The sequence below is a fragment of the Periplaneta americana genome, chromosome 9, assembly GCF_040183065.1.
Source record: "Periplaneta americana isolate PAMFEO1 chromosome 9, P.americana_PAMFEO1_priV1, whole genome shotgun sequence".
Lineage (NCBI taxonomy): Eukaryota > Metazoa > Arthropoda > Insecta > Blattodea > Blattidae > Periplaneta > Periplaneta americana.
The window spans coordinates 64,728,642-64,797,755 of record NC_091125.1 but is presented as its reverse complement, the minus strand read 5'-3'; the positions used below and the strand labels follow the sequence as shown (position 1 = coordinate 64,797,755).

Here is a 69,114-nt window from a genome sequence, read left to right as displayed (position 1 = left end):
AGATGAGTGAGGTTCCAATCGCCTGATAAAGTTCCATAGGAGTGAGAGAAAAATCCCGAAAAAACTCACCCAAGCAAATCGTGTTAACCGGGAATCTAACCCGGGACCGCTGGGTTCGGAGTTAGACTTGCTAACCCCTCAGCCACAACGGTGGACAAGAGGAGATCATACTAAGAGATATGCTACCGGTACTGGAGCTACATGACGGCTGTGAGCAGTACGGGATGAAGATGAAGGTAAATGCAACGAAGATGAAGATCATGGTTATCGCAAGAAAAATAAAGAAGGTAAACGTGTGAATTCTAAATGAGGCAGTAAAACAAGTGGACAGCTTCAAATAGTTGGGGTGTAGGCCTACTACAAGCAGTAACATGAGCTGCTGCCAGGAAGTCAAAAGTAGGAAAGCAATGTCAAAGGAAACCTTTGATAGAAAAGGGAACATATTCTGCGGACCTCTGGAAAAAGAACTAAGGAAAAGACTAGTGAAGTGCTTTGTATGGAGTGTGGCATTGTACGGGGCAGAAACACGGACGAAGTTAAGAGAAGCGACTAGAAGCAATTGCAATGTGGATATGAAGAATGGAACTTGAGAAATGGACAGACAGAATAAGAAATGAAGCTGTATTGGAAAGAGTGGGTGAAGAAAGTATGATGCTGAAAGTGATCAGGAAGAGAAAAATATAGTCGGACCATCGGATCTGTGCCCCCGTAAGATATGCGAACTGAACCCTAATTCCTTTTCAGCCTCGGTAATTCATTTCTCTCCCTGCATTCCTATCTCTCTCCCTTTCTGTCCCCCACTACTCACAATTTTGGCCTTCTTGCGGGACAGTTTACAATATTTGCACTTGCAGTCCAGTGTTGTCAACTCTACAGGAATACTGTAGCACGGAGTGGCGAATGAAATATTATTAAGCAAGTACGTAATAGCATTTTGCGATGAAGAGAAACAAACAGGTCAATATCTGTTTCCTATAAATTAGGCAACGAAAAGAGCAATTGATATCACAGGTGAGGCTTATTTTATTTCAATTGATTATGTATTAAAATTACTTATATAACTAATACTAATAATACAACATTTTATGTAATTTATATATGACAGGTCAGAACTCCTAATAAAGAAAATCAGGAGACAGAGAGTCTGTGCAGGAGATGAAAAGCTAGAATCACCACAGAAGAACAGACCAAGGGAACTTTTAATTATTGTAGATGATATGAACCGATGTATTTTAAGAAGAAAGATACAAGAATTTTATGCCGTTCAGAAAGAAGTTTCAACATAGAAGAAATTACTGAAGCTTGCGAGAGAAGCAATAATTTCCAAGGTTGGAGAGAAAAACTACGGAAAGTGATTCGAGATGTGGTATTTAGGTTTAAAAAATGTAGAAATGCAAGATGTATTTTGATTGAAAGAAATAATACTGTAGCATGGAAGACCAGTTATGACAACGTTTGACGGAAGTTTGGCAACATCCCTATTCGGCAAGATTCGTGGCCTGCTGTTTAACGAGGTGGGAGGAAAGCGGGTGGAATGGAGTGAGTACAGGCGTTAACTTTTCCTAGAACGACGATAGCGCTGAAGGGGCACAGATCCGATGGTCCGACATGGGTCACTGGTTGAGAAGAAACTGCCTACTGAAGAATACACTGGAAGGAATGGTGAACGGGAGAAGAGTTCGGAGCAGAAGAAGATATCAGATGATAGACGACATTAAGATATATGGATCATATGCGGAGACAAGGAGGAGGAGGAAATAGGGAAGATTGGAGAATGACGGGTTTGCAGTGAAAGACATGCCCTTGGGTAGAAAGTTATGAATGAATGAATGAATGAATGAATGAATGAATTAATTAATTAATTAATTAATTAATTGGACGGAGTTACGCAATAAGAGATCAGACGACTAAAACATGTTTTCGAGATATTCACCACTGAAGTAAATTTAGTTATTTATTAAATAATTTATGCAAGACGTATTCTAACATTCATATTGTTACAAGAAATATCACAAATAATAATGAAAAAACGACTAATCGATTTTTAATCACAGACCAGCAGTTGAGTTAATATTGCAAAGCAAAATAAATAAATTAATTAATTTTATTCTATCAAAGAATTTTGCTTGTAAATAGCAGCAGAATGCAGACATCGCATTCTTGATTTTTTCTGACAAGCAAACATTCTCATGGGGGCAGATAAAAAGTAAAATTTTTTTCTTCCACCATGTTAATAATGTCAAAACAAGTTCTTATACAAATTCTGGCCACCCGACCGCAATTACGAGGCCGTCCAGAAAGTAATTTGCCACGAACTGAACCGAATTGCACTGGGTACAAGTCCTGTGTATACGAATTCTCTTACCTCCATTCAGACTGTGTTATCTGTCCACACTAAGAAACGCAAAACCATTCCATACACCAGGCGTTCTCAACCTGTTGCTCGCGAGCACACTGTGCTCTTTTAATGATATTTGGTGCTCTTGTCATAAGAGTAAAAATGCGCTCGTGAGCACGAACGCTTCTGAGGTCCTTTTTTCAATGAAAACTTTGTTGTACGAGCGGGAACAAATTGTATTCTTATCCTTCCTATACTACTTTAGCAACCTAACAGGCTTTCCCGTGTTTCATACTGTATAATTCCTTTTAATTCTGTGTGGACTTAATCAGAAAAAATCTAGATTATTTAAGACAGTAATATAACTGCTCGTAAGGAACTTCACTTGATAGATCTCCAGCCCTCCTTAGCGCTGAAATATTTGTTGTGAAGATGCTATACCCTCCAAAATATTTAAACTGTTCAGTATTTTCTTGGCTAAACCGCTTGTTCATGTATTTAATTTGTGCTTCTTACATGCTAAATTTCCAGATAAATTGAGAAATGCTATAATTGTCCCTATTTTCAAATCAGGAGATAAAACATGCATGAACAATTACCGACCAATATCTTTACTCTCATGTATATCTAAACTCTTAGAAAATGCATAAAAAGTCGTCTATTAAATTATTTGGACAAATACAACGTACTTTCTTCAAATCAATTCGGTTTTAGAAATAAACTTGGCACAGATGACGCTATTTCATGTGTTACAAACAAAATCATATGTGAGTTACACCGAGGGAATAAATGCTTGGGTATGTTTTTGGATATTCGAAAAGCATTTGATACCGTTAACCATGATATTTTATTAGAGAAATTAAACTTGTTAGGCACTAATGGTCATGTTCTAAGTTTATTTAAGTCATATTTGAATAACAGAAATCAAGTAACTAAAATTGATAATGAATTTAGTTTTACTCAAAACATAAAAGTAGGGGTCCCTCAGGGCACAGTTCTTGGTCCAATTTTATTCTTGATTTATATAAATGATTTGTTATTAACTGATTTACGCAAATATAATGGGGTTATATATTCATATGCGGATGATACCGTAATTTTTTTTGGTGAAAAATCTTGGGAAGGCACTTATATTAATGCGAATAATGGATTACAGGTAATAAGAGTGGTTTGATTAAACGCTCTTTCCTTAAACACATCCAAAAGAACTGTTGTTCCATTTTCACTAAGGTCCAGTGGTCTTCAATCTCCTCAATCTTCCTTTAGGCTCAAAATTCATCATTCAGATTGTTCTTCTCAAAATTGTGAATGTCCCATATAAACCGAATCCTCAGAAGTTAAGTATTTAGGCATTACAATCGACAAACGCTTACGATGGAACAAACATATTACATATTTATGCAATAGATTACGTAAAACAATTTATATCTTTGTTATACTTCGGTCATATTTACCAATTAATATTTTACGTCTCATTTATTTATCTTTATTTCAATCCATTCTCCAGTAGGAATTTTAGGTTGGGGAAATGCTTGTAATTCTAATCTCACTCCACTAATACTTATTCAGAAAAGAATCATTAAAATATGCCTTAATAAACCAATTGATTACTCTTCTGAGCTTTTGTTTACTGATTTTAATGTTCTGAAAATTAAACGGATTTATTATATTGCATTATTAATCTTCATACATAAAAACCGTAATAAATTCAAATTGTATCATCATAAATATGGAACTAAAAGATCCGATCTTATACGACTAGAGGATCCAAAGTGTTTCACAAGCACAGCTCTGAGCCATGGTACCTACTTTGGTCCAAGGTTATACAATAAAATATATTTATAAATACCCAAATTTGGAAAATTTTAGTATCAGAAATTTCAAAAATAGCGTTAGGAATTTAATTTTTAAAAAATATATATTGATTTAATATGTATATGTATTTGTATGACTTAAATTGTTAAAATTGAAATTGTATTTTTAAATTTAATTTATTCCTGTAATTTTTTTTTCTCGACCCAGTTTGTGTCAAAAAAAATTATCTTTGTGTTTATCTTTGTGTTTAGATATCTCCCTGAGCACGAGTTTTTTTTACTCCTTCAGGGAAGAACTAAGATTGTATTTCTGTCAATGTTATTTTATTAACAACTAGCAGTACCCGTGCGCTCCGCTGCACCCGTTAGAAATAAATATAAAGTAATTACATAATTAAAATAGGACATTTGATCCAGGGAACATTCGTGTTTGATAGAAGGATAAATCGTTTAATATGTTACTTAATTTAAATTGTATTTAAAATATTAAAATGCGATCATTTTGATCCAGAGACCACTCATTTGGTGCAATGACAATTCCTTTAACATGTTTCTTAATTGTTATTACCAATTATTTTTGGAAAAGCGAAAATTAACAGAAAAATTTTGGCTACAGATTTATTATTATGTTTATATTATATTATATTATGAAAAAGTGTGTTGATAACGGATGTACTCGAATTAGAAAGTTTTTAATTTGTTGTGGGAGCTCTTGAATCTAAGGAGGAACAACTTTTACAACAGCGCAACATAATCTGCTTGGCTCATTACCCAATTTTTTTGCATTGCATTTAGTGCATATGTATTTTATGTATTTTAACACGATTCAATTGAGCATAGTTAAAATTTGAATTATAAAATAATGGATTGCTAGCTAACGTACTATTACTGCATACTAAATCAATACACTCTCGTTGTTCGTTAATTCTCTGAGATAAAAATGAATATGTTCATAAACATTATTATAAGAAATACAGGAAATGAATATAGAGAATAACCTATCAAGTTTTCTGTGCATAAGAAGCTATTTTAATCTTATCTGTCCTCAATTCACTCACAAGTTACTGTAATAACATTATAGCATTATGTCCATCCAGAGAAACTACACTTTCCAATGATGAAATAATAATTAATTATACAAATCGGTTAATTTAGCTTCCTATGTTACTTCATACAAACACAGAAACACTGTCTGTAGGGTATGTTTCATAGCTTTCGATTGTTGTGTCCAAGGCCCCTTATAGACGAAGTCATTTGTTTTTTATTTCAATACACCGCCTTAGATGGCAGTTATTTTAATTTTAAAACTCATTTATCTCATTAAATATCAGTCCTATCAAAATTTTTCAGAGAGTAAAACTTATCAGAAATAATTTTTAAAGAAATTTTTGTTATGTAACATATTTCACAAAAATCAATAATAAGCGAGATATTTCGATTTATTTAATACAGGCCATCTTATAACCCCCCCTTTTAAATAACGTATTTTGAATGCCATATAGCCCATAATCTAAGTTACAACGAACTTAATTTATATTCCAATTTTCATCGAAATCGGTTCAGCCATTATCGCGTGAAAAGGTAACAAACATACAGACAGACAGACAGACAGAGAGACAGACAGACATACAAACAAAAATTTCAAAAAAGCGACTTTCGGTTTCAGGGTGTTAATTATATATGTTAGGACCAATTATTTTTGGAAAATCGAAAATTACCAGAAAAATTTCGGCTACAGATTTATTATTAGTATAGATAAACAATATCCCACCTGTTTTCATGGTGGTTACGTTTTGGAAGAAAAAAACATGAAATTCGTAACTTTTTGGAAGCAGAATATTCAAAAAGGTTAAAAAAACTACGGAGTGTTTCTCTCGCAAATGTGCAGCTATGTTCGAGACGACCTACCTATGGACAAGAAAGAAATACCTCCACAACAAAGCGAGATCACGATTAATTTATTGATTAATGTCTAAGAGGCTTATGTTTCCACATTACTGAAATTTTGAAAAAAAAAAATCAAGTTCAAAGATTCCATTACCACGGTCATTGTTTTTAAAAAGCGTATATTATTTGTTATTTAATTTAATTATGTGTTCATATATTAAACCTGTTCGGCTTCATGGTGGTCGCTCATTTAGTATTACATGTGGGTGGTGCCCCTGTCTTAAAAAGGTTGAGAACCCCTGCCATACACGATCAGATGGACATGCACACACTATAGCAGCGGTGTCTACTTAGGACCAGTGGGTAAATTTCCCCTTAAACCGCAGTTTCACTCCTCCCACCACACCAGGCAACTAGTGAGCTGCAATCATGTTCATATATTTTCTAAACGAAAGAGCAGTCACGGACGCAAATGAGTGACAATATTGTCTTCACCATCAATACATAGGCCTACATAACTTTTATGTTGAACGGGGAGAATACTTCTGTAGTGTAGATTGAGATAATATTAAGTATCCGTTATAATATTGCAGGCATTTCAATAAATAGCGTCATAATGACTGTGGTAAACATATTCTCTCTGATATGTAGGCTAAACTGCAACGTTAAGCTGTAAATTGTTAGTGTGTGCATCACAAGTTAAACACTTTTAAATGAGGAATATATATATATATATATATATATATATATATATATATATATATATATACACGCTTTATATTCCTCTATGATATAGTGTTAAAAGTTGTGTAATCAAGATGCACATCTATATATATATATATATATATATATATATAATTTGAACTGGTAATGGAAATTACGGGAAAACGGCTGAACGGATTTTAATAAATGAACCCTCATTTTGAAGCTTGGAACCCAACGTTTTTCAGAAAAATAGTAAGTTTTAGTGAAATGTCAATTTTCCTACATAATTTTCCCATTTTCCAAAATCCATCTGTCGTCAGTTTTGAGAAATAGGTAATGGCCCTTTCAGAATAAAACAAAACACAAACACACTGCAATAAACGATATCACACGAAGGCTATGACCTGCAGGATTGCTGACATATTTAGATTTCAGATGGCTGACATAATGCCAATATGTCGATCTTTATTTGCGTATTTTTCTGAACGTTTCTGTAATATTGGTTATTAAAAACTTCAAGATTTACTAAAAAGAAGATTCTCTAGTGTGTAATTTTCTGAGTACAGCTGTCTGTGTATTGGATATTAAAAACTACAAAACTTAAGAATGTTTGATGACATTATTACCATTAAAAGTGAAATATCATTATAGTGAATGCCATGATGTATTTGTCACCAATTATACAGATTAATGCTTTATTGATGATATGAAAGTGAAACCTTTTGAGGTTATACAGGGACATCATTTTATTTTTACTAACATTTTTAATATTAACCTGGCTATACCTTTCTATTAACGATTGAAACAGGAAACACCGTTCGCTACCCCTTCCACGGCTGGAGTTCGATGATACTGGCGTAATATACAAATCACTTTACTAGGTACAGGAGGGAAGAAAAGTAGTTCATCCATTTATGTAACTAGGAAAATCGCAATTTTGAGTTTGATAATTTTCATTAGGTTTTTCTTTAATCAAAATACAGTACTGTATTAACACTTAGTGTTTTTACACACGAATTCAGCTATCCATTCGGAAGTATTAATTATGCAGTGTACTGTATATTGTACTGTTACAGCACATTAGCGTACAATATAGAGAATGAAGTTAAATTGAAAAATAATCATAATATGGATATTTAAACATATTTTAGAAAATGGTGGCCGTTCATTTCGATACAGGCTTCAGTTCTTTTGTGCATATTATCGCACTATAGACTATTGTACCTAATTCCAATTACCAGTTTCGTCCTTCGTACGAGTAACTCATGTTGAAATAATTCTGTACCTACTCTATAAAAGAGTATCTTACGTACTGTAAATTCAATCTTCACTTCTGCCCGATCCGAAAAGATAAAATCACTCAGAAATGCTATCTACTGTCCGTTCAAGTGGTTTTGTCGCAGGGTTGTAGAAAGGGGGGGAATCACGTGACAGTTAATTACTTAAGGAGGCCCTTTTATTTAAGTTATTTTAAACACTTGTATAATATTACGTAGACGTCCAATTCTAACAGAAATTAATGTTTTCAGAAAAGAGCTAAGATAGCCCAGCTACTAGACTTAACAGAGGGGCGAACAGAAGCAGGTGGGGGAAACCGGGATGCGACATAGAGAAACGGACGACAGTACCCATACGAAAATATGATTCAATATTGAAAGCTCTTTCGTCACTGGAAAACGCGAACATATTTCTGAAACGTACTATACTCTAACTCAGTACTGCTTACGCGCCCTCGGCTCTGTGTAGTGAAGGGTTGGAAGTTTACTAGTAGAAGGGGTGGGAGTGAAGTACATTCCAAAACTCAGGTACAATAAAAATTGAAGTAAAAATAAAATGATGTCCCTGTATAAGTAGGCGTAGAGAAATATCTGAAGTTAGATTTTCATTTCTATAATATTTACTGAGTGACGGCTATATAGTAGTCTATACAAAACTTACGTAAGATAACAATGTTGTTATTAAAGTGAAATATTTTTATAGTTATTAATCAAGTGAAATGGGTCTTTTCCACATATTTAATGGCGGTGTGGTATAGATATTTAAAGCTGAAAGTTAGAATTTATAAAACAGTTATATTACCGGTTGTTCTTTATGGTTGTGAAACTTGGATTTTCACTTTGAGAGAGGAACAGAGATTAAGGGTGTTCGAAAATAAGATGCTTAGGAAAATATTTTGGGCTAAGAGGGATGAAGTCATAGGAGAATGGAGAAAGTTACACAACGCAGAACTACACGCATTGTATTCTTCGCCTAACGTAATTAGGAACATTAAATCCAGACATTTGAGATGGCAGCGCATGTAGCACGTATGAGTTAATCTAGAAATGGTATAGAGCATGCCTGCACAAGGTTTCTGCTCTCCGAGCCGGCTCACAGCTCATGAGCGGAATGCAGATATTAGCTGCGCTCAGTACAGGGTAGACTGGAAGAAGGGGTGATCTCGTACAAAATATACACAAAAGGGAAGTACTAGTACGAGTGTTTATGATATGAATTACCGTTCAGTGTTTGCAAAACTATCTTGGACTTATTAATTAATACAGAAATATTTATTTTACAGAAATAATAGAAATTTTATACCTACTTAAATGTACAATATCATTTTGTTATATTTTTATTTATCAGTACATCAAAACGAGGTGTTATGCTGTTGACAGCTGAAAGGAACAGCAGCCTACTGATCGTAATGAAACATCAGTTACAGATGTTCGATGCTGCCTTTATTAAAGTTGATTATAGAAGCAGTTGCTCACAAATATAAATGTTGAGCCAAACATAGCAATCATTTTCACAGTCAGCCTGTGTAGTCGTGGATATTATTGCTAATGTTTAGTCTTGTAAAACTCAACAAAGCTAGTAGTATTATTCAAACGATCTTTAGCTCTTAGGTCACATTGAAGATCAATAAGTTCGAGCTGTAAATCGTTAAATGTTAAATGTTATGTTCCGTCTTTTAGATTCCTCCATACTATACTGTAGCAATAGGTAAGCAACGTGAAACAGTTACTGAGAATAGGCCTACACACTGCACTCCACTAGATAGCTGAGTGGTCGTTTCCCTCTCCTCTACCTATAGCAAGTCTGTCATTCTGACGTATCTTCTTCCCCCGTTTCGGCGAGCGGTATAAATTCTGGATTACTCGTATGAAGGCTATACATCCCCTCATTTCTAAAAAATTTTGAAAATTCATATTACGTGTATTTATAATTTTAATTACTTTTTCTATACTTAATTATATTTGAATTCATATTAGATCAATTGGTGGTGTGGTTATAATAATAATAATAATAATAATAATAATAATCCTATATTTTAAACTTCGGAAAATGGGAATGTAAAATAATACACGGAATAATGTAGGCCTAATATTGTTCCTGCGTATTCACTCTAAATATTGATACAAATAAATTACTACCTGGAAGAATAATTGAACGGAGTCCAGATATTTTATATTAAACATTAATCGGAAGCATAATTTGTGATTTATATCTACACCCAATTTAACTATAATATTCACTGGATCAATTTATTATGGATTGAATCCTGCGAATAGAATGATACGCGATTATGCCACTTCAAGTGTAGTCCTTCAGTGAATTTGTTTCAGTGGACGTCCTCTTTCTCTCCATGGGATTAACCGTCGGCTGGACATCGCCCACACTACCAATGCTTCGTGAAGATGCGAGTATCCTTAGTGGAAGAATCATCACACTTGAAGAGGAGTCCTGGCTGGGATCACTACCGTATCTCGGATGCTTTGCCTCTACTCCATTGTACAGCTACATAAACCAAAACTTTGGCCGAAAAGCTACAGGATATGTAACGGCTCTTTCCTATTTTATGGGATGGTTATTTATTATCTTTGGCAACTCCATAGTCTACTTCTGCATCGGAAGATTAATTCTGGGAATAGGTGTGTTAGGAACGAATGTAGTCGGTACCTTTTATATAGGAGAGATATCACAAGACGACTTACGTGGCACTTTGGGTGCTGTCCGAGGTTTTGCCAGACAAGCTGGCATAATATTAGTGTACGTAATTGGTACGTACTTGTCTGTGATTAACACTGCAATGATATGTGCCAGTTTTAACTTAGTTTTTCTGCTTTCTTTCTTCTATCTTCCAGAATCTCCAGTGTTCTTGCTTGAGATCGGTAAAACAAAAGAAACGCTCGATTCATATTTGTGGTTTCGTGGAGGTGACACTCAATTTGCCGGACAGGAAGTGAAGAAATTGAGTACAGTTGTTGACAGTGACAAATCACAAACGAAACCATCACTAAGGGAAATCTTATCCGTGAGAGGGACGAGAAAAGCTTTGATAATCATCGCTGTTTTGGCGGTGACTCAACAATTCGGCGGTATGACCGTTGTTTATGGGTATTGTGCTCCCATTATAGAACTCACGGGTGGTGATGTGCCCCCACACATCGCCTCATTTGTAGCCAGTGCTGTTAGCATTGGAATGACATTGATCTCTTGTTTCATATCCGAAAGCGTAGGGAGGAGGTTCATTCTCATAAGCACGAACGCTTTAATGGTCACCGTTCTCGTACCACTCGGAATGTATTCATACTTGAAGTCACTTGGGATAGACGTCTCCTTTGTTGGACTACTTCCTGTAATATGTATTTCTGCGTACTGTGGCTTGGTGGTTATAGGCCCATTCAACTTATTTCTTGTATTACAGTCGGAAATTTTCAGACCTGAAGCTCGTGGTGTGGCAATTACTTTAGGCTATCTGTTCCTCTCCGGGTTTTCGTTCCTTACATCCGAAATATATCCTTACCTTATTACTGCTCTCCATGTTTATGGATTATCATGGTTTTTTACTGCATTTTGTTTGATTACAATCGTATTTACTTTCTTTTACATACCCGAAACTAGAAATCGACCCTTACACTCTATTCTTCAGGAACTGAATGACGAAACTTTTGTTCAAAATAATCGTTCCACAGAATCTTGATGATTTTAAACTACCGTGGCTCTAAATGATTATTGGAGTTTTCGGTGGTTGGCATAGCTTTACAGACGAAAGTGGATGCTTGTTTCTTTCGCTGTAATAAAAGAAGAACTGTGAATATTTCATATCCTGAGCGCAGCGTTTGTGTTTCTCGTCTCTATTCCGTCACAGCGTTAAATTTATAAAATGGTGTGTTGCAGTTTGCGAAGTTCTGTTCCGTCGTTACTATACAGCGAGCTTTCCGACGGCAATTTAGAATTGACCTCCGTCCGGTAACAACATTCGTCGATGGTATAGGTAGTTTGAAACAACTGGATCTATATGTAAAGGGAAGAGTTCAAGACGTCCACGGGTGTCAAATGAATTAGTCGAAAATGTCAGAGCAGCTTTCGTACAAAGTCCTCAGAAATCTGTGCGACGTGCTACCCGCGAACTAGAAATGCCTCGTACGGCAGTATGGAGAGTAAAAAATATTCGTATAGGACAGCGATGTCAAGGCCAAGAGCACGTAGACGGTTCTGCGTGCTATCAAGCGCTCACTGGTTGCGATGAATCTATTCTGCAGACAGCAGCAGAGAATAAGAAGTGAGCAAAGTGAACTCTATTGACCTACCATTGCAAGATGAATTAAACTGTTTTTAAATAATAGATAACGTGTTACATTCCTACAAGACAACAAGAAATCAGAACATGTTTTGTAGAGTGTACCTCTAATGAATTATAAAACAGTAGGCTACAATAAATAATCAACATAGCTTCTCATTAACTTATATAGTTTCAGATAATAGCTAGAATGTAATTAATTTTTATATACCTATCTAATAATTCAAATAGTATAAAAATACTGTTTTCCTGTTTTAAACCTACCAATACAGAAGTGAAAGAAATTACAGGACATTGTGCTTACGGAAAAATGAATAATAGACCTGCAAGAAATAATAAACATAGTAGGCCCATATTTTCCTTATCTTAGCGGTTTTAGATACTGAGGCCTACCTACTGTAATTAATTGTTATGTAACTGTTACATACTTAATAATGTGCTTATTATGTGAACAGCACATTTCTAGAAACAAATTAAATTCCTGACTTCTCGTCTAATACAAATGTGTTTTTTCTTGTTTTTGCCGACACCAACCTTCTTATGTCCGGCGAAATTATGTTTCCTGCAGCATGACGTAGCATAACACGCTTATTATCATCTGATAATCTTAATATTAGTCTTGGTTACACCTAGGTTGTAATATAAATAAATAAATAAGTAAATAAATGCATATATAAACAAACAAGCTATGAGAGAATAATGCTCAATACGAAAAAGATAACAAGGAAGAAATTAAAATGTCGTAAAAGCTATCGCGTGTTGTTGATACGTTTGAGAGAACCTTAGGGTATAAGTCATACAACAATAGCTAAATTTGTTTTCGATGGAGTTCAGAGATACACTCAATGTTATCTAGAATGACCTTCAGCGTATGGAACTCTCTATTCTTCACGCATCCTACACTTGCACGTAGCGGAACTATCACTCAAGACAACAGAATTTCCCTAAAAAAAAAAGTGTTGCATGAACATGAAGATATGAATATCACGATGCTTAATGTCAATGTAAAATGTATCGTACCTTTCTAAAGAGCAAAGCGCGTTTACAGTGAGCTATGACATAAACTATGAATTATTGTACAAAACTGCTGAATTTAACCAGTATAGGCCCGAAATATTTTCTGACTTAAATTTCTATTATACTTATACAAACGTGTGTGTGTGTGTGTGTATCAGTACAAATAATTATAAAATTTATCTAAAAATAATTGATCTCTTCTTGAGCAAAGACTTGCGAAAACGCAACACTAGGCAGACATATATTTTTTTTACTGTGGAATGAAATGATGGCTAAAATATGGCTGAGGATAATGATGAGAATTTTCACGTGTATTATAGCAAATATATAGGAATCTTATTAATAAGGAACGCCACTGTTTATGATTTCATAACAATGAAAATTACATTTTACTCAAATAATATTGCAGAATACGTAACAATAAATTGCACAGTCACACACAAAACAGAAATGCAATTAGAGAAAAGAAGACATTAATTACACTAGTCTGCGATGAAATTCCTGCCTCCAAAGTTTTAATGTTTTTAGGGTATTTTTAGCATGCTGAAATCAAATTCAAAGCCAAAAAGTTCCTATCACGTACCATTTTTTTGTTATTTTAATTTTCTTATAATATATTACTACAATTTATAGCGTAATTATTTAAACTGTAATACTTTAACATACGTAGGTTTAGTATGTTAGGATATGAAAACCAAATGTATTCAACATATTTTTAAGGTGTTTATATTGAAAACCAAGGACACTGGATGTTTCTTAGCAGATAGGGGGTGCAAGCACATAAGGAAGTTAGGGCGAAATAACGTGCAGCCTTGTCATTATTTTTATTTGTGAAAGACAGAAATGTCAGCCACTCCTTGGTGAGAGACTGAACTGAACCCGTCTAGTTTCTCTCACTTTTCATTAGTCTGCGTTTCATCTGGAAATGAAACGAAATCAGTTTGAAGCTTTGTTGTGGAGTAGAATGTTGAAAGCTTTTAGTTCAGTAAGAAAGTATTTACCATGTTGCATCGAGGATGTCTAAATAATCCAGACCACTTTTGTTATATAACTTATGTAAGATATACATATTGCCTAAGCAGAGGTGTAATATTACAGATTTTGTGAAAAAGACATACCATGCCTATTTTGGAATCAAACTTGGAGACCAAAGTAAAGCTTGGGCACCACAAAAAGTATGTAGAGTATGCACTGATCAATTGGAGAAGACCGTTGCTATCTTTTGGAGTACCTATGGTTTGGAGAGAGCAGTCGAACCATAGTAATGACTGCTGCTTCTGTTCGTGTGATGTGAAGGGGTACGATTCTAAACATAAAAATCAAATCGTGTATTCAGTTGTTCGATCAGCCATTTTACCTGTGCCTAATGTACCAATCCCTGTGCCAATCTTAAGCAAACATCATTCTATTGGTACTGACAACGTGAAATAGGTTTTAAATACTTTTTCTCCGAAGGTGATAATCTTGTATATTGCAGTAATGTGAAAGAATTTATGCTAAAACTTGGACTTCCAAACTATGACCTAAGTGAATGGAAACTGTTCACTGATGCTTCCAAGCGAAGTTTAAAGGATTTCCTCCTTCATAATGGAAACATTTTTGGTTCAGTGCCCGTTGCCTATTCAGTGATCCTCAAAAAATCATACACAAATTTGCAACTGCTGTTATTGCGACAAGACTATAGGAACACAACTGGCAAGTTTGTGATTATTTCAAAGTTCTTACTATGTTGCTGGGTCAACAATCTGGTTTTACCAAATTTCCATGCATTCTTTGCCTATGGGATAGTAGGGCACGAGTTGATCACTGGACTATGAAAGACTGGTCACCTCGACAAAATTTGGAAGTCGGTTGTAAGAATGTTGTGCGCCAAAGCCTTGTGAGTTCTTCTAAAGTTGTGCTGCCATCTCTCCACATCAAGCTTGGCTTAATGAAACAGCTTGTAAAAGCTTTAAATAAGGAATGAGGCTGTTTTAAGTACATGTGTGAGAAATTTCCACTACTATCTGAAGCAAATTGAAAGAAGATATATATTTAATGGTCCTGACATAAGAAAACATGTCTGGTACAGCATTTAAAAACAGTATGGATGAAAATGAGAAATCAGCATGGATGTTGTTTTGTGAAGTTGTTTTAAAATTTCTTGGCAACAAGGATTCTAATTACCGAAACATTGTGGCTAACATGCTTGAATGATACAAGGAATTTGGTTGTAACATGAATATCAAAATTTTATGTTTTCTCAGCTAGAATATTTCGCCGAAAATCTAGGATTTTTCAGCTAAGAGTAAGATGAACGATTTCACAAGGACCTGCAGGAGTTCGAAAGAAGGTACCAGGGACGCGGAGGCATCAGTATGCTTGGTGATTATTGTTGGATGTTAAAGCGTGAAATACCTGAAGAGAAACATAAAAGAAAGAGGAACAGGAGGACTTTCTCAACTAAGAAGCAAGTGGTGTAATTTTTTGTGTGATACATTGTGCTAATTTATATATCCAATAGTGAAATAAACAAGACAAAACAAAGCAAAAACACTCTGGTGACATGTATGAACAACCATACAGATAATTTCAGCAAGTTGTATCTTTCAAATATTGTTTTTGAATTTGAAATAAAAAAGAGAATTAAAAAGTTTGTGATGGAATTCACGTAATTATAAAATACATTTAAAGTGATTTTTCAAACAAACCTGACGTGATAGAAGCAAACGGATTGAAAATTCGGATTCAGCACATCGACATTATATAAAATCACATTACTTAGTTTAGGCAACAAACACAAAGTTGAAATTCGCAGGCTAGTGTTATTCGTACCATAGTGTTTACATAAAATAAGTCATACTTTTTTTTTTCCATTTTTCAGTTACATGCCCAAAATTCACGTTATTTTACAACTGGCATGAAATAAACAAAACTTTCATTATGAAGATCTACTTTACATTTTATACAATGGTTATTTGTTGCGGATCTGCAGGATGCACATCTTGTGCGCTTTGCTTAAAAACCAAGAAGGTGGCCACGATTGTCAAATCTTACATCTTTTGGCACTTGGGATGCTGTTGATGTCTTGACTGGTCCCATTTTGAACTTTGGTATTCCATAAGTATTGAGGAGTGTGAAAGCAACTTTTCGTCACGATTCCAGCAAGTCATCGGTATTAGTTTTCACAGGGCCTGTTGTCAATGACACCCTACAGTAGCCAAGCATTTTGGAGAGGAGCATCAAGTCTCTAGGGAAAGACTGGTCACCACAACTCTCTTTTACAATCAATTCCAACAAAGAGTCACTGAAAAACAACTGAAATAACTGAAGCTGTGTAAGAGATTGCTCAATAATTTGGCGCGGATTGGATACTGTGCCCGTGTGGTTCATTTTTTTTTCGTGTGTAATTTTTTTCCGATAAATTCTGTTCTTTTTTTAAGTTACTCTCCTCATTATGCGGAGATTTTTAATATATTTTGTTAGATTCAGGTACAGGTACCTCAGATTCTTTTTCAGTTACACTGTTTATCAAGATATCTTCTTCTCGACCTCTAAAAACCAATTCTGCAGCTGAGGACAGTTGTCTGCCACTTAGGTCATCATATGTTTCACTGAAATCTTCGTCTCCACTGCCCTCATCGGTATATTTTCTAACATCAGGAGGAGACATAAAGATATCTATGCTATTAATATTATTATACGTTTAAGTGTTATTCTCTAGAACAGCGATGAGACGATATTAGCTCTCAATCACGGTAGAAGAGCTCGACCTTGATCACGAACGCATAGAGCAGGGGTCGTCAGCACAGAGCACGCTGGGGCTAGAGTCTCTCTTATCCGCGGAAAACGCAGTGCACTAGGGTGCACTCCGTAGCTGCTAGCGGGTATGCTCTCTATCTCTCCCTGTTGCACGACGGTGCACACCGGACAGCACCGCGTACCCTTTGCACATTTCAGCGAGTGCTGACGACCACTGGCATAGAGCATCCACTACATAGCGACCCAACGTAGACACAGGGATGTATATGCACATGCAGCGAATAAAGGCAGTAATTATTACAATAACTTGCGTTACTAAATTTCTGGCTATGTAATAATTACTTAATGTATATGTACATATGTAAACAAATCGCAAAGGAAAGGGGAAAACAAAAAGATAAAGAGAAGAAGTTAATTGTTTGTAAACAATTTTCATGTGAAAAGCAGCTGTTTATTCTGTAAATACTTCACTTCATTGTTTAGGAGGAATTATTAGAGTCTACCTGCTTCACGTGTGTGATCTGTAAGTAGTTTTGAGCATTTGTTTAAAAAATAATGAGAATAATGATTGAAATAAAGTATATATTGATTGTGTTGTTGTGCAAATGTAGTCCATACTCTCCAGTCATGATTATGTAATGAGTTTTCTTAGAGTGATTTGTGGGGTACACATAACGCAGAAAAATAAATTCATTAAATTATGCTATTAAAGAGCCATCATAATTTTTGGAGTCAATCACTTAAGAGGACACGTATGATTTTTATAACTTCCACGATTTTCATCCAAAATTTGTGAAATGTAAACTAAATAAAGAGATCTACAATAATATCATCTGTACAACATTTGGTGCCATTAGGTCTAATAGTTTTGAAACTGTATTTTTTTAAATGTATTTTATATTGACGTCACTAAAAAGGCTCTTTGCGTCAAAATTTTCAAACTTTTTAGTTCACATTTGCTCAAAATCTTGAAAATAGTTATGGAAATAAAAATTAATTAGGTTTTAGAGCTCAGTTTAATAGAGAGACAAATAAACGTTCAAACTCTATGAATTATCCATTACAGTATATTAAATTTAATCTAAGTGCAATATGAATATTCCCCGAAGGAACTTAATATTTCATACAATTTACCTCTGTGAGATGTTTCAGGCCTATATGACAATAACTATTGTTCAATGAGCTTTTTTATGCAATAAACTGCTTAAAATTTTGAAGTCGCGAAAACAGCATGAAAAGACAAAAAAACACACATTTCTCTCAATTCACGCACCGTATGTTTGGCCAAACTTCAACATATGGTTAGATCATATGATTACGATAGTAGTTAGATATGGATTTTCTTAAATTTTCAGCATTATTTCACCACAGTGTCCCCTTAAATGATTGCAAAACTAATATTGAACCTTTCACCACAACTTTCATTTCAAAACTACTAAGGAAATTCTAACAAAACAACACATTATCGTGTTTATAGTAATCAGAAATGTAATAATTTCATTGTTGCCTTACGTCTGTGCTAGTAATAGTCAGCGTTGCCAACCGTATGACTTGAGTAGATCGCACAAGTGCTTCCAACTTATCTTACTTTTCATTTGAGGACTGTAGAAAACACATACAACTAGGCCTGTTTGAATTATTTTATCTAAACAGCCTTGATAGTGCTCTATTTAAACGATTTTAAAAGTTCTTATAAGGAAATAACTGCTAAAAATTAAATATAATCATTTTTAAACATTCTGTTTTCTGTTTACCTTATGAAAATGCTAAGAAATGGAAGACATAATCTTCCTCCTGAGGAGCAACAGCAACAGAAGAACTAGAACCTACATCTAGCTCTTTCACAGTTGGTTTCATCACTGCACAATGAATCTTTACGTAAATTTAAGAGTAGTTTACTATAACTTTCTATATAATTTATTTCCGTCTTTTATATTCAAGTACACTGGATGTAGTAGATTTTTGGAAGTAGGGCCTACTAGGACCACTGTCACTATATTCTGATTCCGCTGTCACTGTTTCAAGTCAGAACTTACCTGATTTCTTACTACTCGTGCATTACCACAAAACACGACGATGACACGATGTAGTAATGTTAGAGACTGTTCCGTGTTCCTTCGTATGTATACCGAATATGTTTATTTTCTTTTTCTTCCCAAAACATTATTCCCAAATGGCATAGTTAAATCATTCCGTACGAGAGGCAAACTCGCAAGCAATTTAAGAAAATGACCATTTAATATTATTTAAAAAAACTAATTTAAAATAGTTCGTAACATTTTATCTAATGCAATAAAGAGAGCGAAAACTAATTATTTCTCTATCAAATTAGCAAAATATAGCAATAATACTAAAAGGTTTTGGCAAACTGCGAGAAGCGGCAAATATTGAAGTAACTAAAAAAGAACATTTTAATAAGATTGTTTCTCGAAATGGTTTAATCTTAAGTGTTAAAAAGCATATTGCAACAGAATTTACTTCTTCCTGTTTGATATTTTCTATATTGTCTGTAAAACAAAATAACTAACACCAATTTCTTAATATTACTGTTGTGTTTTAAACGTTAATAACTTAATAAAAAGTTAAGAAGGAAATAATATTCACATAAATTCCATAGTAGTACAACTATACTGTACTAAGTAAATGAAACACATCATTAATAAAGAAAGAGATTGTGACATTGTAAGCTGAAATTGATATTGATGGTATCTTTAGCCTTGTAGAAGTAATCAATAAACTAAGTAAAATCAATAGCCTATTATTGTACAAAGTAAAATTACCTAGGTATATGTTTTAACGGTAACTAATATTACATAACAAAACTCTTATCGCATTATCTTTTAAGGTGATGTTGGTGCGCAACTTCCTATCATCAGAATATTAAATTATTTTCTCGAAATCTGCTGAAGCTATAGAGCTGACGTTTTTACAACACATGGGCACGTACCGTATCTTTTGTTTATGATGTAACAGTAGTCGCTTTGTTAATTCATTTCCTTACAAACATTTTCCATGCAAATATTTTCAAAGTTTTTAATACACTATCTTCAGTATGATAATAAGTAAAAGTCAATATTACAGTTATATAATCACACAACTGTAGTATTGACTTTTGCTTATTATCGTATTGAATCAATGATCACTGTAAGAATTAATACGTATTTACGACATACTAGATTTACGAAAACATTGTTTTAGTACCTGTAAGACTACAAAATAAACATATCTGAAAATTTCACTTTTATGTAAAAAAGTTGAGAAAATATTCCTTTGAATAAAAAAAGCAAGCTTGTGAAAAATGGGCGTTAAAATTAAGACTTACATTCTTATAATGCACTTATACTTCTCAGACAAATTAAAAAATTAACAAGAGTACAGTTTTAATAAGTTCTCTTCCCTTTATCCATTGGATCAATGCTGGTTATCTCCTGTATATAACTCGACCAAGCGGCTAAACTTATATTACCTCTTTCTCCTGAGCTCTAAAGCGCGCGCTTGCGCCTATGGGCATCAGTTGACATGACTGGCATAGATGATCACCAGTTATAATCAGATAGCGCATTTCTGTTCCCAAACGTACAGCGGATCGGGTAGTTTCTTCTGGTACATTTGTTACGTCATGTGGATGCATAAACAGGGTAGAATTATTGCAAGCAGGTACGCATAGACTATGAATCATAGTACAATACAGGCGCTCCATTGTCAACGTTGTACTGTATATGTAAAACACCAAGTTACGACTACATTGTGATCTGATTCTAATACTGAGTAAGTTGAATTTTCATTCAAACTTCTGTGTTAATATTATTTTAATTTATCAATCCATGTAATATTGTATTTCATTTTGATCTCTATTTGTATATATTGTGTAAAATATAAATATTGTTAATTTTTATATTGATTTTTGTTATTATAATTGTGTCCCTATAACGTCTTGTGACGTAGGAAGAACATTTTCTTAGCTTAAACAAATATTTACTGACAGTTATGGTAAAAGATACGAATTTCATAATCTCAGAATATAAATATATTTTTCTTTATCGTAACGGAGCTGATTTTGTTAAATGAATTAATTGTAGATATTGCATATATACGTACTTACTTACTAGCTTTTAAGGAACCCGGAGGTTCATTGCCGCCCTCACATAAGCCCGCCATAAGATTAATCCAGTCTCTACCATCACATCCCACCTCCCTCAAATCCATTTTAATATTATCCTCCCAATTGCATATATACGTAGAGTATATAAAGTTAATGTGTATCATGTTCACTATTATATTCTATAATATATATTATATATACTAGCTCAGCATTATCACCTATCTAATTGTATTTCCTGTCATATGTAGCACTAATATTTTGTAGAGCGCTAGTTTCGCAGTATTAGTGCATTTAAGTGGTTAAAAAGTAGCTGGACAGACCATTTAATTTAGTAGCAATTCCACTTACATTTGTCATGCTCCTTTATTATTATTATTATTATTATTATTATTATTATTATTATTATTATTATTATTATTTACTGAACTAGGTTTTACCTTTCGTAGCGTCCTGACGTAACCATTTAAGGTTAGAGTTTGAACCCTAAAACTCCAGGATATACTAAACGATAACTTTCCTAACTTGTTTGGGAACGGAAATGCGCTGCCAGGTTATAATAATACATAGTTGGCTGGAAACGATAAATTAACGAGACTTCGAATGAATGTAGCATGATGATAGTGGTAATGAGGGTATTCCTTTATTATTGACGTAGATTTCCACAGGACTAACAAATACACATTCACCTCTTTTGTGGCTCAAGCACCAGTGTTTAATTCTTCCATTTAGGCATCACGTGTTCAATCTCCAGCTAGTTCAGGATGGAATTATTGGTGGACAAAGCAGACGATGCAGAGAGTTTTTCTCAGAGCAGTCTCGTTTCCCTCTATCACAATCCCTCCCACAATCTGTATCTTCTTCTAATTTCAAATATCTTGCACAATAATTCAATATCGGCTAGAGTGAAGCTTTGGAGGTACTACTATACTGAAAGAGTTTACGGCTCCTAGGCCTGGGACTTAGCAGTTACTCAGGCAGGATGTCCCACCTGTTAGCGTCGGATTCACGAATGTGATCTGTTAGATATATAGGGCCAATGTAAGCCTAGGCGCAACGATCCGTCTCGGTTCCGGTCCTCAAAAACTCCATGAAAGTCAAGACAAAATATCGTCGCTTAAGAACCAATACCGCGTAACTGACAAAATGTAAATTTTACAGGAGAAGGAAAAAACCGAATAAAAACCGTAAAAATAATTCAATAGTCTTGAAAAGTGGTGTATGGCTATGAAATAGCTTAACTAATTTGTAACTAAGTGAAAATGGATGATCGTGGTCGTAGACATTTGGCCATGTCACTTACGCGGTATTGGAACTCTGCTGTTGACTACATTTTGTTAGTTACGCGATATTGTGAGATAACTTTAACAGCTTCAAGACACATGTTGACAAGCGTTTTCTTTGCGTGAAATCTGCCTTCTGGAAATATTATTCGTGCTCTTGTATATGTCAATGTGTTATCTGAGTTGTCGTCCTACCATCTGACTTGAGGTAGGCTGTAGCTTGAATCAGCACTAGATTACGTTCCAGACAATGACTGCTGCATTCTTAGTCAATCAAATGCTGAAACTGTGGGAAAGGAAAAACGAAGACTTAGTTCAATGTTCATTGTTATAATAATAATAATAACAATAATAATAATAATAATAATAATAATAATAATAATAATAATAATAATCTGATTCTAGGTACTTTATTTTCACACTGTGTATTTGAATAGATAAGTAGAATTGTTACTAAAACGTTGCTGACAAGTATAATCTATACTAATAATAAATCTGTAGCCGAAATTTTTCTCGTAATTTTCGATTTTCCAAAAATAATTGGTCCTAACATATATAATTAACCACCCTGAAACCGAAACTCGCATTTTTTAAATTTTTGTTTGTATGTCTGTCTGTATGTTTGTTACCTTTTCACGCGATAATGGCTGAACCGATTTATATGAAAATTGGAATATAAATTAAGTTCGTTGTAACTTAGATTTTAGGCTATATGGCATTCAAAATACTTTATTTAAAAGGGGGGTTATGAGGGGGCCCGAATTAATTAAATCGAAATATCTCGCTTATTATTGATTTTTGTGAAAAATGTTACATAACAAAAGTTTCTTTAAAAATGATTTACGATAAGTTTTATTCTTTATAAAATTTTGATAGGGCTGATATTTAATGAGATAAAAGTAGATAAGAAATGACGGGGAGTGACAGGCTAAATGGGCTTTAGGGCTTGAGGGGAGTGACAGGCTTGAGGGGAGTGACAGGCTTGAGGGGGCGTGGCCAAAGTATTACGTCATAGTGGGCGTGGCAAGTGACGTCATGGGCGTGGCTAAAGAATGACGCCATGGAGGGGGTGGGGGGCTTAAATTATGACGTAGGAAAGGGGCGTAACTTAAATTACGTCATAAGAGTTCAAGGTTAAAGTGTGACGTAATGTAGGTATGTAATGGCATGACAAGTTCATACATGTTTATCTCCTCAATGTGGGGGGCTTAAATTATTACGTAGGAAAGGGGCGTAACTTAAATTACGTCAAGGTTAAAGTGTGACGTCATGCACACGTGCAGGTATGTAATGGTATGACAAGTTCATACATGTTTATCTCATCAATGTTGCTATGTGTGCAGATATAATGCTGAGTCATATCCGGCAATTGTTCTCAGGTGAAAGACACAAGTTCATACATGTTTGAAAACTGCTATGTGTGCAAATATTATGCAAGATCACATCCGGCGAAGAATTAATCTATCACACTTAAACACATACATTCTTTTTCTTAAGATTCTAATGTAATGGTAATTTAATTGATTGGGGAATGGGTGTTGGAATGTGGGACATAAATGGATAAAAAATTAATCTAGCACACTTGTAAATTAAACAGGATGTGGCTGAAGTGACGTTATAAATTTGTAATTGAAGTTGGAAATGGGGAAGGGGGGGTAAAATGTACTTTAAACCAATTGTTGAGTAATTGATAAAAAATATTAAGATTCTAATGTACTGGTAATTGACTTGATAAATAGTAATGGGAAATGTAAATTGGAATGTGGGAATTATTGATGGCGTAAATGGTTGTACTTTAAGCCAATTTATAAAAAAATTAATCTAGCACACTTGTAAATTAAACACATACATTCTTCTCATTTTATTATTATTCCAATGTAATACATTTTGAGTGGTTTGTTTATCGTATTTAATTTAAGCCATACATTATTACCAACAATAAATTCATCAGAATGTGACATTATTATGATTTAGAACAGTAATTGTAGCAGATAAATCAACGTAGATGTATATGTTGTGTAATGCATAAGTGTGCAAATATTATGCAAGCTTGCTGAATCACTTCCGGCGACGATGCAATTGCTGAGTAATGATAAAAGCATGTTCTTTAAGCACCTGCAACGTGTCATATTACACAAATATTGCATGATGCAAATAATATGCAAGCTGTTAATTCACATCCGGTGAAGACGCAAGTGCTGAATAATGGCCTCCTTATTATTATTATTATTATTATTATTATTATTATTATTATTATTATTATTATTATTATGGTTCCAATTTAATACATTTTGAAGTAACATTTATTGGATTGATTAATAATTAATACATTTTGAAGTAACATTTATTGGATTTATTTTAAGCCATACATTATTACCGAAGCAGTTCGTAATATAGTAATTGCTTCTTCTTCTCATTATTATTATTATTCGTCATAAAGAAGATTAAAGTGCGACGTTATAAATATGTAATTGTAGTTGGAGTAATTGAAGTTGGAAATGGGGGGGGGATTTGATAAAATTCTAATGTAATAGTAATTTAATTGATAAATAGTAATGGGTAAGGGAAATTCGCAAGTGTTAATTGAAATTGGAATGGGGGAATTATTTATGGCGTAAATGGTTGTACTTTAAGCCAATTTATAAAATGTTAATTGAAATTGGAATGGGGGAATTATTTATGGCGTAAATGATTGCACTTTAAGCCAATTTATAAAAAAATTAATCTAGCACACTTGTAAATTAAACATATACATTCTTCTCATTTTATTATTATTCCAATGTAATACATTTTGAGTGGTTTGTTTAGCGTATTTAATTTAAGCCATACATTATTACCAACATTAAATTCATCAGAATGTGACATTATTATTTCGTAATACAGTAATTGTAGCAGATAAATCAATGTAGATGTATATGTTGTGTAATGTTATTACATATGCATAAGTGTGCAAATATTATGCAAGCTTGCTGAATCACTTCCGGCGACGATGCAATTGCTGAGTAATGATAAAAATGTTTTTGAAACACCTGGAACGTGTTATATTACACAAATATTGCATGATGCAAACAATATTCAAGCTGTTAATTGACATCCGGCGATTGTTCTCACAGCGTCTTATGTTACACAAATATTGTATTGATTACAAGTAAATAATAGCTATCTGCTATGTGTGCAAATATTATGCAAGGTTGCTAATTTTATATCCGACGATGAAATTGCTGAGTATTGATAAAAAACATGTTTTTGATTATGTAGCATAATAACCACCTATATTAAGGCTATGAAATTGATATGTAGTAGTAAATCAATATGGATTCCTGCTCGATGCTTACACGTTTGGGGACCGGAGAATACGTGAACAAGATTTACAATATTGGAGAGTTAACACCTGGAAAACCATATTTAATAAAAAGCATGGAGAAGAAAAGAACTCGATACGGGGCAACAATCCTCGCAATTCTAGAGGAATTTTCAGTTTTTCTACCACAACGATTTAGCAGTATGTCGGACACATTGTTGAATAAGGTGAATGATGAGTCAGACATTGTTCTACTATACAAAGGACAGGTGGAGATAGGTAATGGAAAGAAAATGCACAAGTTGGAGTTTCAGAAAAAGAAAGGTGAGTAACAATTGCTTAATTATATCAGTATAAGTGTGAATGTGTGAGGAGTTATATGTAATTGTATCATATAGAGCTACAAACATATCGGTTGGAGGTAATATGGCTGGATGATGAGGTGAATTATTTAGAAGTGTAATGAAAGAAGTATTGCAGTTTTGAATAATTGACATTGAACAAGTTTAGGCAGCGGTGGGAGGGGGGGGGCAAGATGATGAATAATACGCTCGAATTTATACAACTATTACACTATCACATATTTTATAAAAGATCTTTGTCAAAAGAACTTTGGTAGTGTAATAGCAGCCATAGCGTTAATAATGTCTCACAATATTTATTTTTTATTTTAATTTAGATGATGCTGCATCTCCAGTCTCGGTTTGAGCTGAAGAAGAAGAAGAAATTGCACAATTTAAATGCTCTGAGTGTAAAAAAAAAGTGACCATGATGAAGCGTGGTGAATGTTAAGCTTGATTATGAAGAATGTCCGAATTGTAAGAAATGTTCTTTTTGGAAATAGTTTTGCACTGTAATTTCTTTTATGTCTTAACCATCCATTTCCATCTCACATAACCAAAGGGTTGGGTTCGTTTAGAGTTCCAAATGGGGAATGGGTTATTAACCTATAACACTTTCCTTTCAAATATTACTAATCCTTTTCCAATATTAAGAATATAGGTTTTCAAATATTAATAATCCTTAAGAATTGGTGTATAAGCTGAGATTATTCTAAACATATATGTTACAAGAATATGACATAATTCCAGTGGTAGCTTATTGATTTGGGAGCGGTGGATTCATTACATGTTTGTATGATAAAACCTGAGGATGATTGTGAGAATGTCAATGATTAAACTGAACCTAGTCATTGGGGATGGGGATGTGCTTGGTAAAAGAAAATAGTAACAACATAAAATTATGCGTACATATTTATTCCTAAAAATAAATACAATGCACTGAGTAAGAAAAAAAGTAACACATACTAACATTCAATTGACATTAGTGAAATAATTCTATTATATTTATCTTTTAAATAATTGAAACTGAACACTTCTTTAATCTTCTTAGAATATTACAAACTGTTGATACAATTTTACAATGCAGTAACGAGAACCAGCTTCCGTACTGAGGGCGCGCAGGGGTAGACATAGCAGCCTATCTGTTGTCAGATACGCGGTATTTGCTACAGACTTCACGTGACTTCAGATACGCGGTATTGTACCCCCCTCCTTCGCACTCAGGCCACTCAGACAATCAAATTCCCGCGCTTGTCAATGCATGCAGATGACAGTGGAGGTACCATCTGTGCAAAAAAACAGTTTTGACCAAAAATGTCAGTTACGCGGTATTGTTTCTTAAGCGACGATATTTATAATAACACTGAGCTCAACTACAACTGTACACGAGATATACTGTATTGGATCAAAGCATTCAAATAAACGTTATTCCATGGAAGAATTCTGAGCGAAAATAACAGAAAATGTTTTTCTTATATGTGCGCACGAAACAAATATTAAACTTTTTTAAGTTCAATAATGATGATGATGATGATGATGATGATGATGATGATGACAGAGTGGCGGCTAAATTGAAATGAAGTGTAAAGTAATGCGTCTTGTCCTTAGAATATAGAGGCAGTTAGGTAGTATGTTATGTAACAGCAATTTCATTCCGCTCAGATCACAGGTTTGCTACCTTGAGGACGTTAGATTGAATACATAAACAAACGCCAAACGTGTAAATTATCACTTAGGACCAGTCGGCCACAGAGTAGTTGTGTCACGGTGTGAAAAGTGTAGCAGGATATTAAAATACACGTTGCTGAATGTTTAGGTACTTGCTACTAGAACGTTTACAGTGAGCGCTCATCTTGCATTATTAAATGTGTAGCAATGTTCAATTTGAAACAAAAACAAATAGGAAGATTTCGTCAGCTGTGTGCAGCCATAGTAGGTAAGAAATTAATTCCATTAATGTACAACACTAAAATGCTCTACGAGAAATGTGTCATTATTAGACCTCGGATTTTTAGGCACTTAAAAACTAACTTTTAGGCACCTAAAATAGACCCCGAATGTACCAAAATAAGCACTAAAACATAGATTTAGGCACCAAAAATACTATTTTATGCAGCTAAAATGTAATTTCTATCCTCACAAACTACAATCGCTATAAAAAATGCAATTAATTAGTCATCGTTAAGCATTACGATATACATTGATATAAACAGTAAAAAAAATATTGCGGTTAGAAACTTTATTTTTGTTGTCTTAAATTATGAATACTTATACGTAATTTTTAACGAATTCTTCGGCTTCATTGCTCTAAGGCTGCTAATACATAAGTGCTCATATTACAATTTAATTAATTAATTTACAGTTAACACATTATTCATAATTGGCATTTTCTATACATTACAAAGTTTTTCTCTAATTTTCTATTGTGAAACTGAGTCTTTTCTTAGACAGAAACATTTTATAAGCAAAAAAAAAAAAATCTTCCCATTATACCGAAGCAATGGATGCATTTTTAAATCTAGCAAGATTTGCCATGCTGATTTTCCCAGGGAGAACTACATCCTCTCGATTCATCACATTCCTACTGTCTGCTGAAGTGCTCAACAAAATCAGATACCTTCCAGGAAATTTTTCATTCCTAGAGCCAAACTATTACAGAATATTTCAACCATACCGACCCCATGACATTCAAAACTTTCTCTTTCACTGCAACACAACAATTTAAAAATATATACGTAAGAATAGAAATAGGCAATTTTAGGCTTTAAACCCTTAAAAATAGGTCTCAATGGAGAAAATAGGCATTTTAGACACCATGAAAGCTCTTTCAAATGTTTATATTTTATACAAAATGTGGAGATATTTAACTAGTTAGAAAAAATAGGTATTTAACCTAAAATCCGAGGTCTAGTCATTATACATACTTACATAGGATATATAGGCTATGCCTGAGGTCTGTGTGTGTGCGTGCGTGTGTATAGAAATCATTTATGGAGCTCGTCAGGGTTTCTTCAATGAAAATCGGTCCAACAATATCATCCCCAAAAATTCCAGCCCACACATTGATCTTCTGAGGAAACTTTGTATTTTGTAGGGGAAAAATTTGTTCCTTTTCAGCACTTCATGTATGGAACCAACCGAAATGTTTGTTACAGCAGCTACTTTTGGAATGGAGGTGGTGGGTTCATTAATGAAATGACCTAATATTTCAATCTGCGAAGTTTCATCGAGTTTTCTAGGTTGGCTATTTACTTTATTGTACACAGAACCAGTTTCTTCAAATTTCCATATTAGATCTATGACACATCGGTGACACACGTATTTCTCAGGATGCCTCTCGCTGAATGCTCTAGCAGTTCTATGAGCACAACGATAAACACAACTATTAAATTACACGAGCGCTGCTCACTCGGTCCTCAAATTTTGGTAATATTATTGTATCTTCTTTTTATATTGATTATATTATTTTATACTCGACCATGCCAAAATGTAGTAATTATACATCTGGTAGCAGTCCTTTAATGCATGTCATTAAAGTACACCTACTCATTAAAGTACAGGTGTTCAGCCAATGACAAGTCAGCTTTGTACCGTTATAAAATCTCAGCCAATGACAAGTCAGCTTTGTACCGTTATAAAACCGCAAGTATCGATTATTCTCGGATATGCAATCGAAAGAGAATTAGTGAAAAGTCACGGAGGCTGGAAATCCAATACTGTCGCAGAAGATTATGTACTATAATAATTAGCGTTAATTGTAAATAATATTCAAATAAATTCAATTTGTCAATCTCGTTTTTCAATGTCTAATTTAATTTCAATGTTATATCAAAGTTAATATTTAGTTTACTCTGTAGGTTCTTATAGGCTATCAAGGTCAATATGGACATCTGTTCCTCGGAAAAAATCAATACTTTCGCGTCTGCGCACATCTCACAATTTACGAGGTATTGCTCTAGGTCAGTTAGATACAAATAAAATGAATAATTTCAAGTTAGAAATATGGTCGAGCATAAAAGTCGTATGAAACTCGCCTATACGGTTAATTGAATTAAGAAGCTCGTATGAAAATTATGAAACTCGCTTGCGCTCGTTTCATAAACATCCATACTCGCTTCTTAATTACTATCATTATGGGCTCTTTGCATAGTGTACTATTATTTCTATTTCTATTGTTGTAATTATATCCTGTACTCCGATGTATTATTCTGTCTTATATGTTCTGTATTATTATATAAATTTGTACTTGGTCATGTTATAGCATCTTCCGATGCATTTTAAATTTGAAATTTGAAATTTGAAAATTTGAAATTTGAAAAAAGCAGACGATTATGCACTTGTAACTTTAATGAAGACAGAATATAATATAATAGAAATATCTGTTACCTACAAAAAACATGAAATTCAATGGTATTTGCAGCTTCAGCTCTAATCAACAGTAACAACAATCGAGGTTGCCAGGCAACGAAATAAAACAAATGATGTGAAGTAAGTGAATGAGGTGTATAAACAACTGAATGCTCTTTCATATTTAAGCACAGTCTAGTATATAGGCTACAATCACGAAACTCAATACATAGGGAATATGCAGCCATAGATAGTTGCTAACCACTAGGATCGCTACTATCGCCTCATCACAGACAATGCGAAATAGTACCGTCACAGTCTATTGTTCCTATTACCCTCAACAACTCAAGCTTCGTGACTGTATATACTAGACTTTGATTTAAGTATAAAATATAGGGATCTCATTTTAAATTTCTAAAGGGGATGGCTAGGGAGTGGGAGTGAAATCTAAAATTCAATTAAGCCTGGTTTCAAACTTCCACCTCAATATCTAAATTGGCGTGTTTTTGTTTAAATTGAGTTCAATTTAAATAAATAATTAGTTATTTAGACAGGGAAGTTTTGAAATGAAAGTCCTGTATAGCACGATTTGTCATTTCTCATTTACATTGAAGTTAACCACGCTTTTCTCAGTTACAGTTTTATATGACCTGGTTCCTTTTTATGCAGAGTACAAACGATATAAACTGTCAAAATTATATAGACAGAACAAAATGTCTAGTAAAATTTAATTATATCTTATAATCGTATTATTCATTTGTAAAATACCATGTTTTTAAGAATGATAGTCTAATTGAGGGGTTTGCCGGAAAAAGGGCGTATACGTCAATATGGCGAATTGAGATACATGCAATCTAAGATTTTAAAACGCACCTGAATAAAATGTTACACACGCACGCAGCCCTGTCCTGCAGGTATGTACAGTACAATCAAAACAAAATTTCGCTACTATAATTATTCACTACATTTTAAACTGTTTTCGCGAAGAAGAGCGTATAGGTATATCCGCCTTTCTTCCGGCAAAGCCCTCAATTATTTGTTTACGTTACGACTGAACGTGAATCCCATTGCCAATGACCTTGCGCCCAACACATACCAATACACAACAGAGTAACAAATGACTGCTTCAGCGTACGTATCGGGCGAAGTGAATAATGTCTGTCTATTCTCATTTTCAAAAACGTTAGACTGACAAGACATATTTTTCTTATGGAAAACCCTTGACAGTTACAGAAAAAAACATTGTTTGAACTTTTTCTTCAGTTACTTATGCTCTACCACTAGTACTTTTTTTGGCAGTTTATATTGTTTACTCACAATCAATGTAGAATGATATGCAAATGTGCTTTTTGATCAATACTCCTTCAGCGCTTTTGTTTCAGTGAACGTCCTCTATCTGTCCGTGGGTTTCATTGTTGGCTGGTCATCGCCCACGCTACCGCTGCTTCGTGAAGATGAAAGCATACTTGGTGGAAGATCCATTACAGTTGCAGAGGAATCCTGGTTGGGATCATTACCGTATCTCGGATGTTTTGCCTCAACTCCATTCTACAGCTACATAAACCAAAACTTCGGCCGAAAATCTACAGGATATGTAACAGTTTTCTGTTATTTTATCGGCTGGTCATTCATTATGACTGGGAACTCCATAGTCTACTTTTATATCGGAAGACTAATTTTGGGAATGGGATTGTTAGGAACAGGCATAGTTGGCACTTTTTATATAGGAGAGATATCGCAAGATGACCTGAGAGGTACTATGGGTGTAATCCGGGGCTTTGCCAAACAAGCTGGCATAATAACAGTGTACGTAATGGGTACTTACTTGTCTGTCATGAACACTGCAATTGTGTGCACCAGTTTTAACTTAGTGTTTCTGTTTGCTTTCTTCTACCTTCCGGAATCTCCAATGTTCTTGCTCGAGAGAGGGAAGACTAAAGAAACGTTTGATTCATATTTGTGGTTTCGTGGAGGTGACACTCAGTTTGCTGAACAGGATGTGGCGAAATTGAGTACAGTTGTTGACAGCGACAAATCACGAACGAAACCATCGCTAAGGGAAATTTTATCCGTGAGCGGGACGAGGAAAGCTTTGATAATCATAGCTGTTTTGGCAGTAACACAACAATTCGGTGGTATGACCGTTATTTATGGGTACTGTGCTCCCATTATAGAACTCACAGGAGGTGATGTGCCTCCACATGTCGCCTCATTTGTAGCCAGTTCCGTGGGAATGGCAATGGCACTGCTCTCATGTTTCATATCGAATATCGTAGGGCGAAAATTCATTCTCATATGCACTAATGCTGCGATGGCCATCCTCCTCATATCGCTGGGAGTGTACTCATACTTGAAGTCACTTGGGATGGACGTCTCATCCGCTGGGTTACTTCCAGTATTATGCATCTCTGTGTACTGTGGTTTTGCGATTATAGGCCCATTCAATATGTTCTATGTTATACAGCCAGAAATTTGTAGACCTGAAGCTCGTGGTGTGGCAATTATGGTAGCCAGTATTTTCGCATCTGGTTTTTCGTTTCTTTCTACGAAAATATACCCTTACCTTGTTACTTATTTCCATATTTATGGATCATTCTGGTTTTTCACCGCATTTTGTTTGACTGCAATTGTGTTCACTTTCTTTTACATACCCGAAACTAGAAATCGACCCTTACAATCTATTCTTCATGAATTGAATGACAAAAATGTTGTTCAAAGGAATGCTTTTTCAGAATCTTCATCATTATAAAGTCGAATAAGCAGGAAGTATATTGTAATAAGAAATATACTTCTATATATATTTTCATGAACATTGTGGCATTTAATATCTGATTTCATTTCTTTCCTATAGTACGCCTACATTTTTGCATTATTTCTTCCTTGTGATATCATGCTATATAAATTTGTATTAGTAGACTTACCACAAGAATATTATATTTCGTAATATAAATATTCCGGGAATGTTTTCATAATGCATTTTCTAGTAAAGTTAATTGTTTTCATATTACTGAAAATAGAATGTTTGTTTTAGTATGTTATGTGGTAGAGAACTTCGCCTTATTTTTCTCATACGTTGCGTTGTAACTCACTACAATGAAGTCCTGGGTTATATTGTGGTACCGCTATGAAATTTATTAAACCAGTTGTATTCATTATTGTTATCATCATTGTGCATTATATAATGCTTAACGAATGTTATTAATATATATTTTTGTCTGTTCCGATTTAAGAGAATTTCTTTAGTTTTTACTTCTGACATGTTTTCCGTCTTATCCTTGGACGTACTACAAGCACAATAAGTAACTTAAATGCGTATATTTTGCAACTACAATTGCAGTGGTCCCAGGATCAATTATTGGGTTGGAATTAAAGGTTTTCTTACATATATATGACCTGAGTTTGTGTTTCTGTCTTGCATATTTTTTAACTGCAACGAAATGATCCGTGAATTCCACTACTTACGTTTATTGTTAGTTCATAATTTTTACACGGGTGGTGGTGCGTTGGGCTCGAAAGGTCAATCGTTGAAAATATATGACAAGGAAAACGTGATTGCATGAATTCGGTTAGATTTCAGAATTTAATCTAATGTTATTTAAGAATCAAGCCTTCCTTTCCTAATACGAACGTTCCATAAAAGTCAACAAATAAAATAAATAATTAAATAAACAATTAAGTAATAATACTGTATATAGAATGCTCAATTTTGTAAAACTTATGGTTGTGCTCCAGCAATGTTACATTTATCCCATATCAGAATGTATAATCATGTCATTACCATTTCACAGACTGCACACTAGAATTTTAAATATTATGATGTTATAATAAGAAAAACGTTCCCATATTCAGATGGAATACGATATACAGAGTACCCAACAAGTCCTGTATCATAGAATAAAACATAAAATATGTTCGATATGACCCCTTACGACAGCACAATGTATCCTCGGGCTAGCGTCTTTTGCCCGCGGATAAGACATTGCACTATCGTGCATCCGTGCTGCTGGCGGGTATGCTTCCTCCCTCTCTCTTCTGTACGACGGTGCATATTAAGATACATTTCTTACCCGTTACTCACTTCAGCGAGTGCTGACGACCACTGCCTTACGATTCCCAAACATGTCTGGAGGCGAACTTCAACGCGGTGTAGCATGTCGGTAGTGATTTCACGATATTTTTCCTCGATTGCAAGTCACGAATCTTCACCTCCTATACATTTTCCTTCGGAAAATCCAGAAAGCAAAGTCAGCCTACTCTCTGGGTCTTCTGCGTCACTTCCACCGATCAGGGAAGTTGTCGAGCCAATTCCAAACAGATATGCCACAATGTGGTGGAGCATGATCCTGCATGAACCATTCTGTTCTTTCGCCTAGCAGGTCCAATCCGGCATCATCGTATGTACATAGACCGCAGAGGACCCACAGAGTGGACTCCCAGGTCGCCCGACCTAAATCCACATGACTTTGCTTTCTGGAATTTTCTTAAAAAAACGATACACGAAGTGAAGATTCGTGACCTGCACTATTCATGAATGCTGATCGAGGAAAAGTGTCATCAAATCACCGTCGACATACTGCACTGCGTTGTAAATAACGTGAAGTTTCGCCTCCAGGCATGTTTGGAAATCGGAGGGGGTCATATCGAACATATTTTATTATTTAGCATATGATGCGTGACTTGTCGTACACCATGTAGTTTTTCACTTGATTTTATGAACTTTCGGTAGATGGCTAAATTCATGTTACAGTATCATCATGCTGAATTGTTTGTTTGCACTTTGTGCAGTACAAGAAAGAAGATATGCCCATTAACGTTATTGCTCATGAGAAATTGTAACAGTTCCATTTGAATGGACGAAAATAACGTCTGCATGGTGCATGATTTTACGAAAAAATGTCGAGAGGCTGTATACCGGAGATACAGCCGCAACGTAGAATAGTCTTGTGACATTGGTGCTTGCAAATTAAACAAATTCTTACATAAACATTTAATTTATTTATATAAATTGACAACAGAGGTCCATGATAGGAGAAACAAGTTACAAAGGGCGTCACTTAACTTGGATTAAGCGATTTATTTTATAATTCATACTCTTCTTGGCTAACATAGGCCTATACCCTAACCTAATACCATGTCTTGAACATGACTTTTCAACTTGATTCAACCCTCAGAAGAGTTTTGTTTAAGACCAAAACTTCTTTTATCATGGGGTAAGTACATTTAAATAATTTAACTTAATGAATTTGTCCAGGTAGACGGAAAAGCCAGTTCGGACTGACATTAATGTAAACAGGAATTCTACCGATATGGTTTTATGCATATTCTACAGTCATTTATCTCGACTATTTTCGAAAATTGAATTGTTATCATACATTTAGTAAGCAATCGGCCTGGTTTAGCAATCAATTGGCCTTTTCGCAGCGCTTCCGCTTCCTCCATATTCTCTCGACATCGCAGAGTGGCCCCCATTGATTCGTTCAACTTTTTGCTTTCCTTCTTCCTGCACCGGAATATTACAGAATTTTGAATACATTATTTCTAAATGAAAATTTGAAATGGAGTTCAAGTGTTTGTTTCCAAATTTTCATTATGTTACATTATGTTGATTCACAGCCTTTACATTTTTTTTTTAAGATCAGTGCTTAACGAGTGGTTTGAGTGGTCGAAAATGAGTATACAGCCCTTCCAGCCGAAATGAAGCGTAACGTGATAATTTTACGTGCGGCTAGCGACAGGATCATTTTGGCTGTCTGCGCATGCACGGAAAGCGCGGACTTGGTTAATAAAAACCTAAACTAACCAAACCTAACCTAACCTTCGTATATGCAAGATGTGTAACCGGAACAAGAAGGGAACTTCTTGATTTGATCTGGAAAGTGCACAACAAAATAAATCCAGGTAAGAATCACGCTGGCACTGAGCGTATTCCGAATCTCACCGGTGAGCAATCCGATGGCATCACGGTGTTCCGAATTCCACCGATGACGTCATTGATGCTCCACCGGTGTCGCACCGGTGCCATCAGCTTGCAGAGGTGGTGGCAGTCTCCATCAGCCGCCATCAGTGAATCTGATTGGTTCTTGTATAGGGCGGGAATTAGCAGACGAATAACATCGTGCACTGTTTTGTCATGGCGGTGTGTTCTGCTTTAGTTCTGCTGTATTGTTTGTAATGAGCACAACGTAAAAACAATATGTTAATGGCTTATGAGCGAACATGTCAACGGACCAGTTATTACTACCGGTTCAAGAAATAAGTTGTTTATGATCTCTTTTCTTTGAACGAGATGGCAGTACGGAAATTTCGCAAAATTTTGCTAGCGTAGCACAGATAACCACTTACACAGTCGCCATGACAGCATGGATTCTTCCAGCAGTTTTGTTCCTTATTTTCGTTGCAACGTGACGTCATTGATGCCACCGGACCGGTGAGATTCGGAATACGCTGACTGCATGAGAGATCCGCGCATGCGCCACAGCCAAACTGTTCCTGTCACGAATTCCTCTTGTAATTTTAACCTCCCGTTCTGCCGAATTCTCTTATCTAACTGTAAGTCAACTGTCACAGCTGTTCCTCTCCGACTACTACACTCCGAGCTACAAGCGTTTCCAAACTCAACCCTTTTTTGTCATATCCGATCCCGATGCCCCACATCAAGTGCAGACAGACGTATTATATATAAAAAAAATAGCACACTCTTGTTTGGGTGTAAAAATTCTGAATGATATTAGAATCAGACGTAAATATAACATGAGTATGATTCTTACACACCAATATTTCTGCAATGCTTGGGAAAAGTGGCATAAGTCAGTTTCCACAATTATTTTATTAATTAATTGACAAATTACGGAACATCTGCTCGCTTGGGAAAAGAGATATAAGTATTTTTCCCATTAGAATAATTCATACAGAAGGAAATCAAATCGACATAAACCAGTGTGAAGACAGTTTTTTCCTTCTCCTGTAAAATCAACATTTTTGACTTGTGCTACTGTTCCCGAGCACTACAGATTTAATGATAAGAAATGCAATGAATACACGAGGAACATGGTTTCATTCCACTGGACAACAAATTGAATCAGTATTTGGTATTGGACGTGGCAGAACATACTTTGGGAAGATAGTTCTGCTGAAAATGGTGTTTAAGTACTCCTATGTTTCCTATGTGTGCTATCTCGCTATAGAATATACAAGATGTAATTAATTTTAATTGTATTACATTAATAAAACAAGACCATATTTACCTATGTTAATTTTGTGTTTATTATTCTGTGTCTAAATATGTTAGCCACTACCGTAAGAGCCAGGTTTATATTTTAATTCTTCCGGGATTCGGTATAATTTCACATATTATTTGCCATGAAAGAGGAAAAAAGGAAGCTTTGCTTGTGTGCAGTGTTGTCTTGGCCAGTAATATAACATAAAACTTACAAAGGCAGTTTACTAGATACACTAACTTAATTCAGACCGACAACTACACACAAGAGAAAAAACAATGAAAAGAGAAGAAAAACATATTTAATACAAATTGACAATCAGACAGAAGCCAGTGATATTCAATAAAAACATGAATATAGTCGACAGAAATAAAAAAGTAAAAATACACACATTTCTTAATATTATATATCATGAATAAGTTTGAACTTTTTAAAAGAGAAATTTATAATTTCAAAATATTTCAAACTTGGAAAATTATTTTTAATTTTATTATAAACTCTTGCGCCAAAACTAGCACCATGTTTAAGTGCTGCATTTGTATGACATTTAGGCTCAATCAATGGGAAAGTAGACTTTTGTCTTCGAATATGATATTCATATCGATTACATTTATGTTTTATTTGAATTCAGTGATTTATAAATTTCTTCAATAGATTAATACTTTAAAATCTGTATAAATTAAATTTGTTGGGTACGGTAATTTATATTTTTGGTCAGACAAATTTTTATTAATCTTCTGTGTAATAAAATTAATAGATTAAGTACAGATGATGCTACTCCAACCCAATTTATTATGCCATACTGTATTAATGATTGTACTGTTCGAAGCTAAAAGTTCTATTCTCAATGCCTCCTTAGTGATAAAATTTCGAAGTATTATGAATTTTATTTATAAATTGTCTTTCTTATACTTATACACATGGAATAACTTTATTTACGCCAACGTAAATGCTGATTTATAATAATAATTATTTGTTAATTAATTACATGAAGTATTATGTATTATTAAGTGATAATTATTCACAGGTGGAGGAAAACCTTTCTTTTTTAATGAAAATGGAATTCATTCATTCACAGTGTTCTGCCCAAGGGCAGGTCTTTCACTACAAACACAGCATTCTCCAGTTTTTCCTATTTTGTGCCTTCCTATTTGCCTCCGCCTATGATCCATATATATCTTAATGTCGCCTATCGTCCTCTTCTCCCATTCACCATTCCTTCTAGTTCATCCTTCAGAAGGCAGTTTCTTCTTAACCAGTGACCCAACCAATTCCTTTTCTTCTTCCTGATCAGTTTCAACATCATTCTTCCTTCACCCACTCTTTCCAACACAGTTTCGTTTCTTATTCTGTCTGTCCATTTCACACGCTCCACCCTTCTCCTTATCCATATTTCAAATGCTTGTAGTCACTTCTCTTCATTTCGTCTTACTGCCATATTTCTAACCCATACAATTCCACACTCTACACAATGAACTTCACTAGTCTCTCCCTTAGTTCTTTCTCCAGAGGTCCGCAGAAGATGCTCCTTTTTCTATTAAAAACTTCATCATAAGTAGTTTTACTAGTATTTAAGGACAGGAGATTAGAGTGAAGCCAATTTTTCACTATGTTGATTCCACTGTTAGCATTTAAATAAGTTTTATCCCAATTTTCCCCATTAAATATTATTACAGTATCATGTGCCAAAGAAAATATATTACCACCATATTTTTTTAGATCAACTTTCAACAAATCATTAATAGGCCTATATATTATAAGCAAGATTGGTTCTAATACTGTACCTTGTGGTATTCCAATATCGATCAACTTACAATTGCTTATATAATTGTCAATTTTGACTTTTTGATACCTATTTTCTAAAACGAACGAAAAATTTTTAGTAAAACTCCTCTAATACCAACGTACCAATGTTGTATAATTTTGAAAGAAGGATAATGATTAACTGTATCAAACGCTTTTTTTGAATCAAGGAACATTCCTAAACATTTATTTTCCATATCTAATTTACTCACAATATTCCATGTAACAGCTAGAAAACATGACTATAAAGTTAGAATAGCTTCATTTGTCCCTTTAGATGTATAAAATTGAAATTGAACTTAGCTCAAAATGTTGCACTGATACAATATTTCCTTTTTCTGAAGTACCTAGAATATCTTGTCTTACTCACACAACACTAGGCAGACATAATGAAAATAAATCATATCTACGACGATTACAATAGTGACTGTAAAAACACGTAGGTGATAAAGTGCGTCAACAATGGAAAATCCTTGACCGAAACTGGTTCTTTGACTAAGCGTGTATGGTGATTTGCATATCTTGGAGTTTCGCCCTGTGCGACGTTGTGAGGCGTATTGCCGCAGGAGTTTGCGCTAGCCCATGATGACTGTAACAAGGTGAGACTTACAAATAATATACATCTGCTCAGATTCTGAAACACTGTTTTTGTGGAAATGTCTAGCAGCAATTTGAAGTCCAAAAATAATTCACATTTGCTCAAATTGTGAAACATTATGTTCATTACTTGTGAAGTTTATATCACACAAAATAATTTACTGAAGTGTCTGGCACAAAATCTCAGCAATCGATCTCTTAATGACAGAGAAACAATCCAAAGAATAATAATCCGGAAAACATTTCAGAAGGATTCTTTGCAAGGCTTCCAAGACCTGATATCAAAATTTGTATGAACGACGGAACGACGGCCATTGTCTAATTTCGTCTGCGACTAATTTCTCGTCGCTCTCATTCCAATTCTAGTCTTAATGCAGCCCTGAGCATAAGAGGGGAAGTGAAAAGGACGGAGAAACCCTTGCCCACGTCTTTTTTGCTTACACAGCCTTATAAACAAAAGTGCAGTAAGGCTCAGTGCATCAGCGGTGGATTTTAGGCGACTAGCAAGAGCCGAAAGTTCGTAAAAGCTATGATGTCCGCCTGATATAACCCGACACTGACCTTCCTGTTTCCTCATACCGCACCAAAATTTTGCTGTCTCAGTCGGAGAAGGTGAAATGGGAAGTTAAGGGATGGTCTGCAGTGACTCAATTGAGTTAATAACGCCTAGGCCTATTTTCATGCCTAAGTGAAACTAAAAGGAAAGTTGTTATAAGGGCAGGATATGTGAACTGAGTTTAGACAATCGAACTGAATGACTGTTTTAGGCTGAAATAACGTTATTAGAAATTATTAAAAGAAAAGAATACATATTCAATCAAAGTAATATAGAGAGCTCGCGAAGTGGCTAATGGTAGGTATGCATGAAGCAACACTATTAGCCTAACGTTACTATAGTCTGTGCATTTCGAACTGGCGGCTCAAGGTCAATCAATGGACTGCATTTACCGTGCGTGCTTACCCCCACTCCTGGACCGTTCTCCTAAAGAAAAGTCAGCTCGCGGCATGTTAGAGGAGAAGGGAACCAGCCAGAGCTTTGGAGAAGGGGTACAGTGTGGAAGAGACCAAATGACCTTGATCCGCCAGTTCGAAATACACAAACTTTATCATGTGTGTGTATGTGAGTACAAATCGTCCCGAAAATACTGGTCGGTTCACCTAATACACAGTAGGGTTAGTATAATAGAATTTTAACAGTTCAATTTTAAGTTAACTCATCACTTATCACTATGGGCCGTATTCATAGACATTCTTAGCGCGGGCTTCCGGTGGATGATCAGCGAACTAACTTTTTTCGCAATCATAAACCAGTGTTAACGATAAGATATGATGATATGATATGATATGATATGATATGATATGATATGATATGAATCCTGTACAAGTAATCAGTCGATGGCCGGGGCTAGTTTAGCACGCTCGTAGCGCGGGCTAGCAAAATGTCTGTGCATAGCAGTCCTACGAGATTATTATTATTATTATTATTATTATTATTATTATTATTATGGACTAATGTTTTCAAGACATATACACAATTTAAATTAATTTTCTGAGGGTAGAGTTCTGAAGAATCTGACATTTTAAAAATAATTTATCTACAGACAAAAATAATGTAGAGTGATATGGAAAGCAATACCATATCGTACAATGAGCTATACGTAAATTCGATTCCTTTAAAATATGAGCAACTTTCCCTTGCCGCGATTCCTCAACATACGTAAACATCACTTTTCTAAATACTTCCCGGACATCACTAGGGTATTGTTTTTCCTTTTCGCCCCATTGTTCTATAAAAAAGATGAGCTATACTTACTGTAAATATAATGATTAAAACTCAGTATTTATAAACACTGTTATATGGCCACCGGCGTAGCTCGGTCGGCTAAGGCGCTTGTCTGCCGACGCGGAGTTGCGATCAGGCGCAGGTTCGACTTCCGCTTGGAATGAATACCTGGTTAGGCGAATGTCAGGTAATCTATGGCGAATCCTCGGCCTCATCTCGCTGTCACCAATCCCATCGACGCGAAATAATCTAGCAGTTGATACAGCGTCGGGGCGTTGCATATCTCCGGGTTCGAGAGAACAGCGAACTTCAGGAAAAATATAACATCCTTAGTTATGACCACTGCATTTAAAGCAATTATAAATAAAAAAATAAGAGGACAGTGGGGAGTGTTGGTGCAATGATAGAGGAAAACAAGAGTATTACGAGAAAAGCCCCCTGCAACGCCTACTTTGTGCACCACAAATTTCATCTCGACTTGACAGGGGATTGAGTCCGGACCACCTAGCGCTTGTGCCAAAAATGCGGTAGTATGCTTCCTTAAGAGAAGTTGAAATTAATTATTTAAAAAAAGTTAAACATCGGAAGCTTAAAGCAGATGATTTGGGCTTAAACTACTGCTTGGATTTGAAAAATCTATTGTATTAAGCAGTTACAATTTCTGTATTTTTTGGTAAAGGATAATATTGGAGTAAACGAACACACGAATAGGATTGGTAAATGGTAACAAGAACAAAAGAACTTGACAAAAACTAACTGTATGATAAGAAAGCAAGCAAGGTTAGACAATCAACTTAGAAGACGCTTACTTGAGGCAATTTAGTACCAATTACCAAAGCAGAAAGTTGTCGACATATACTATGAATACATTGTTAGGCAAATAAGTGTACTTGAAGATACCATATCACATTAGTGTTACTGCGTAGTATTTTGACGTGAATTTTTAAGTCAAAAGCTGAATCTGTTGTCTTTAGCTTTGGCTTGAACTATGAAATCTGAACCTACAAATTATAAAACAATATAAAAATAAGAATTAGCTATAATTCAATATTAAATAAAGTCAATTATTTTAAATCCGCGTGTTGTTCTACGAAAATATTCTTGCTGTACTCATAAATCTACGCCTATATCGATAACTTATAGGATAACTTTCTTAGCAATTCACTCTAATTATACTGACTTAAACGGTCACTGATTATATAACTTCTTTCTTCAGACATGCATCGTGATAGCACTGTATTTCACAACTGTCTGATAATAAGCTCTTCCTATTATCTAACATTATTTGAAATATATTAACATTCTATTAGTTTAATTCCGCTGCACAGTTTGTATCTTAGGATGCTATTCATAGACATTTCGCAGCACGCGCTACGAGCGTACTAAGTTAGTCCCGGCTATCCACTGGTTACTTGTACAGAATTCAAATCATATCCTATCGCTAACACTGGTTTATGAATACGAAAAACGCTGATCATCCACCGGAAACCCGCGATAAAAATGTCTGTAAATACGGCCCTGAGTGTATAATTAATTATTCATAATATTTTCCGTTTAATTCATAACCAACTCTTGTACAGTTGTCAATAAAAAAAAAAAAAAGTGGCCGCACTCATGAACAGCGAATATTTTCAAAGTCCACTTCGGGTCACAGCGATGTTACACGATGCATGTGCTTGTAGAAACTATGGAATTATTCCGTATCTTCGTCTCGTAGAGTAGCGGTAGAGTACTTGCTTAATGATTCGAAGGTGGTGGGTTCGGGCCTTCTTCAAGTTTTCATTTTATTTTTAATCGTTCTTTAGCGATATAAATAATATTCAAATTATAATTTATATTCTGTTATTGTTCTTTATCGATATCAAGTTATTTATATTTTGTTATCGTTCTATTAGCAATATAAATAATATTGAAGTTATAATTTTTTGTATTCTATTATCGTTCTTTAACGATATGAATAACATTCACGTTTTTTATATTCTGTTATCGTTCTTTAGCGATATCAATAATATGCAACTTATCATTTATATTGTTTTCGTTTTTTTAGCTTTATAAACAATATTCAAGTTATTTATATTCTGTTATTTTTCTGCCACGATATAAATAATCTATATTTTATGAAAGTAATTATTATAATACAAATAACCATTTTTCTTTGTAAAATAGGTTATTTTCTTTAAATAATTAAATATATATTATATAATATCTTATATTAATTAAATATACCGATATTTAGCATTTATACTCTATTATCGTTCTTTAGTGATACTGTATAAATAATATTCAAGTTATTTATATTGTTATCGTTCTTTAGCGACATAAATAATATTAAAGTTATAATTTATATTCAGTTATCGTTCTTTAGCTATATAAACAACATAAATGTAATATTAGGTTTGGAACAATACAGTTGCATAATACTGTGTTAGTTTTTCTTTCTATATTATTACATTATATTATCTTGAACCACAATAAAATGAAAAGGAGTAACGAGGAATTGAACCTGAGACGTCGACATCTAAATTCCGACGTTCTTTCGCTGAGCTACGGGGGCACAAGGGTGGAAACACTTGCGGAAAAATTGGCCCAATACCCTTCCAAAATTGTCTGATGATTTGTAGAAGCTAGTCCAGGATGCGAGGGAGCAAAGGCTAATTGGGATTCCCCGGTCTCTGAATCATGTGGGTTTCGTTTAAAATGTGAATCTTGCTGTAATCCTCCTCGTATTTTTATTAATCGCTATGGCCATCTCATCCTTACAAATGGGAGAGACGGCCATACAATTATCCGGGAGAGTTGACCAGCCACTCAAGCGGTGTATTTGAATTGATATTTTGATTTTTCATAGTAAATGTTTTGGATTTTATCACCTGAATGTGGAATGTGTCGACTCGAAAGTCTATGGTTCGAATACCGATTTATTATTTTTATTATTCTCACTGGTATTGTTATTATCCTGCGGTCTATATGTCACTATGAGAATTTACTAGTATTTTTATATGTAAATTAACCTTCCAGTCTTCTTTTAACCTTATTTAATATGCCGAATTAATCGGTATTAATTGGTAGAATAACTTAAAAGTTATCTTTTGTCATAATTCTGCATGCCGAACAAAATACGAAATTAAAAGTGCTGATAATGCGGAATGTGAAATAAGAATGACCTTAATGTATAATTGCGTATATGTGTAAATGCATTAAACCGCTACGCCTAGTTTAATATAGGCCTACTATTAGATTATATACTTCTTAACTATGGAAACTATGCGGCCATCTATCCCTGAATTTCATAGCCATCTCCCCCTGACACCTAGGGAAAGATGGCCAGTGTATTGTTTTTTAATATGCCAGAGTTTCTCATACTAAATTAATTTATTTCATCATAAACACGTGTTAATGTAATGGTTTTCCTTGTGCAACTTCATTTAACTTGTTTCACTGAAATTTTCTTAATAATTCTTCAAATTACAGAGCATTGAAAAAATTATGGCCATCTACCCCAGACTTAATCTAATCAGACTTAGAGGTCTGCAAACTCACATCATGGCGCCACCTCGGCGTACGGCTCTATTTTTCTATAACTAAACCATTCCGGTGGCACAAGAGCTACTTCGTAATTGCTAATGTTTCCAGATAGAGACGTCCTCCGTTATCAACACTGTCATATTTAACGTCTTGGGACCAGACAGATAATCTCATAACAACAAAATGAGTCCTCATCAACAAAGACGCACCTGTTTATGGTCTGCAGGTGTAGAATTAAGCGACCTTGACGTATATCTGAATAAAGTTTCGACACTATAATTAGTTTATAATATACCAGTCAAAACAAACGGTGGTGATCAGTGATCCCGTCCCTGCAGTAGGGTGGTGCTAGTCCGAGCTGCAGGTCCGTCTTCGCCATGCCATTTGCTGCTCCACTCTGCTTCTCTCAGAGGCGGCTAGGAATACTTCGCCAGCTCTCAGCATCTCTTATTGGTATAGTAACCATCCATAACAATCACTTTCTCTTTATTTATGATTTATGAACGATTTAATAATTTGTGTAATTATAGAAGTTCTTTACAAACGCAACAGGACTTGGAATATTCAGATGTTTCCGGGCTAGACATCTTTTTCTCTGTCACCATTTATTGCGATCGCTCTGCGGTATTAACGGATGTCATGCGTCGGTCAGTATTGTTAGAAAGACCAGAAGAATTCAATCGATGTGTAGCCTACTTGTGTTGTGATATTGAGATATAGGTCATTCTCCTGAAAAGTACATTTTACTATCACAGCAACGTTTCTTCGCAAGTGATAACTCTAAGCACTTGGTATTTATACTGAAATTAAAAGTAAAATTAGATGAACATACATAAACAGGAAAAAAATTGTTTTCAAAATTTAAGAAAAATGGTGGGTGATGGAAAATTTCTGACTTCATTTTTGGACTCAGCACATGGCAATATATAAGAGACACCCGAAATTATTTATTTAACAAAATGATTGTTGACCAGTGTAATTAATTACAATAATTGCACAATTAATTACTATAAGTAAAAATGTTTACAATAACATTAAACACGTTAAAAAGTATAGATAAGTAATGATAAGAGAGTTCAAAATAAAGTGTTGTTGTAACCTGAAATGTTCAGTTGTTTCTATTCGAAGATGCCTTTTATTTTTGTCATTTCTGCTTCGATTCGACTGTTTTTCTGGATATTGTTATTATAACCTCGAATGTTTAGTTATTCAGAATTACAGTTGTTGTTGTTCGCATGAGATTATCTTGCCGAATGCAATTCGTGATAATAGTTATCCTCAGGTAATTTAATTTCACTTTTTAAACTCTCGACCTCCGGTCTCGAAATAATTATTATGACAGCAAACATTCGTTAAGCCGAATTATCGGAAAACTATCAGCGCTAGTGTTATATAAATAATACATATGTCGCCTGGCCTCCAACGGTACATTGTCCAATGTAAGATTGCGAAATGAAGATAAGCCTATTCAGCTACAGCTGATGTCATCAGACCTGTCCTACACTCTCCTCGTACTTTACTCCACTTTATGCAGGCCCCACTGTTTGTATTAAGACGGAAATGCACTAGAGCAGGCTTGCAGGACTGGACGAAAATTGTGGCGTTCCGTCACTCATCGGAATACGTCACTCACCCCTTCCTTCCACCCCCGCGTCATTGACTTTGTAAGGGAGGGGATTTGTATTCAGTGTCTGTTTTATGCGAGCCCCTACAGCCGAGGCTGCGCAGAACTTTAGAGTAGGGACAAATTGAAGCTTGCGTCCGCCGCCATGTTTTGGGAGAAGCACCGGCTAGCAGACGGCTATACTATGCAATGCTGAATGTTTAATTGTATGTTTGATATCTCTTATAAATCAATCTGAATGGATAAATGAAAAAAAAAAATCTTATTAACATTTAAAGCGACTACGTTAAAGAATAATCAAGCTTTGTTACTGTTAGTTTGATATGAAACGAAAGAAAGCTGTAACAATTTGATACCGTAACTAAAGATGTTGTATAGTTATTTGACAACATATAGCGCGAACAGAAATACAAATGCATATTGCAGTAATAGTTCATATGAAAAGAAAATTGTTAGTATTAACTATTATTAACAAAACACTGCCTATGTATGACATTACATTAGGCCTATATTGTAAACACGTTTGCTTTGAAGTGGACGAGAAATAAACAATTATTATTTATTCGCTTCCATATCACATAATATAGGCCTACACCTGTAAAATAGAAACACTTACCTAATGTTTTAGTTAGAAATATATGTAGGGCTACCGTGCAATAGCTTATTATCACAGCTGTAGTATGAAATAAACGTCACATGCATGAATTAGTCAATTAGTCATGCAATAAAACTCAGGCCTATTGATTCATTACTATTATTATTATAATTATTATTATTATTATTATTATTATTATTATTATTATTATTATTATTATTATTGTCTTACAACATTTTTATGTAAAGTCGTGTTGTACTGGTAACCTTAAGTGTGTGCTAACATCTGCTCTTGATGTAGTACTTTCTTTTATTTGGTTATTTAATGGCGCTGTATCAACTACTAGATTATTTAGCATCGATGGTATTGATGATAGCGAGATGATATTTGGCGAGACGAGGCCAAGGATCCGCCATAGATTACCTGACATTCACCTTACGGTTGGGGATATAAGAAAAAACCCAACCAGGAAATCAGTGGGAATCGAACCTGCGACCGAGCGCGACTCGACTGACAGTCCTTAGCCCACTGAGCTACGTCAGTAGATCTTTATTTACTTTTATGGTCAGTTTAACAAGTTTAAAATATGGTTCTCGCGAGGAATCTGGGATCCATTTTCTAAAATATGTTCCTGTAAGTACGGAAAGATTGCACAAGTATTCTACTTCTAGAGCACATTGCTTTCACACGATATAAGAGTGGGTGGTAATATGCCATTGAACTATCAACATCTGTATAATCGCTCTTTCACTTAAGCGGCATATTTCTATAATCTCAGATGATGGAATGACAAGACTCCCATTATTCGTTCGTTAAAAAATATAAGAGATTTTGTTTACTGCTGGTAGGCTACGTACCATAAATTGGGTCTTTAGATTTATTACACCATATTTTTCTTAATGATTTAACAACTAAGCCAGCAATGAATACAATCACATTTTGATAATATTGTGTCATTGAGAATGATGTAAGAATGAGGGAATTGCAATCAATGTCTGCAGTAGAAGAGTCATATCGCCTCTGATTCTCAAAACACTGAGGATTATTATTACAGTGCGTTAGGTGTTTGGAAAATACCATTGGGTATGTAGATATTTTTAACGGACATTCCTCTCTTTCTAATATAATTTAAATAAATTATTTACGTATTTTGTAACGTATATTTAATAACATAAGTAAAAATAATCCATGTATTCAGTCATAGGAAATAGAAGTAAACTAATAAGTCTATTTATGAGCAATATAAGGCGTTTATATTTAAAACAATGCTTAGTTACAATATTTAGATTTACTTCTGTTATTTTATATTATACGTTAGAAAATACGTAAATAAGTTTAGTTATATTACAGTGCAGGAGGAAATCCACTAAGAAAACGCCTATATACTTAGTGGTATTTTCTAAACTCCGAATGCTCCCCAAACATGGCGTCGCGCGAACCTGCGCGAGAGGTTTCAAATTTGTATACGACACCAGCGCCAATTGTATGTCTAGATATATAACTACAACGTCTTTGGTTTTATGTGATTGCATACGGGCCACAGATACGTCATTCAACACCGATGGACTGTGGACGGGGAACCAAAGCTTTCCCCATGCTTTCTACCCCTCTTTCGCCAGTTCTGTATACCTGCACTAGAGTCCCGATTAACTGAATCCCGGCGACGCGAAATAAAACTTTGATTTCAGCATTTTGCAGAAGATACATTTGAGTTATGCACTTAATTATGAAAGAATTACTGTATTTGGAAAGTGCTTGGAAAATTTAGTCACTGAAATTTGGTGCATTGTTGAAATTCAGTATTAACATATAGGCCTACAATATATAGTATACTAAATTGAAAGCACCAATGTTTTTCGATTTAACCGAATTTTCTTTTAAACGAATCACTCTTGAACCCATTAAATTCGGTTAAACGAGACTTTAGCGTATGTTTCAAGTCTTGTTTACAATACAAATATACAATAATTAATGCTAACTGGATCAATGTTTATATAACTTTTTGCTAACGATGACTTACAGAACTGATTCTTAAAGCGTGGGTACTACTTAATCACTTTGTACATAGGCGAGTGCTGATCATTTCGAGTATCTATTTAAGTAACTTCTTTACTTTTAATCGCGAAATTAATACGAGTGAGGAAATATAATGAAAGCTGCATTCAACGAGTTTATGAAAAAGACCAAGAAAAATGTTTTAAAGCGAAACTTACGGATCGATATTTATAGTTTTTTTTAACTGAATGTCAGCTGGATTGTCTCATGTAATTGTATTCGCAATTATTGCAGTGTAGGAGGTACTGTAAATGCAATTATTATAAACTCTATATTTGTTGTGAATTTTCTTGCTTATCAAATTAGTTAATTTATTATTGATTCTGAAATCAGTAGGAATTTTTTTTAAAGAAATTAGCTAATTTATATGATGTATTGATGTGAAAGGATATAGGGTTTCTCAATGTACCCATATTCCTTTTCTTTTCTTGTTGTATGGGGGTTAATTTTGTGTAAGTATTGTGTTGGGATTTTAGCTTATTTTTACGTTTTCTTATCATATTTATTACAAGTTTTTTACTGCAACCATTTTCTATTCACATATTGGTTATGTGCTTAAGTTCCCTTATGTAATTACCTTTACTTAAGGGTAAGCTCAACGCTCTATTAAGTAGAAACCTGAAATTACTGGCTTTGTGTGAGAAAGGGTGGTTTGATGATTGATGACTTAACAATATACCTGGTAAATGTATTATTATTATTATTATTATTATTATTATTATTCAATGTACCTGAATAACGTGTTACCTTGACCTTGCTGGCTGACGACACGTTCACACCCGATAACAGATAACGGGAAAAGCTAACACACGAATGAATCTCGGTGTACCTAAGTAAGATATATAACGTCATAACAACATTCCATCGTGTCATAGGCCTACAAGGTACATACGTATATGTATAATTACAAATAAAAAGTCTAAATATACTTATTTACTTAAGTTAGAGAACACAAGTCATTCATATGAATGTACGAGGCCTACAAGCTTCCATTACGAAACACTATGTTGCATATATCTATTCCACTAATTAATTAAAAAGTTAGTCTTAAATAAAACACAATGGAATTTTGAATGACTATAGCTTACATAGCTTCGTAAAATTTGTTTTGTTTCAAACAAAGTCACAATCATATTTATTTGCCAAACGTTTAGTATGTAAAACTTTCAAATGTGATAAATTTATATAATATTAGTTTAGATGTTATAAGTTACATTAAACACTAAGATACCGGTTTGTGGTTCAATAATCTTGTGTAGTGTATTGAGGAAATTTGTTGATTTTGAATTATTACAGGAGTCTTAGGTACAGTTGTCAAAAAAAAAGTGGCCGCACTCGTGAACAGCGAATATTTTCAAGGTCCACTTCGGGTCGCGGCGATGTTACACGATGCATGTGCTTGTACTAGCAGTTCCGGAACTATGAAAGTGTTCTATATCTGCGTAGGCCAGAGGTAGAGGGCTTGTTTAATGATTCAAAGGTTGTGGGTTCGGGCCTTCTTCAAGTTTTCATTTTATTTTTTAATCGTTCTTTAGCGATGCAAATGATATACAAATTATCATTTATATTCAGTTATCGTTCTTTATGGATATCACGTTATTTATATTTTGTTATCATTCTTTAGAGATATGAATAAAATTCAAGTCATCATTTGTATTCTATTATCGTTTTATAACGAAATTAATAATAATAATAATAATAATAATAATAATAATAATAATTATTATTATTATTATTATAATTTTATCTCCAATGGGGGTTTGCCCTGTTTTACATATGTATGTTAGGGCTGTAGTTTTATAAACAAAAAAGATAAGCATAAAGAGAAATGGAAAAGAAAATTAAATTAGCTTACGCGATGTAAACAAAACATAAACAATCCGTAAATTAGGCATTCCGATTGCAAAACAAATATTAGATATCAATTTGAAACATACAACAACATTAACAACACACATACGCAACACTTCTATAACACAAAAATGCAGCTTTCCGTACCATACATCATAAATTAATACACAATAGTCGCACAAACACAATCAAACTATAATTACGACATTGCGACGACATCAAGCATCCCATAACTGACTCACATACATAACAAATCAAGCATCCGTTGCAACACATACACTTCAACATAGTAACCACACTTTTAAAAGTTACAAATTTGGCTCCAAGAAGAATAAATAGGACATTGTTACTAATTACTATTCTTCTACAATTTCTTAAATACATCTGTAATAAATCTGTGAAATTCCGATATGAATAATATTCACGTTTTTTATATTGTTATCGTCCTTTAGCGATATAAATAATATTCAAGTTATCATTTATATTGTTTTCCTTCATTAGCATTATAAAATAATATTCAAGTTATTTATATTGTTATTGTTCTTTCGCAATATAAATAATCTGTATTTTATGTAAGTAATTATTATAAAACAAATAACCATTTTTCTTTGTAAAATATATTATTTTATTTAGATAATTAAATACGTATTATATAATATTTTATATTAATTAAACAAACGATATTTATCATTTATATTCTGTTATCGTTCTTTAGTGATACTGTATAAATAATATTCAAGTTATTTATATTGTAATCGTTCTTTAGCGATGTAAATAACATAAATTTAATATTAGGTTTGGAAAAATCCAGTTGCATAATACTGGTATTAGTTTTTATTTTTGTATTATTACATTATATTATCTTGAACCACAATAAAATGAAAAGGAGTAACGAGGAATTGAACCTGAGACGTTGACATCTAAATGAGCTACGAGGGCAAAAGTGTGGAAACATTTTCGGAAAAATTGGCCCAATCACACTCTAAGATTTTCTGATGATTCTTAGAAGCTAGTCCAGGATGCAGGGGCCAAAGGCTAATTGGGATTTCCCGGTCTCTGATCGGGTCAAACATCCAGATAGAACTAATATTTAACCCTTGCCGTGACTTTCGGTGAAGTCCGGAGGGCCTAATTAGTCAAATCTACTCTCCTCATCTCCACGCTTCGGCGAAGAAGAACGGTGTGGAGAAGAACGGTGCGAGTGAAGTGGACAGACAGAATAAGAAATAAAATTGTGTTTGAAAAAGTGAGTGAAGAAAGAATGATGCTGAAACTGATTAGAAAGAGAAAAAGGAATAGGTTGGGTCTCTGGTTGAAAAGAATAATAGACGACATTAGGATATGTGGATCATATACGGAGACTAAGAGGAATGCAGAAAATAGGAAAGATTGGAGATTGCTGGGTTTGCAATGAAAGACCTGCCCATGGGCAGAACACTTATGTATGTATGTTCAGAATGCCTGGAATATCGTGTCTAAGAATAGTCGCTATTTGAAAAGACTAGTCGATTCCATGGCCACTCGAATGCAAGATGATCGAGATAAGAGGAAGATAGACTAAATATTGAATTGTGGCTTTTTGTTTTGTTTTTTGAACACTTAATTGTTTGAATGTTTTAAGGCCGACGCCAGTAAATTTGTTTTGTTTATGCCACGAAAGATATTTTTATTGAGAATAAAATATTTTTTCTTTGCATTTGCAGCCACAATATCATAATGATAAAGTCATGGCATAATATATTAATGGACCTGATGTTAATTACTAAAATAATCGTAAAAGAGAAAGGAGCCATTATGTATAGTTTGTCTCTCTCAAAAACAGAACAAAAAAGAACATAAAAAGCACGAGGTTGTAGTCGAACGCAGGACCTCACGAATAAGAGGCCTGAACGGTACCATTACGCTATCGAATAACACACAGAATACTTCAATTATAACTGTAGATATCAGGCAACTTGGTCCAACAACATGTAACATCACCTGTCTCCGAATTGTAGCGAAGATATCCGAAGGGAACTTTGTTTCAGGAGAGCGGCCACTTTTTCTTTTGACAACTGTACACAATTAGGCTTTACGTAATTTGTTTAAACAATTTTGTAACAAAACTTTCATACCTTTATAAGACACTGAAAACACTGGTTTTTTACTACAATATTCAATCTTACGACGACACAATTTTGGGGCAAACTGAATATATGCATTTGTGTGGTCAACTTCCAAAATTATTTCACAAATTGATACTCTTATGACATAAGAACAAAATATTTGGGGACAATTTGAGCATAATGCCACCTTATATTACGGCTCCACTAATTTTATACCTGATTGCTCTGATATCGGAGTAGTCAGAATATTCCATTTCATACATTTTCCAGCGTTATTACTGAAACAAAACATAGATAAACGCAGACTATAAGTAAAGCAAGTCCATGCATTATTACGCTTAGAATTTACACAACGCAATGTTTAAAACAAAAGCTATTTCGTAACGTCATTGTTTAACGCTGAACGATTCCTGGAACCGGGTCTGCATGTTTAAATTTTATTAGGAAGGACATGGAAATAATTAAGATAAAAAAAGCACTTATTTTTGAGTTGGTATTGAGGTAGCGGTGTTACAACATATTTTTGTTTCTCCCCAAGCGTTGGTTCACTCATTAGTGGCAGATAATGTGTGTAGGTTTGTTAAAGAATTCGTGTCTATTCAGGTCAGATATCTGACATAAAGTGAAGGAAAAATCTATGAGTTAAGATGACTTAATTACCTAAATCAAGGGACAAACAAACACGCAATTAAATAATAAAATAGAATTTTAGAATTGTATAGGCTCTAATGAAAACTTGTTAGGTGCTGATCCCAAATTAGATATAGCTCGGGACATTTAAAAAGACGTCCCGACAGGCGAAATGTGCAAGTGAGAGCGCTGACTTCTCTCTGTAGAGAAGAATTTGGAACACGTACAGGTCACCTTAAATGTTTCGTGTCGCTCGATGCACAAGCAACTGAGTAGGCTAACTCTGTGATCGATCAGACTGTCCGATTGAGATGAAGACTAGATTTACTACCGTGCGATACAAAGGTCACTTGCAATGGGGGGGGGGACAATACTATTTTGAAGCGACACATGTAGGTCCGTGACAAAGACTATACTGTTCACGACAAATGGAATAAGGACCACGATAAGGATCACGACAAGAATCACGATAAGAACCATGACATGGACCGCGATAAGGAACCCGACATGGACCGTGTGCTTGTCGTGATCCATGTCGTGATCCTTATCGTGGTTAATGTCGTTTTCCTTATTGTGGTTCAAGTCGTGATCCTTGTCGTCCTAGTCCTTTACGATGTTGGTGAACTTGCGGCCTTTGCTGTCTTTGCCGTGTTCCTTGTTGGCTTAGTCACGGTCCTTATTGCGATCCTTCATGTATTTTTCGTCATCCTTATCGTGGTCATAATCATTGTCATGATTCTTACTGTGGTCCTTGTCGTTGTTCGTTCTTTGTTCTTCTAATAGTCCTGTAGTCACTAGTGTCTTTGTCCTAGGCCATATAGAGGTCTTTGTTATCTTCGTAAAAATCCTAAATGTGTAATTTCAAAATACTCGTAATATTGAATAAAAATCTTGATTTGCATAATACACGTCACTGTTCGTTAACAGAAAACCACAATTTAAGTCACACGGAGTTAGTGTGCACTCGAAGTTGGTTGCTTGACGGTTGTCAGCCCACTTTGAGGTCTGTGGATATAGAGGGAAAAATTGGATCGGTGTCGGTTAGAGTTCCCGAGTAGCTCAGTGGTAGAGCGTTGGTACGTCAAACCAAAGGTTCCGGGTTCGATACCCGGCTCCGGAACAATTTTTCCCTCGAAATTATTCAAATCAACTTTACAGGGAGTTATACCTGAAAATCTTGATTTGCATGATTTGTACTCGTAATATTGTTTTCCCCACTTGATAAGTGACTTTTGCGCAACACGATACCTTCCATACCTTCATAAAGATAAAAGAGTATGCTAGTAAACCGAGATCTGTAATATAAATAGACTGGTGTGTACGTTGGAGTAGCGTTGAGACAAGAGTAAGTGTTGGGTGAAAATATGAATATGCCAACAGATGTATTCCTACATGGCCACAGGTATACTTATGCAATATAAAATTCTTCCAATTCGCTAACTTGATATGTAATTCGAATATAAAATAAAACTAATATAACAATCTGGATCCAAAGAATACAGGACCCACATATACCATTATAATTATAACCATTTAATAGAAACTTTTGGCCAAGCACTGCAGATTGCAGACTTCGATATTAAAATACCCACCTCATGACCGAGGACTCATACTTTTTTATTTTAGTAGGTTATTTTACGTCGCTTTATCAACATCTTAAGTTATTTAGCGTCTGAATGAGATGAAGGTGACAATGCCGGTGAAATGAGTCCGGGGTCCAGCACAATTACGTTCCGAGCGCAACTAGAATTATCTCCCCCAAAAACTGTGCTAATGTACCAAGCAGCTGACTGGGACCTCTTTAGAGATAAGTTGGACGCTCTCACAGATGACTTGGCTCCTACGTCATCTGATGAGATCGAAGAAGCTGCTAAAATGCTAACGAACGCTATACAGGAATCTATGTCGGTAATTCCAACAAAAATCATTATTCCGGGAAAATTAGAGCTTCCAAATGACACCTTAATATTAATTAGGGAAAGAAACGACTGTCGGCGCGCCTGGCAAAAAACGCGGGACCCTCGCCTAAGACCACGGATAAATCGTTTGAAAAGGGAAATTTCTCAGAAAATAAACGATCAGATTATCCAAGCCTGGACTCAGAAAGTTAGTAAATTAGATACCGACAATATGAGCGAGGTGTGGAAAATCACAAAATTCTTCACTAAGCCATATAGTAATATCCCTCCCATCCAGCACAATGGGAGAATATATCATAGTCCAGAAGAGAAAGCTACGGTTTTTGCGGAAGTCCTCGAGAACTCCTTCAATCCACATGGTGACTTGTATGACAGACAAATACATGACCAAATAACACAAGACATAACTACGTACTTACTTAACGTGGACCTCAACAATAACGACGCACCACAGATCCGTCCTGCTAGCGTTCACGAGGTAAAATGGCAAGTTAGACACTTGCCAAATAAAAAAGCTCCTGGCCCCGATGGCATACAGGCTGAAGTACTGAAAGAGCTATCACAAAAATCGTTTAAATTACTTACGAATATCATAAATGCTATCTTTCGGATAGGATATTTTCCTAACATTTGGAAACACTCGAACATTATTCAAATTCCTAAGCCAGGAAAGAATAAATCCGATCCACGTAATTATTGCCCCATTAGTTTATTAAATGTTTTAGGTAAAATTGCGGAAAAGATCATACAAAAAAGATTGAAATCCGAACTCGGAAACAATGATCTAATCCGAAACGAACAGTTTGGATTCCGTTCAGGTCACTCGTGCACACAGCAATTGCTGCGCACAACGGAATTCATTACCACCGCATTCAATTTAAATCGAACAGTAGCGGCCATATTCCTAGATTATACACAAGCCTTTGACAGGGTATGGCATGCGGGCTTGATATACAAATTAATTAACAATAATTTAAATTGCCGACTAGTAAAACTGTTAGAAAATTATATTCGGGGCAGAACGTTCCAGGTTAAACCGAACGACGTGCACTCCACGTCGCGAGGTATTAACGCTGGTGTGCCTCAGGGCAGCATTCTGGCACCGACTCTTTTCCAAATCTATATTAATGACCTACCTTTTAATCAAAATTTCAATAATAGTATTTTAGCACTATACGCTGACGATTCGGCATTTCTCACGGCATCGTGGAAGCCAACTGTCGCCATTACCAGGCTACAAGGTCACCTGCGTGACATTGAACCATGGCTCCTCAGATAGAGAATCAAATTAAATATATCTAAAACACAAGCCATCTTATTTAGCAGAAGAAATAAATTCAATAGACCGGGTATAAATCACACGAAGTTAGCTATAAATGGATCACAAATCGAGTGGAAAACTTCAGTTAAATATCTCGGAGTAACACTAGACAGACGGCTCACATTTTCAGAACATATACTTCAAAAACTCAGACTTGCCAATTCTAGAATGGTGGAGCTTTACCCAATATTAAATAAAAGCAGAAACCTAAATATACACACAGCCCTAACTTTGTATAAAACATTAATTAGGTCAGTAATATTATATGCTTGTCCTGCTTGGGGACATGCACCTATTACACTCCGTAAAAAATTACAAGTTTTCCAAAACAAAATTTTAAGATTCATTACAGGACTTCCTAGAGTAACTCCTGTTAGATTGATTCATGAAGAACTAGAAATTTCGACAATTCAAGAATATATTTCAAATCAAGCCTTCTGCACGTACACAAAGTCGTACAGCAGCACAAACCCACTAATTTCTTCACTAGGAAATTACAACCCTGCGTTAGACAAACATAAAAGACCTAAGAGCGTACTCCACCCTCTAGCTCTTGGAACGACAACGTACAAGACGAATACCAACTTGAACACTAAATAACCACTTGACTCCACACACAGACAAGTCTATTAATGCACTAATAATGTTATTTCTCTGTTTCAGGGTCATCACGTTATTGGCAGCATAGATGCACTGTTCTAATTGTTAACACTTTTTATGGACCTTAAATGTATTTGTATATTGAATAATGATTAAATCAAAACCTCCCACCTGAACATATTCCGACCACACTATAGCCAATTGGCTTGTCGTCAGCACGACATCTCATCCTGCTCTAGGTTTTTCCGTGGTTTCCCTTGAGCAATAAGACAAATGTCGGGATGAGCCCTAAAAGAAATGTGCCACGGACCACTTCCCTTCCCCCACTCTTTCTCTTCTACTATCACAAAGAACTTGCTAATTTCTTGGATACAAACCCTGAATTATGAAAATAGGGGAACATAAATATACATAAATATATTGTAAGTTCACAGGGCTAACGGCTTCGAAGCTGGGTACCTGGTTCTAATGAAGTGCACTGGTAGCAATCTAAAGCATGGGGGCATGAGATAGTTACTCTGCCTGCCATTAAAAATTCACTTCACTAAATCCCCAAGGTAAAAAAAAAAAAAAGGGTCCAGCACCGAAAGTTACCCAGCATTTGCTCAAATGGGGTTGAGGGAAAACCCCGGAAAAAACCTCAACCAGGTAACTTGCCTCGACCGGGAATCGAACCCGAGCCACCTGGTTTCGCGGCCACTCGCGCTAACCGTTACTCCACAGTAAAGAGTAGATAACATCAACTTGTCACTCAATAGCCTAAATGAACATTTCGTCACTGCTCCACCTGAACCATTACATAAAAAAGAGACTCTTGAATTTCTCAGATCTTGCCCCCAACCTGTATGGGATAAATTCTTCTTTAAATACATTAACCCGACTGACGTAATGAAGACGCTGCGATGTATGAAATCTAAAGCCCAAGGTGTAGACAATATAAATATCACTCTCCTGTATAAAATAATAGATGTGATTCTGCCGACCGTCACCCATATATTCAATGCATCTATTATGACTGGGTCCTACCCCTCACTCTGGAAAATGGCATTAGTGAAACCTTTACCTAAATCTAACACACCTTCTACAGTAAACCAATACAGACCGATATCAATTCTTCCTACTCTTTCAAAAGCATTAGAACATATTGTACACGGACAACTTACGAACTATCTCGACGAACACAAACTCCTCGATGACTATCAATCGGGTTTTAGGCATGGACACAGCACTACTACAGCCCTACTTAAAGTGACCGAGGACATCCGTGAAGCTATGGATAGGGGTGAAGTAACGGCACTAACTCTTCTCGATTTCAGCAATGCCTTTGGTTCTGTTGATATCGACTTGCTTCTTGCAAAGATGAAAACTTTGCACCTATCAGACAATACCTTGAGCTGGATGGACTCCTACCTACGGGACCGCCAACAGTGTGTTTCACTTGATAATCAATTCTCCCAATGGCGATACACAAAGGCGGGAGTGCCGCAGGGCTCCGTATTAGGACCACTACTTTTCTCTATCTACATTAATGACGTATCAAAGAACTTACAGTATTGCCGATATCACCTCTATGCCGACGACCTACAACTTTACATACATTCCAGACCCAATACGATCAATGAATCGATTGACAAGTTAAATTGTGACCTAGCCACTGTCTCCACTTGGGCGGCCAATTTCGGACTCTCACTTAACCCAAGTAAGACTCAAGCCATAATTATTGGACATAAGCGTGTAGTTAACTCCCTTAATAACAGTAATCTTTCAGTTGTTACCCTTAACAACACGCTAATCCCTTATTCATCTGTCGTAAAAAATCTTGGCTTCTTTTTTGATAATAATCTAAGTTGGAATTTTCAAGTTAAAGAAACGATAAAGAAAATCTGTTCCTCCTTTCACTCTTTGAGTCGCTTGAGAAACTTCTTGCCCCAGCAACTAAAACTTACCCTAGTACAAACCCTAGTAATGCCGCACTTCGATTATTGTGACGTTTTGTTAAGTGATCTAAGTTCTGAACTGTCAGTCAAGTTACAGCGAGCTCAGAATATGTGCATCAGATACGTGTGCAACATCCGACGATATGATCACATATCACCGTCCTTCGCAAGTCTCTCGTGGCTCCGACTTAAAGAACGCAGAACTTTACACTCTTTGTCTTTACTCTTTCGAATTCTGCACACCTCAACACCAAATTACCTTTCGTCTCGTTTCTCTTATCTATACTCTAACCACGACGTAAATACCAGATCACTTATCTGTGGCACGCTAAATATACTTCTTCATAGAACATCTTGTTATTCCTCATCTTTTACAATATCCACCTCGCGTCAATGGAATTCCTTGTCACAAAGTATTAGGGGCTGCAAGACAACAAACACCTTTAAGAACAGCTTAAAAGATAACCTTATTAGCATTTCACTCCAATCATACTGATTTAAAATATTACTGACTACACTGTTGCTTTTTTTCTTTAGACATCATCCTGATTGTGCTGCATTTTCAAAATTGTCTCATAATAATCTCTTTCTATTATCTAATATAATGTGAAATATATTAACATTCTATGTATTTTAGTTTAATTCTGCTACCCAGTTTATTTCAGTGTTTAATTAATAGTTCATAGTATTTTGTTGTTTAATTCGTAAATAACTCTTGTATACATGTAACTCTCATCTAAATCAAATTGTTGAATTCTTTGTAAGTTCATGCATATGTATATACACTTTTTGCTGGTTGTGTGGAAGAGAAGGCCTTACGGCCTTAACTCTGCCAGCTAAAATAAATCATTATTATCATTATCATTATCATTATCACAGGGGACTCATATTAATTACTTTACTATTGCTGGTTAAAAACCGGCCAAGAATTCTCACTACTTGTATATCTCAAATTCCTTCGTTTCATTTATAGCACGAGTATTTTGTCCAAGGGCATGTCTTTAACTACCAATTCAGTATTTTCCAGTCTTCACAATTTTCTGCCTTTCTCTTAGTCTCTGCATGCGCTCCATACATATTAATGCTGTCTATCATCAATCATAATATAACTTCTTCTGCACTAATCATATTTTCTTCTTTTCACAATTCCATTCAGTGCATCCTCCAGTAGGGAATCGCTTATTATCCAGTAATCCAGGCAATTTCTTTTTCTCTTCCTGATCAGTTTCAGTATTATTTTTTCTTCATGCACTATATCTAGTACAACTTCATTTCTTATTTCGTCTGTTCATTTCAAATATTTGATTTGTCTCCATATTTACATTTCGAGAATGATTCTAGTCCTTTTTCTGCACTTCGTCGTGATGTCCATGTTTCAGGGACATACAAAGCCACACTCCACACAAAACACTTCACTAGTTTCCTAGTTCTTTCTCCAGAGATCACTAGAAGACGCTCATTTTTCTATTAAAAGATGCCTTTAACATTGCTATACTCCTTTTGACTTCCTGGCAGCAGCTCATATTACTGCTTTTACTAAACACCAAGTATTTGAAGATGTCCATTTGTCTAGTGCCTCTATTCGAAATCGCCTTTTATCTTGTTTATTTTTCTTCCGATTATCATGGTCTTCGTCTTGTCTGCATTCATTTTCATCCCACACTGCTCACAGCTGTCATTTAGCTCCTGCAACATACCCTTCAGTATCATCTCCTCTTCTGCTAATAACGCCATATCATCAAAAAAATGTTATGAACTTTATACATTTTCCTCCAAATATCACCCTTTCCAAGTTCTGAAAAAAGATTCTTCACTAAATTCTTCGTGTAGATGTTGAATAGACTAGGAGATGAAGGCATCCTTGTCATATTCCTCTTCCTATTCCACTTTCCTTTGATATTTCTTTCTTATCCTGAGTTCGACCTGATGTTTCATAATATTACTGAATTGCCTCCACTCTTTCTAATACACACCAATTTTCTTCAGGATCTCCATAACCTTATTCCAATCCAGTCTGTCAAAATCCTTACAATGTGATTTCGTGAACGATCTAATTACTCTAGTAAACTCTGGTGCGGTCTTATCAAATGCAGCTCCGTGACTTAATTTTTTATTTATAATTGAAGAGTCCACTGCAAGAATGATGGATGTCATTTGGAATACATTTTGCAGGAGAAGCAATTGAAAGTTTGAAATGCTTAGCGCTCAAAGCTTAACTGTGATTTTCCGATCATTACTGGACAATGACTATCAATGTTAATGCCATATAACTCTCTATGTACATCCTATATGTCTTAAGCTATGCATTGACAGTCTTGGTTCATTTTCGACAAGAAAGTGACATCCATCATTCTTGCAGTGGACTCTTCAATTATGATATTAATTGCATGTGCATGTTTACAGAAACTTTTAGAAAGTTTTTGTACATATTTACTTGTATTTTTCAGTGCATATTAAGAATTATAATATGAGTTAGATTAAAACAATGCTGTACTGTTTTAGTTACCACGCAAATATTGTTTCAGCGAACGTGATAGCCCTCGCATACGGACTCGTTATCGGATGGGCTTCACCGAGCTTAATAATTCTAAGAAACGGCGAAGAAGCCATAACTGAAGAAGAAGAATCATGGTTGGGCTCTCTACCCTTCCTCGGAGCCTTCTTATCTTCCGTCCTCTACAGTTACATCAACCAGCATCTGGGACGCAAGGCGGCGGGCTACCTGACTGCTGTGCCCTTTATCATTGGGCTTGGCATCACAGCTTACGACAGCTCCAAGTTGTTCCTCTACATAGCCAGATTCATTGCGGGTTTCGGCATCTCTGGCGTTAATGTTTTCGTCACGATGTACGTCGGCGAGATCTCAGAGGACAACTTTAGGGGATGTCTCGGGAACATTCGAGGGACGGTCGCTGACGTAGGCATCACACTCATGTATATCGTTGGGCCTTACTTGTCCATCCGGTGCATGGCAATAATCTCAGTCTCTCTACCTCTCTTATTCCTTTTTGCCTATTTCTGGCTTCCAGAATCTCCTATGTTCTTACTTGGCAAAGGAAGAAGAAGTGAAGCGCTAGATGCTTACCTGTGGCTACGTGGGGGAGACATTCAGCGTGCCGAGGAAGAAATGGAAAAGCTAAGTGCAGTTGTTGTTACAACAAAGGATTCTTCGGACGAAGTGACAGTGATAAATCTTTTGTCTGTTCTTGGCACAAGGAGAGCACTCGAGATTGCCCTGATCTTGGCATTCGTGCAAACGTTCTCTGGACTGCAATTCATGCTCAGTTATTGTACTACAGTATTCCAAAAGGTAGGAGGCAGTGTGTCTCCTGAAACATCAGCTATCATATTCGGTTTTATAAACACCTTTGGCTCACTGATCTCATGTTTCCTCGCTGACACAGTTGGAAGAAGACCGATTTTGATCGTCACCCAGATACTCGAGGCGGTGTGTCTTTTGGGTTTGGCAGCCTACTTGTACGTAATGCATGCGGGAACTGACGTTAGCTCGTGGGGTGTGTTGCCTATTATCTCTTTGTCTTTATTTTGCTTCTGTGTCATTGTAGGACCAGGGAACTTTATGTACGTGCTAATGTCCGAAACATTCAGACCAGAGGCTCGAGGTCTGGCCATGAGCATTGCTAGTTCTGTCTTGTGGCTACTATCATTTATATCTTCAAAATTCTATCCAAATCTTGCCTCAATTTTAGGTTTCTATGGAAATTTCATATTTTTTGGTGCTGTGGCACTTTTTGGAGCCGTGTACACATATCGCAGAATTCCAGAGACGAAAAATCGAAGTTTGGAAGATATATTGCGGGAATTGAATGGAGTATCTTCAGTGTGACTACATATAAAAATAATTACTAAGACATACATTTGCCACTTATCCGTAGACACATGACTATGTCATTTAATTCTATATTTGACGATACCCCCAAATATTTATAATCAAGAATGAAATGTGGGTGCCACAATTTGAAAATAAATTGCTTTACAAAAAAGCACCCAATTTTAGATGTTTAACACACAAGTTATAAGGGACACAAATGCCCTGTGACCCTTTTTTATATAATTATTTATTTTAGAATTACAATTCAAGGAAACAGTGACAAACATAGTGACAAACAATACAAAATTAAAGAAAATTTTCCTTACCCGACTACAATAATAAATATCTCGAGAAATTATCATACTGAAATCTCAAATTGGAATGTGTGAACTCATGTACAAATTGACCGTCGCCTTTACAACCTCGTAACATCACTGTACCTGGAAAACCAATTTAGAATAAATTCTACGGAGGTGTTCAATTTGTTACTGCTTTTCTACTGTCTAGAATACCACTGGCATATCCCCGCTATATCAGGCCACTATAGGCCTACTCATCATTTATAAGAGTTCACAAGCAGTATCTGATTGACTAGCTTACGGAGTGTCCACGAATTATTCATATCCGTGGTTGGAGAGCATTCAGATTAGTCTACTTATTCGATGACTCAGATTTGTTGAAATACCGTCGTAAGTCAGTTCATGTAGCGAGAAGAAATAGTTCATACTGTTTGCGATGTTTCTAAAGCAAAGCGTTTACTTAAAAAGTGTTACAGGACAACTTAATTTTATTTTACATGTTTATTACAACTTTACTGACCTACTAAGGAGCATAGCATATAAAGGCTGGCAGTGATGCAACTTTGCAGATGATGGTGGCAACAGCATACACTAAAACAAATATAACCTATTATGCGTTTTGTAATTGTGCATGTTTAATTAAAAGATTAGCCTGAAAGTCTACGTAATTTTGCAACAGCGTAACGCCGGCTCACCTACGAGAACACACACACAAACGCACTCTGTCTAAATAGCAGAGTTCCGTCCCTTACATTGCAGTAGAGTTGCCAGACTATCTTATTGGCAGGAAATGACGATACGTGTTAATCTTTTTATTTAATTTGCAAGAAAACCGTCAATTTAATTTAAAACTTGCAAAGGGATAAATCATCCCATACTAGTATCTCTAAAGATAAGAATGAAAATCAGAATCATACGAATGTTACTTATCTAGTAAAACAGTGCTAACCTTTAGATTTTTTTTTTCTCGGAAAAGTACAGTATTAATTTATGACTAATATGGTATGAGAGTTTTTGTTGTACTCTATCCAAGGAATAAGCAGTTAAAATGTGCATATTTTTTTACTTCCACCTTGTATAGATATAAAGTAGGCTATATACTCTATATTTAAACCAAGACAATATCATAATGTTATAATGATGAGAATAGCGTTAACATTTGTATTTTGCTTTAAATTCGTAATTGCATTTATTAACAATATTTCACAATATTATATGTATATTTATAATTATATTAGCTTATACTTTAATTAAATATTTTATATTTTTATATTCCGTATTACATATTAAAATATATACTATTTACTTTTTATGTTGGAAAATGTCAATTCCTGAATATATCGGAATAAAGAAAACGTTTGTATTTTTAGTTTTTAAAAGCAAAGATGAAGGACAAGGGTAAAGTTCTTTGAAGTGAACGATCTGTACGAAGTCTAACACCACATATATCACAAATTTTCTTTTGTTTTTGTATATAAATGTGGGGCAAGTATTTGACTGTAAAAGGTAGATGTAACTGTGATAATTGTAATAAATATATGAATGAAAATATTATAAAAACTTCATTTCTGAATTCCTACATATGCATGGTATTCAATTAACTCCATCGGTTTTGACTCCCTTACTGGCTGGAAAGTGAAGTAGGATCAGCATTCGACTCGGCGAAGAAGCAAGATGAGAACATAACATACATTGCTTAGAAAGTATTGCCTTTTTCGAAAAACCGGAAAAGGAAGTTCAAGAGAAAATAGTTATGTGCAGAAAATGTTTTGAAATAGTATACCTAGAAGTATATAAGTCTCTCCCTCTATAATGTCATCACTTCCGTACACATTGTAATCCATAAGATAACACAGAAATAATTAATTAAGATTATGACACCTCTGTGGACTTTCTTCAGTATTTTTTTAAATTTTACATTGATCAGTTCATTAAAATTTAGAAATATACAAATCCCGAAAACATGTGTAAGTCCCCAGGAAAAAAATTGCAAAAATCAAGTTTGAACTCATTTGAATTAATTGTACAGTATATTCAAAGTCAGGAAGTTTATTTTTAATGTTGAAGATTTCCTCCCCATGACGTCCTAATAAACGTTTCATCAGTGGATTTCAGATTCGCTCTATATTATTGTGTAATTACTGGGATGATTACACGGCTCTTCACATACAGGATTTGGTCTACAAGACATTTTACATAGTGTCTATTGACACACTGTCATTCAGTGTACAACCAATTTACTTACTGAAATATGGCATACTCCGTTTCACATACATATTTTTACATACACAAATTAACCTACATTTATTTCATATACCATTTTGATAACTATTTGTTGCCGTTTCCGTGGTGATATATTTCATATACCATTTTTATATCTATTTGTTGCCGCTTCCGTTGTGGTGATGATTTTTTGGTTAACAAAATTGACTAGTACTGTTTTTATGATGGAAGGAAAATTTATTGAAACTTCACGGGAAGGATACCGCCTTACATACGGAGGATATATTCATCATAAGCAGAGATATAATGGAAGTACTAACAAGACTTACTGGATATGTGTGAAGAAGGAGAATATCTCGGTTCTAGGCTTTAAAGCTAATGGTACCTTCAATTTCCGCAAGCTCTTCACTATTCACGCTATGTATGGAGGAAATGCCTTCCTTTTTGTATATTGCTTGCTGATAAACAAGGATCAGGTCACATATACAAAAGTGTTATGAGAAATTAACAGCTATGCAGAGAGGGTCAATGTAGAGCATCCACCGGCCACTGAACGAATATTGCACACTTTTGTCACTGCCAATGTGGCGCTATAAACCAATTTTCAATACTTTTATCACAACCATAACACATTTAAAATCTTACTGTGCCATATATAGAGAATTATTACTACATTAACACATTTAGTATATCACGAAACATGTAAAATGTAATTATTATGAAAGTCGCCTTTGCTTCCTCTTCAAATTAGTAGTATTAGTACGATCCACTACCACTAAATGGAAGCCGACACGATTGGCAGAGCCGGCAATACATGGAAACGAAATGATACTAAGTGTGAGGAACGTTACTACAGGTGTGTAGTATTATGTGACAAGTTAGGTTAGGTTTGATTAGGTGTGTATTATGTCACAGATTAGGTTAGGTTTGATTAGGTGTGTAGTATTATGTGACAGGTTAGGTTAGGTTTGATTACGTGTGTAGTATTATGAGAAAGGTTAGTTAAGGTTTGATTAGGTGTGTATATTATTACTATGTTGGCAACACTGAAACATTAAAGAAATATGGCGGTATTCTTCGTTCACGCACGACGATTTTAGTATATAAGGTGCGTATTCAGGGCTGGCTGGGCGGGCTTACAGCTCTCCCAGTGATCACAACAATTATCTACTACTCAATACTTTAAATCCAAGACATTTTGAAGGTATTTTATCAAGTTCCTGTAGTGGCTGGGATATAAGTAACATTTACCGCACAGAGAAACAACATCGTGTTGCACCCTGGGACAATAATCTCTGATATGGAGTTAGGCATTATTAATGCACATCATATTGTATTCCCACATGCTAACAACGAGATTATGTTTTTTCCATCTGGGCCATGCAAAGTATAGGAAAGTTCAAGCAGAAGGACTACAACCTGATTAAACCGATGAAAACAATCGCGAAGTGAAGGATGTAGTGCATCAAATGATTTGTTAGCATTTGTTCCGGAGGAAGATGTTGTAAGTAGGCTACTTTTGAAGAAATGTATGCGACTATTCCAAATCGTTGCTTAGGATTGGAAGATTGTTTCGCCAATTTTTACATTCACGGCACGCCAGCTCGAAGACAAGGACGGCGGGCGACTGATATCAGCAGTCAGAGTGCGATACCCTCATTCGTGGTGGAATCAGTATGACTCAGTGCTTCGCAATGAACCAAGGATTAACAACCTAATTGAAGCCTGGCACAATCGCTTTCAGTTGCGTGTAGGAAAAGTGCACCCATCACTCTATTCATTCATACGGGAAATTATTAAGGGGCAAGAGGACACAAACGCTGATGAGAGAACTGGATGCAGGAAGGAAAATCCGTCAGCAACTTCGATAGAAGTATGTTACACTTAACTGTAGGGTGCAGAATATAGTGAGGACGTACCAAGAGTACAAAAATCGCAACCGAATACTAAAATATCTAATGTCTTTCGGTTACAACTTCACTTTATAAGATTTAATAAATGTATTTTGGTTAGAAATTCAATGTTTTTAATCATTAATAAAATACGTAAATTATTCTATATGTGAAATTTGTAGTATGTTAACTGACATTATGTGAAAAATGTAGTATGTGAAATATCTAGTATGTCAAATGATGTATTCGAAATGCGCAGTATGTGATTTATGTTATTCATAGCTTTTTTTTTTGTAAATCTTCATAAAATTGTATCATATGAATTAATTACCCTTACTTGGGGCTATTTGGTCTTTAGTGTAGATATACACAGATGAACCGCAAGTAATGTCATTAATTTCAGGGAGTTATTCTTCGACATATTTCAAACAAAAAAATTAATATAATTCTACTCGTGTTTCCTTCCTTTCCGAGTTAAAAATTGTTTTATATCAAACATAGCATAGCGTGTTTTGGGAAAGCCATTGATTGAATTCCCAATATGCTCAGTCAATTTAAGATAACGAATTATCGAAATAATTTTAGTTTTGTCTTTTACATGTGATCCGAACAAATACAACAGTTTCTTCTGAAAAGGAATTTTACAATGTTACAATGTTTCTAATATTCATTATAAGACACTGCTCTCTTAAATTGACTTAGCAAATTGGGAATTAAATCAATGGCTTTCTCAAAACACGCTATGAAATGTTTAATATGAAACCATTTTTAACTCGGAAAGGAAGGAAAAACGATTAGAATCGTATAAAACTTTTTGTTTGGAAAATATCAAGGAATAATTCCCTGAAATTAATGACATTACTTACG

At 35.0% G+C, this 69,114-nt stretch overlaps 3 protein-coding genes and 1 non-coding gene across 4 annotated transcripts; all 4 read left to right on the top strand.

Moving 5' to 3' along the window:
* Window positions 1-6,895: 6,895 nt before the first annotated feature.
* Window positions 6,896-13,241, top strand: LOC138706032 (facilitated trehalose transporter Tret1-like). The gene has a single exon (XM_069834926.1). It carries the CDS (start codon window positions 10,373-10,375, stop codon window positions 11,708-11,710), a length of 1,338 nt encoding a protein of 445 aa, XP_069691027.1. The 5' UTR covers window positions 6,896-10,372; the 3' UTR covers window positions 11,711-13,241.
* Window positions 13,242-27,812: 14,571 nt separating this feature from the next.
* Window positions 27,813-37,692, top strand: LOC138706031 (facilitated trehalose transporter Tret1-like). Its single transcript, XM_069834925.1, has 2 exons — window positions 27,813-28,028; window positions 31,822-37,692. Exons 1-2 carry the CDS (start codon window positions 27,968-27,970, stop codon window positions 33,186-33,188), a joined length of 1,428 nt encoding a protein of 475 aa, XP_069691026.1. The 5' UTR covers window positions 27,813-27,967; the 3' UTR covers window positions 33,189-37,692.
* A 7,894-nt stretch (window positions 37,693-45,586) lies between these two features.
* LOC138706030 (facilitated trehalose transporter Tret1-like) lies at window positions 45,587-65,692 on the top strand. Its single transcript, XM_069834924.1, has 2 exons — window positions 45,587-45,817; window positions 62,527-65,692. The coding sequence occupies exons 1-2, from the start codon at window positions 45,742-45,744 to the stop codon at window positions 63,846-63,848; spliced, it is 1,398 nt and encodes a 465-aa protein (XP_069691025.1). The 5' UTR covers window positions 45,587-45,741; the 3' UTR covers window positions 63,849-65,692.
* On the top strand, window positions 55,273-55,344 carry TRNAD-GUC (transfer RNA aspartic acid (anticodon GUC)). The gene has a single exon. It is a non-coding gene; the product is annotated as a tRNA-Asp (tRNA).
* Window positions 65,693-69,114: the final 3,422 nt, after the last annotated feature.

Excerpts from the sequence above, each read along its gene's own strand:
- LOC138706032 (XM_069834926.1), top strand. The coding sequence starts at position 10,373 with ATGGGATTAACCGTCGGCTGGACATCGCCCACACTACCAATGCTTCGT.
- LOC138706031 (XM_069834925.1), top strand. The coding sequence starts at position 27,968 with ATGTTCAATTTGAAACAAAAACAAATAGGAAGATTTCGTCAGCTGTGT. Across the intron at positions 28,029-31,821 it reads GCTGTGTGCAGCCATAGTAG|TGAACGTCCTCTATCTGTCC; the intron begins GTAAGAAATTAA and ends CTTTTGTTTCAG.
- LOC138706030 (XM_069834924.1), top strand. The coding sequence starts at position 45,742 with ATGCCATTTGCTGCTCCACTCTGCTTCTCTCAGAGGCGGCTAGGAATA. Across the intron at positions 45,818-62,526 it reads GCTCTCAGCATCTCTTATTG|CGAACGTGATAGCCCTCGCA; the intron begins GTATAGTAACCA and ends ATATTGTTTCAG.